The sequence below is a fragment of the Blennius ocellaris genome (genome assembly GCF_963422515.1).
Source record: "Blennius ocellaris genome assembly, chromosome: 3".
Lineage (NCBI taxonomy): Eukaryota > Metazoa > Chordata > Actinopteri > Blenniiformes > Blenniidae > Blennius > Blennius ocellaris.
This window is the reverse complement of record NC_137652.1, coordinates 24,767,866-24,823,624: the sequence shown is the minus strand read 5'-3', so window position 1 is coordinate 24,823,624 and position 55,759 is coordinate 24,767,866. Positions and strand designations below refer to the sequence as shown.

General features: G+C 42.8%; 2 protein-coding genes across 5 annotated transcripts; one reads left to right on the top strand and one right to left on the bottom strand.

Annotated features, from left to right (window-relative positions):
* Positions 1 to 1,895: 1,895 nt before the first annotated feature.
* Positions 1,896 to 4,420, bottom strand: LOC308149399 (cysteine-rich protein 1). Of its 2 annotated transcripts, XM_080521127.1 has the most exons (4): positions 4,301 to 4,420; positions 2,285 to 2,379; positions 2,136 to 2,190; positions 1,896 to 2,038 (listed from the first exon to the last, which is right to left on the bottom strand). In XM_080521127.1, the coding sequence occupies exons 1-4, from the start codon at positions 4,341 to 4,343 to the stop codon at positions 2,028 to 2,030; spliced, it is 204 nt and encodes a 67-aa protein (XP_080377253.1). In that variant the 5' UTR covers positions 4,344 to 4,420; the 3' UTR covers positions 1,896 to 2,027. The 2 variants fall into 2 exon arrangements, with proteins under 2 accessions (XP_080377253.1, XP_080377252.1); XM_080521126.1 differs by having other exon boundaries at positions 1,989 to 2,190.
* A 14,361-nt stretch (positions 4,421 to 18,781) lies between these two features.
* On the top strand, positions 18,782 to 46,982 carry rnf38 (ring finger protein 38). Of its 3 annotated transcripts, none has more exons than XM_080521175.1 (13): positions 18,782 to 18,911; positions 19,790 to 20,459; positions 34,364 to 34,425; positions 39,626 to 39,828; positions 40,949 to 41,336; positions 41,421 to 41,585; positions 41,870 to 42,040; positions 43,461 to 43,643; positions 43,730 to 43,833; positions 44,429 to 44,513; positions 44,591 to 44,712; positions 44,806 to 44,905; positions 45,729 to 46,982. In XM_080521175.1, the coding sequence occupies exons 2-13, from the start codon at positions 19,868 to 19,870 to the stop codon at positions 45,789 to 45,791; spliced, it is 2,238 nt and encodes a 745-aa protein (XP_080377301.1). In that variant the 5' UTR covers positions 18,782 to 18,911; positions 19,790 to 19,867; the 3' UTR covers positions 45,792 to 46,982. The 3 variants fall into 3 exon arrangements, with proteins under 3 accessions (XP_080377301.1, XP_080377302.1, XP_080377303.1); XM_080521176.1 differs by lacking the exon at positions 18,782 to 18,911 and adding an exon at positions 19,282 to 19,465; XM_080521177.1 differs by lacking the exon at positions 18,782 to 18,911 and adding an exon at positions 19,489 to 19,690.
* The last annotated feature ends 8,777 nt before the right edge of the window (positions 46,983 to 55,759 follow it).

Genomic DNA, 55,759 nt, shown 5'->3' with positions numbered 1-55,759 from the left:
AAGTGTATTGATTTTGCTTCAAGTTTATCATTATCATTATTAGTAGTAGTAGTATTATTATATAATTATTATTATTAGTAGTAGTAGTAGTAGTAGTAGTAGTAGTAGTAGTAGTAGTAGCAATAGTGTTTCACTGATTAATTATTTCAAATATTTTCTTGCTTTCATTTGAAAGCTCGTCGTGCTTTCCATACATTTAAAATAACTTATTTAAATTACATGTAACGTGTTTCCGTTTGTAGCAGTACTTTCTCTGTCCACTAGATGCCGACTGTAATGCATGAATAGAAACTAGAGCAAAGTGAAGAAGCCCACGCAATCGTTCGTCCTCAGAAACAAAGACAACTTTCTTTTTTCTGTTATCTTTATTTTTAAATGCAGCCTCTTACTGGATGTGTATGATCTCCTCATCACGCATCCCTTGTTGTTATGGAGAAAATACAAAATAAAAACAAAACAAAAATAAAATAAAAACTCCTGAAAATCAAGATTTGGTCTATAAATTGTCTCTTCCAGCAGCCCCTTCACGGTAAGACAATGACTTTTCTTCAGCCTCCTCTTCCAGTTTGGACCCACTGTGGATTAATGCAGATTTAATAACCTCTGCATCAAATTAGAATGACTTAATATGGTAATTCTTCATTTCTGTGTTTTACTTCCCCCTCCTTTCCCCTTGCCTCACCATAAATCCATGCTCCCTCACTTTCCCTTCCTCTCAGGCAGTGAGTGCCCCTCAATCACCCAGTGGTCTCCTTAGCACAATGCTCTCTCCCCTGTCCCCCGGCCCCTCTGCACCTATAAACCCGGCCTTCTTCCACCACCAGCCACCTCTCTAATAAGGGAGGATCGCTGAAACACATGCAAATGAGCAGGCTGCCAGCTGGTATCACAGCAGTCATGTGATCTATCAAGGTATGGGGTTATGGGGTGAAGGAGAAAGGAGAGACAGTGGGAGGAGAGCATGCTGGGGTAGAAGAGGGAGGACTCTTGAGGAGATGAGAGGGAGATGGACAGCTTCAAAGACACGCCGCAGACAAGAAACACACCGGCATCTTTCTGGATGTTGGAATAATCCCTTTAAAATTATCTGTCTTTGTCCGTCAGCTGCTGTCTGTTTCATGCTGCCTCACCTTTTATTTCAATATCCATCTGTGCTTCAAGGACAAACACCTGAAATGTCACTCGTGTGACACATGACACTTAACAGAAAGGCACATCAACACATCATTTCTTTGTGTCTGTGTGTGTGTGTGTGTGTGTGTGTGTGTGTGTGTGTGTGTGTGTGTGTGTGTGTGTGTGTGTGTGTGTGTGTGTGTGTGTGTGTGTGTGTCAAAGCCATGTACTTCACCCACCACTGGGTGACAAGCCCCTGCAGCAGTCAAGGCACACTGCAGACGCGCGCGCGTGCGCGCGTGTGTGTGTGTGTGTGTGTGTGTGTGTGTGCGTATGCATGAGCGTGAGAGAGAGATCTGTCTCTGCTGCTCTGTAGCACCCATTCCAGCAGATTCTGCTGGCAGAAGATCTGGTTTACCCTGCCAACAGCAGCCACCCTTATGCATTCCTGCCTCTTCCCTCCTCCTTTCCTCTGGCTGCTTGACGAGGGCACAAAGAGAGAGCCATGTACCTCAACTCACTTATTTATGGCCATGTATGTAATGGAGGATTCAAATACAAGTTTGTTTTCATTGCGCCACCCAAAACACCCCCCAAAAAATTATCCCATTGGCTCCTTGTTGCAGATTCTATAAATTCCACAGAAACATCGCCCAGTGTTTGAGTCAGAATGATTTAATGCACATTTTGTTGACACTGACTTGAATGTGCTCAAAGCACAATTGAAAAAAAAACACAAATTATATAGATTCTTTTCCTTCACGGTTTAAATTGAGGTTCTGTAAAACATTCAAATGTATTCACTCATTTATTTCAGGCCTCATAAACGGGCTTCTTTTGCATTTGAGCATTTGTCCATTCTGGCTCGGCGCTGTCTCTGTGGAGGGTGACGCTCGGTAGCGTGGTGGCATCAGTCACCTGTTACCTGCCAGAGAAGATTCGTACAGAGAAAAGACAGTCAGGATGCGAAAGTGGGCGCCTGTGTGTGTGTGTGTGTGTGTGTGCGCGTGCGCGCAGAATACCTTTCGGGCCAAACATCTTCAAATAGCAATGGGAACAGTACGGTTTCTCATCATGCTGAAACACAATCAGTGGCACATATTTACTGCCTCACTTAACACACCCAGTAATTCATGTTCTTACTTGTGTCTCTGTTATTGATCCCATGTACCTCGGCATGTTGTCCGGCTGTGAGCTGTCTCTTACATTTCTGACACTTCAGACATAGAGGGTGGTAGTCTCTCCCTAAGGATCTCTTCTTCTCACCTGTATAAAAGAGAAATGGGAGCTGTGGTAATGAGAAGAGTAGAGTATTGACCCTAGGCACTTGTTGGAACACTTGGAATAAAAAAAAAAGGTACTCAGGTGCTTTGAAAAGATAGAAACAAGGACATAATATTAGATGAATAATGTGAACACTAATAAATGACTAAATATGTTGGAAAGTGCAAAACCTATTAGAATCAGATACATGTCCACCATTTATAGTTGAGATATGTTTCTTGTCAGATTGATTTTTTTACTTGTTTTCTTCGATATGTTTTACATCCTATATTTCTGAACGCTGGAGGAACGCTGAACGTTTTTAAAATGACCTTAAATGTGATTAATGGCATGTTAACATGTTGCTTATTCTGCGGCTGACTTTTTCACTGACTGTAAATGGCCGTAAAGTTAAAAATTCAAAAGTTCAATCCTCTCATCCAACTGACCATATTTGGAAACTTTCACATTTTAACAATGTTTTCAAGTGAAAATCCAACACTGGTTTAGTTCATCTGTTTACATGACAATGGTGGGAAGAGCCACTGAAAACACATTTTGAAAATGGCTTCCAAAGTGGACATTTTTGTATAATGCTCCTGTTCCGTTGTCTTGTAAAGAGGGAAAACATAACCTTTTGAAAACACTGCTATTGCACATGTGCACCACTTCTGTTGCAAATAAATTGTATGCACCCACACAAGTAGAGGGACAATAACAATGTTTGCCTCCGGAATTTCATGACTCCCAGTCCATATTCTCCTGGGACTTTGTAGTTTTATAGTTGACAGTCACTTTAATAACAATCGAACTTGGTCGTCTGTCCACATGAATGTCCATGTTAATGTTTATAGCTTATTGTTTTCTGATGCACGTGTGGTTTAATGACAAAAACCAACCAACAACATCCACTAGTGGCCCTACATGCTAACTACATCATTTTCAGCCTTTCAGCTGTTTCCATTCAAATAACATCGTTTTCAAAACATTGCTGTGTGAACGTGAAACTTTTCTCAAATAAAAACGCACAAATGATGCGTTTTCACTTTGTCGTGTAAATGTGGCCATAATTTATGCTCTCAAATACCTTGGTAAATGTCTCTTTTATTCAACCACCTGAAAATCAGTCAGTTTATTTTTTTAATTAAATCAGATGTCTGGATTTGAATATACTGACTGTTACCATCATGATCACAAATAGGCCAGAGCCTGTTGGATAAAAGAGGTAAGTAGGCCAGGTCACATGCAAGAATCAGGCACATGAAAAGCAAAGGAAAAGGTAACCGGAAAAGAACAAAAAAAATCCAACATATTTATAAAGATTAGCTTGAGTACAGCGTGCATGTAATAGAGAGATTTGAGTGTGTGAGAGGACTCGAAAGCTAAAAGAGAAAGAAGGCAGAGAGGAAACCCAGAACGTTGCATGCAAGCTGGTTTGGCGAGACCCACATCCTGTTATCATGGATCCCAGCGTGAGCAATTGTGGGTGGCTTGATAGAAACACACAAACAGACAGACAGACAGACAGACAGAAATATGAATGCTTTTATTAATCCCCCAAAAAAGTTCTTACAGTCCAAGCAGGTATAATTGTACAGCAGGAATTGCAGAAACTTTGTAACTCAAAATGTTAACAATGGCCTTCTCTATTTGGCAATGTTTGTGCTCCATTATGCACACACACACAAAAAGAAGAAAAATAAAGAACACTGATACAGGGAACGGACTGCAGCCGCTGGTAAGTCAAATGTCCACTGCAGAACAAAATCACATTATAAATGTCCCTTAAGATCTGTTTACGCTTTTACCACTTTAGTTTATTAGCAAAAAAATTATTTAGGCCAAATACTACAGCACTGGCTAAAAGACATAAGCCAGAGGAGGACAGACCTTTCGGAGTTAAAAAATTAAAGAGGTAGCTCACCGAAGTAGACAGGCTTCCCACAGATTGGACAGTAGCCTACCATGATGGTATATTATTTATCATACAGCGTATTTGTCTGTGAGGGCTTTTCGTGGGTATACCTGTGAACTGAAAGCTGACAGGAAAACCGTTCTGCTGCAGAGATGTCAGCATCTTGTCAAGTCAAAACCAGGATGTGGTGAGCGCGACGTCACAGGAGGAGAGTCAGATATGTGATTTGGGGGGTAAAGTGGAAGGCGGCATCTCTAACCACAGAAAAGTAGAAAAGCAAACGTACATAAGGAACGCTTAGTGTACAAAACTTTGACACTGTCGAAAGAGAGGATAAGAGGTGAAGATAAGAGGGACAACAACAGCTGTCAGTAGCTTGAATTCCCACCTATCGTCTCCCCTTGCCTGCTCTTTTCACCCTCTTTTCTAGATTAAATACAAGGAGTTGAGCCTCTGAATTGAAAATGGAAACCCGACACTTGTGCGTTTTTTTTCTTCTTTCTGTCTTTCTTTGACTATTCCTCCCTGTGACATGGTCACACACACACACACACACACACACACACACACACACACACACACACACACACACACACACACACACACACACACACACACACACACACACACACACACACACACACACACACACGCGCACACACACACACACACACACACACACGAACCTCCTGCTTACTGACTCATACGCTATCCGGCCATCTACATATACAGAGAGCACGATGAGGCCGCAATTCTCCTCACTGACATCAGGCGAAGCGGTGGCCAGAGAGCAGAAGGGAGAGGCAGGGCGAGGCCCGCTCGGTGGAGGGACAGATGGGGGTGGGTGGTGGGGGCGGGTATCCCCTCGAGACGGCTGATGGAAGCAGAACTGGGGAGAGTCGGGGGTGAGGAGAGATGAGCGAGACAAGGCCGGGGACCGTAGCCGGCCTTGGCTCGGCGCGGACAAAGACGATGAACTCTGATGAACTTCACGTGAACAAGGCGGCTGAAGTCACTATGGAAGACAGGCGAATGTTTGTGTGGCTGGATCTCTATCACTGGAAGACAGAACCAGACACGCACCAACACAGTCAGGCCGTCTGGAATTGTGAATAATATACTCAGTGTAAACATTGTACTTACGTCACAGTCAGATTTTTTTTAGATCATTCAGACATATACGTTCAGTCATGCAGACAAAAGCTGTTTATTTTTGGATCTTGAGATGTGCGACCGCAAATAAAAACTCCACATTTTGTCTCATTGTGGGAAGAACCAAGTTTAACTCTGTTGCAAGGTGCAGTTTGCATATTGTAAACTAGTTTTTTTTCTTGGCAGTCCTGTTCCGTCCATCCATCTTCTACACCACTTCATCCTACTCAGGGGTGCAGAGCGCTGGAGCCGATCTCCACTGATTATGGGCAGGATGCACCTGGACAGGTCACCAGTCCATTACACAACAACACACAACCACATTCACATGGACTTTCTGCCCACGGACATTGTACACATGAACCAAATGAGCCACACTTTGACTTTTGTACCTTTGGTATCATGTAGGAAAGTACAGCATTCATTTTCCGTTGGCCAAACTACACTATCAGTGTAAAGGATGGAGCTTCTTTCTCCAAAGGGAGTCATTTAAAATATTGTGAATCATCCTTGACGATGTTCTGGGGTGTTCATTTAAACAGTTAAAAAGTTTACAAGACCTCAGTTTGATTCTGATTGCTGCTGAAGGCTGCACGTTGTATCCACTGCTAACACACCCAAATATCCTTATATAATCTTGAAAACAATTGAACAGTGCTTGTGCACTTGTCGGAAGAAACCAAGACATATAAACCATAAAATCCCCATCACATGTCACCTGATAATACGGAAACATGTAAAACGAAACTCCCTGCTTCTGTGATTACAGCGCACAGCCGGCATGTTTCCTGAAATGTCCGTGGAAGGGATTGGAACATTTATTCTTGCTTACAATTGCATTTTCTTGCACTATTTGACAAAAAAAACAAAAAAAAACCTCAAAATGTTCTTGCAGAGCACAGAAGGTCCCCACTGGAGATGCTTTTCAGAGCTGGAGCGCAGAAGAAGTTGGATTGTCTTTATTGTGAGAACAAGATTTGAAGAGGGTGCAGTTTAAAAGACCTCATTTCTTTTCTATAGAAGCGTACCTATGTGAACGTAAAATATACTAAAGAAATCAGACTTTACTAATACTATATCTAGGATGCGGTGGGCGGCCTCGATAAAACACTTTGGTGGAGCCGATGGAGGTCAAGGGTCTTGCTCAGGGACTTATAGTAGTGACCTGTCTGGAATCTAACCTGTGAACTCCTGATCACAGGCGAGCTCGTGGAAAGGGTCCACAGCTTCACTTTCCTGGGCACCGTGATCTCGGCTGACCTCTCGTGGTCTGGGAACACCTCGGCCGTCGTCAAGAAGGCCCAATGGCGGCTGCACTTCCTGAGGGTGCTCAGGAAGAATGATATTTGCCAGAAGCTGCTGGTAACCTTCTACCGATCGACCATCGAGAGCACCCTGACTTACTGCATCCCCGTGTGGTTCTCCCACTGCACCGAGGCAGACCGTAGGAGGCTCCAGAGGGTCGTAAAGACGGCGCAGAGGATCATCGGCTGCCCCCTCCCCACACTAAAAGACATTTACATGCCACGGCGCCTCAGAAGAGCTGAGGCGATCACAGCTGACGACACCCACCCTGCACACCACCTGTTTGAACTGCTGCCCTCAGGCCGGCGGTACCGGTCCATCGAGACTAGGACCAATAGACTAAGGGACAGCTTCTTTCCTCAAGCCATCACTGCACTGAACACTTCAAGAACTACCTATCTCAGACTGTGTGCAATATACTATATTCTGTGCAATAACATGTACCTTGTGCTCAAACTGCACATACTCATTCAGCCAAGGTACCTCAAGTAGCTAGTTTTGTATTCTCTGTAACTATTATCGGTATTATAGCCTGCATTGCACTGTTTCTTTTTTTTACCTTACTGCACTAATGTCCTTCACTTACTCACTCATCTGGGTGTGTGTGAGCAGGTCTGTATGAGAGCTGAATGTGCGTGTGAATGTTTAGGTTATTCTGTATATATGGTATGTCTGCTGATATGAATGCGATGCTGAATGTGAGAATGGCTGCCTGTGTCCCATTGTATGTCTACTGTAGCTACACTGCAATTTCGTTGTACCATGTACAATGACAATAAAGCTTCTGATTCTGATTCTGATTCTGATCCCTATGCTATGCTTTACTATACTATACTATATTATGCAATACTATAGTATTTTTAGCCAATGCTAAGCTAGCTATCGCAAAAACACTTCAGAAATACAAATTTTATGGAGGTGGACATTTCGTTTCATGCAGAATATCTATAAACAATTCCAGGTTTTCTTTGGAGGAATTTTCTTTTTTTTTTCATATTTATTTTCTGAGGTCAGGATGCAGCTTGGTTACAGCAAATATGTGCCTCTTCCTCTGTTTGGTTCTTCAATCTTCTCTTGATTTTGTCTTTGCTATAATCAGCTCAGCTTTTACCTTTAGTTTATTTGTAACAAGTGACATTGCATTGAACGCTGTGCATGAAGTACTGTTGGCATTGGAGTGTATTCATCATTTCAATGCATTTGTTGTCATTATAACATGACGGGCCTCTCTCAAGCTCTTATTTATTAATGTGGGAACAAGTTGAGGAAACATTTGCATTAAAATCATTTCCTCTTCCAAGTAGCTGGATGTTACCTGGAGACACATTTTTAGACCTGTGAAAGGGAACCTACAGGTGTCACGAAACGTGCAAAAAGTGTGTTTGTTTCTTCTAAACTACAGGTTAAAAAAAACCAACCAAAAAAAAAACAAAACACAGCAGTGCAACATGCGTGGGAGCGGAGATCCTCGTCCTCTTCCCATCATGTGAATGTCCTCGTCCTCATCCTCGAAAAATTGCTCCTTGGGATTGAAACCTGGTGACTTTGAAAACGATTTGAACACAATGAACATACTGTTACAAACAATCTGACATTATTTACCTTGGTTGCATGGCATGTTTTCCTGCCAGCCATCAGAAGATGTGAAGATTACACTGTGGTCACAAAATCATGGACGTGATAAGCAACAATTCTCATGCTGGCTGTGGCTGTTAGTGAGAGGCCCAAAGTGCATCAAGAAAAATCCCTCAACACTGTCACACCATCAGTACAAGCCTGAATTACTGCAACGAGTCTGGATGGATGCATTATGTTATGGTTTTTTTTTTGTTTTTTTTACATCAAATAATCTTTGTCACCGCCATCTTTCAGCCAACATGTTTACAATCTCATTCTGTCCACTTTCCATTAACTCCTGCAAAATTGTCACTGGCTGAGGGAAGTTACTGGAGCCCATCTGCTTCAAGAGTGCTCTCTCTTTCTCAGACCTTTCACTGTAAACCCTGGAGATTATTGTGTGTTAAATTCCCTTAAAGGCACTTTCCTCCAAAGTTACGCTCAGTTTGAACTCCAGCAGGTTGCCTTGAACATATTTGCCGGCTCAAAAGCTTTGTCCGATTAGGGATGTGGGTGAGGACACTCAGTGGTGTAGTGAAGGGATGTCAACCATAAGGCCCGTGGACCAAAGCCGGCCCACAGTCTAGCCCACCAAATCACCAAGCAAATTCTAAACATTTCAAAGAAAATGTAGATTAAAAAAACAAAAACATTTCTTAACACTAACAGAAAAAACCTAACCCTAACCCATTTCACTGTATTTTGCATTAGAATGTATCACTAAAATTGGCTTTATGTTGAGATTGTAGTCATTTTCAGTGGGAATTGTTTGGTTTTTGTGAAAATATGAACATTTTCTCATGTAAACGCTATACCGCAACAAAGAAAATCTTTAAAAATTTACATTTGAAGGCTGTTAGTGCACTATAGCTGGCCCACTCGGGGAAATCAGGCTGTATGCGATCCATGAATGCGTTTGACTGGTATAGTGGTCAGACGTCGAGTCTGGGTTTGAGGCCTTTCTGTGTGTGTGGGGTTCAATATCTACTCTGATTTCCTCCAACAATCGTTTACGTTTAATTACCAACTATATGTGTGAATGTGTGTGATTGTCTGTCTCTCTGTTCGCTATAATAATCAGGTGGGAACACCTTAATTATATAAGATGAATGAATTATCACAAAGCTGAACAGACACTCAATGTTCTCCTCAGTGCACACACACATATTGCCACAAGTCCTACAATACATTTAATGTTTAACAGTCAACCCTTCAAGTCCACATTTACATTTGCATATCATTTCTGTGACTGATGAACTTCAGAAGGCCATGAAATATATGAAGTATTTCATCATTTGCATATTTGCCAGCATCCCTCTCCTGTGTGTCATGCTTTGCAGAGCGATGGAATACCAAGTAGCTATTTCATCTGACCAGCCTTCCCTACAGGATAACCTATCATGTCTTTCCATCAGCATTCATTGTGTGTGGACAGCGCTGGGAGAGTTACATGCTGAATTGGAGGCCCATACGCATCCACGCCTCACAATGATTTTCAATGCAAATGATGATGTCCTCATTTTAATAAAGAGGAAATATTGAATATGCACAAAACAGCCGAGCCTGGTGTCGTTAGAATGAGTCGCAATAGCAAGGAGGAGAGAAAAGTGGGAGACCTGTGGGCTGAAATTGAGGGAAAAGGAAGTGAACTTAGGGGAAAATGGGATGGAAATTAAAAAAGAAAAAAGAAGTGGAGCATGGTGAAGTAGTGAAGATGTAATTGTGAAATGGCGAGAGAAAGGAAGCGAAAAGAGAGTGGGGGCGTTAAAACCACATTTCCCGGTGGGTCTTTTTGGTAAGACTGCATTGAGGAAACTGCCAAAACTCTTAACAGACACATTCCCGAACTGGCATGCACGTATGCAGGCCTCACTTCTGCCAAGTCATATGAGATACACCAACACACACTGGATGGAGAGATGTGGGAATATGAAATATGAAGGATTTATTATAACATTCAGAGAGTGGTGGAAAGACAGGGAGGGAGGGAGAGAAACACTGGCTTCTCTCCTCTGTGTCCTCTAGTGGGTTGGATCTCGTCGAGGCCAAACCCTCCGACGCCGGCTCTGAGGATTGTATGCAAGGGGGTGGAGGGGACACAGGAAGAGGCTCAGGAAAGAGAACGGCTGGAAGGATTCCTTCTTCCCACACATAAACGCACCCTCGATCACATGTGCATGCACACACACAGCAGAAGGAGCCTTTGGAAAGGATTCCTTTTTCCCCACTCACTCTCACACACCCACAAGTCATCACGTTTCAGCTCTTGGCATCTTCCGTTCTCCTCCAAGCCCAGAATATGACATGGCTTTGGGGTTGCATCTCGGCTGCATAGACACAGTGCAAGCTGTATGGCACAGACAGTCAAAATTGCTTTTCAAACATGTGACATATAAAATAAAACAAACAAAAAAAAAAAAATCCCATCAACAATTAACTTCTTGGGACCTGTTTGAAGTGCGGAGATTGTATTACTTCACTTTCATATTCATTTCTGATTTTAAACTGACATTTTACAGTTGTCTTCACCAAACTGATTCCCTCACCCTGTGCTGTTACAAGCCATTCTGGTGCTTATTTGACATGGTCAGATGGATATTTTGGTAAGCTGTGCTCTGCGGTGTGGTGAACCATTTCTGGAGTGTGTGTTTTTCACAAATATCCCCCCACTGTGACGGCCTTCCCGGAGTCAGGCCATCTAAAGGCTATAATCCCCTACTTTTGGGTATCAGAGGATGGAAAAGTCAGGAAAAATAAGTCCTTGTTTTTCACTATTAATCTGGAAAAGCCTATAAGTCCCCCTCATGCTTCTATGCATTGATAAGATTAAACCATGGCAACCATTATGCCATGATTAGTAGCCGCTGAGTGGCAGGGTGAGTACGATTCCATTATGGGATATTCTCATGTTTTGGACGAGCCGTGTCGAGCCAATGAAATGATTGGTGTGTGTGTGTGTGTGTGTGTGTGTGTGTGTGTGTGTGTGTGTGTGTGTGTGTGTGTGTGTGTGTGTGTGTGTGTGTGTGTGTGTGTGTGTGTGTGTGTGTGTGTGTGTGTGTGTGTTTGTTTGTTCCAACTAATGTTATCAGGACATACCTTTATCGACCCGGGACCCCACAGTGACTAAAAGCAATTTGTCTTGATGTAAATTATGAAATTTTTGTGTCAGTCACATTTTAAAGTGAGGGTAATGGCTCGATTCAAGCAAATTACAGTGTATATATAAATGCGTACAGTGTGTGTGTTTATGTGTACAGTAAACTCGGTGGCTAAATTCAAGACAGTAATGAAATATATGTTGACCCTGCTATGACTGAAGGAACATGAAACAAGCCCAATTGGCACATGGCCACGGTGCGGGTCATCAGGCCCTGAAGTGACACAAAGCAACAAGGAATGAACAAAAAAAGATCAAAATATAGGTCGACTGTGGTTCGGTTGGTTTGTCTCCAAGTTGAAATGTTGTGGGTTCGATTCCCCATCTCCACCTATCCACACACTGAAATGTCCTTGAGCAAGAAAATGAACCCCAAGTTGCTCCCAATGTATGGATTGAGTGTCTTACATGGCAGCCACCTCCATCGGTGGGTGAAGGTGATAAACAATGTGAAGCGTTTTGGAGACTGCTCAAGCAATGGAAAAGCACTATACAAGTGAAGGCCATTTATTGTCAGACCACAATAAAAATTCCTACAAAGACATGTAAAAAAGAATGAAACAAGCAAATAGAAAGAACATATTGCCACAAGCTGATTAAATGACCACAAAACAAGCACAAACAGACACAAATAGCCAAAAGAGGATCAGAAAGAGATGTAAGTGACCATAAAGAGAGACAACAAAAACACAGAAATAACAGCACAGAAACAACTTACAACTAGAGGGACTATCCAGAGAAATTGCTATCTGTGCATGAGAATCCCAAACGTTATAGTCTTCCCAATATGAGGCTGTACACTTCTTACCAATGTAATCAACATATATCAAAATTGAAGTCAAGTCAACTTTATTTATAGAGCACTTTAAAACAACTGCAGCTGAAGCCAAAATGTGTCACATAAATAGACTAATGATAATAATTAACTTAGTTTGCACCTCATTGCCACATCTAAAAGTTTGCCAGTGAAGCATTTATCTTAAAATGTGGTTATAAAATTATGATCAGATCAAAAAGGAAAGAATCAAATTAAGATTCAGCCGTCCCAGAGAAAAGCTGGTGTTCGTTCTTGACTTTGATCCACACTGAAATATTCCACAGCTGTATGGTGGGTAGTGGAGATGTGTAGTGGCTAGAATTCTTGGTTTGTTTTCTCCAGGTGTCCTCCTACAGTCAAAAGATAAACAGAGAAGCACGTAGAAGGTCAGTAAATGGAGTTTGGAAGCAGAAAGTTACAGGAATAGCAACAGACATGAGTTATGATTGTCCTCCTAATTACCAACACTGTGGATTCTTAGGCCACGTTTATACTCCCTGCATGAAGCCATGAAAGCTAATCAGAATCCTGGAAAAAAACACATAAATTGTGACGTAAATCTCCCCATACTCCTCTTTAGATGCAAAGAGAGACTCAAAGTTACCCACCGGTCTTTCATTATGGGTTGAAGGAGGAGGAAAAATCCCAATATACTACTATATATGCATTGCAAATACTTCTCCTAAATTGGTCTTAGGTGTGAATGACAATGTGAGTCTGCATAAGGCCTCGTTATCCCAACAATGATTCAAGTGAAAGTGCGTTGTTTTTGCATTCTCAAAAAGTTGAGTTTTCAGTGACTCTCAGCACCATTTTAATGTAAACGGACCCAATTTTTCCTGTGATTTAAAAAAAAAAAATTGGGACAAATAGTAAATACAGTCATGTTTCCATTCCAATGAGTTAAATTGGCTTGAGTTTTCCTTCAGTTGAAGTTTATGTGACCTCAACCTTGACGCACCACCAAATACCAGTAACACCACACTTTTCCCACCAAACTCTGTTTAGATCCAAAATCACGATACAAAGCAGACCAGAATGTTGCATGTTGGGCACTATCATTGCCTAACATCACTGTTATTTTTAGCTTTGTGGCGTTTGGCTCAAAGTAATGCTGTGATGATACAGCCTCACACCATTGCTCGCATGGTGCTGGATGCTTTGTCTGGATTCAACAGAACATAGAAGCGGACAGTTCCAACAAATAGCGCACCATCCAAACATTTTTCTTGAGATTGTTCCCTGCTGGTGAATCAGTAATGTGAATCTAATGGTCTAAGGATTGTTTAAACTTTCAGAGTTGATTTTAGTTTGTAGTTATATACCATGTGTCTCACAAAATATAAAAAAAACCCCAACATGTACACTTTTGAACCAGGGATCAATGGAAGCTATGATATTACGATAGTGCTGAGATATCAAAGCGTGTTGTTTAAAATGAAAGACACGAGACATTCTTTTTATCAAATTAGCGGCAATCATTAGCTGTGATAGCTGCATTTCCCCATGTGAGATTAATAAAATCCAATCATATCTTATCTTATTCATAAATCCCCTGTAGCATCTGTGCTCGGTTACAATTTGCCCCCGTGGTGGTGAGGATGACATTTTTGCTGCCGTCACAATGATCAATGTTCTGCGTGTGAAAATTAAATATGATAGATTAAGGGCAAGTTCATTCACACAAGATTAGCAACTTTATGAGCCACAAACATTTGTAAATCAGGGAACTTGGAGCTTGTTATTGTTTAAAATATACGCTGTTTTTACACAACAACAATTTCAAATGAAAAATCACAATATTTTCATTGTATCTTCAGTGTTTGTTTACAAGACAATAATGCTCATGACTCCCAGTCCGTATTCTTCTTGGACTTGATAGTTTTAAAGTTGATAGTCACCGTAATAACAATCAAAATTAGTCATGTATCCATACGTAGTGTATTGTTCTCTACACATGTGTGTGTGGTTTCATCACAAGAAACAAACAGCAGCATCCATTAGTGGCCCCCAATGCGATCTACATTTTCAACATTTTCAAAATGTTGCCGTGTAAACGTGAAACGTTTCCGAAAAGAAAAGATATAAGCAAAAAAAAAGGAATGCAATGCGTTTTACATTTGAACCTTTGTCGTGTAAACTGAGCCTGAGTCGATCTGGGAAACTGAGCAGGGTTTGACTGTGTAGTTCTCGTTTCTCAAAGCCGGCCTCACCTATTGTTTGGATCTGCTTGGGAAAACAGAAACGCAGGCAGAAGGAAAGAACCTAATGTGTTGCTTCTTGCCTGTGCATTCTTGGCATAGCTTGTTGCCCTTTTCATTTTTTGACTGTGATTTTTTTTTCTCCCTTGCTTTAATAGTGAAGCCAAGGGTCCACAGCCAGCCAAGTCCCACTGCTCCAGTCTGGCTAAGCCACAGAAAGCTTGGCCCCTCTCTCTCTCTCTCTCTCTCTCTCTCTCTCTCTCTCTCTCTCTCTCTCTCTCTCTCTCTCTCTATGACAATGCTATACACCCCTCTCTCGTTCTCTTTGTGTGTTTCTCTAAGTCACTTCTTGTCTTTTCTTTCTTGTTCCATTTTAAAAAAATATTTTTTTTTGCTTTTGCCTGTGCTGGTCAATCTGCCTCTTTGTCTCATTTTCTCATTTCTTTCTTGTCTTCTTCTTAACACACACACACACACACACACACACACACACACACACACACACACACACACACACACACACACACACACACACACACACACACACACACACACACACACACACACACACACACACACACACACACCCTCTCCATTTCCTTGCCTGACAGTCTGTCACAGCCAGAGGACTGGTTTAGCAGGCGGGGTTCAGCTGGGCTCTACAAACACATGGCACTCAATCTGCCTTCTTGTGTGTGCTGGAATGGTATTTCTTTTTTTCTATGCTGTTAAAGCGCTTTTTATTTATCCTAAGTTAAATTTTATGGCTGCAGTTAAAGACAGTCTGTTATTTTCAGATTACTACAAACTGCTGATACAGACGTCGCACCATGACGGGCCGTTATTTGTCTTATGCCAAACATTTTACTCGTCATTGTCACATATGACATTCCAAACATTACATAACATTTTACTGGATTTACATATCATCTACATTTTGGCAGCTCCTCTAAAGATACTCAGCCTTTCTTCGACAAAATTGACTAAATATGAATTTGGATGTGTTGTAAAAGAGATGGAGCCTGTAATTTACTCCTCAGCCTGCCTCAATCATGCATCAAGAACCAGGGCCTGTTCACACAGCAGTGATTTCAACTGAAAACGCAAAACCTCTGCTGTGTTTTGAGTTTCTGTTTGCATGACAATTGCACTCAGAGCCACTGAAAACACAACTTTTTGAAAATGGGTCCCAAGATGGAACTTTCTGGAAATGCTCAGGGTCTGTCGTCATGTAAACAGGCAAAAACGGCCTTTTCTGTAAATGATTGGGCTCCGTCCACCGTTGACGTACGAAGCGCTGCTTCTGTGCATGTGCACCACAGCCGTGGTAAATAGTTCTTGTGTACATGTGTGAGTACATGGACAATAACAACAACATTTTCTCCAAAGCGTCATTACTGCCGTTCTCTTGGGACTTTTTAGTTTTATAGTTCACAGTCAACGTATTGACAATCCAACTTGGTCATCTGTCTATTGTCCATTGTTCTCTTTAGGCATGTGTGTGGTTTCATCACAAAAAAAAAAAAACAGCGCCAACTTGTGGCCCAATATGCTCACAACATTGTTTTCAGTGTTTCTGTCGTTTCTATGAAAACAAATATTGTTTTCTAAATATTTTTGGTAAACGCTAAACTCTTCTAAAATGAAAAAGCTAAAACAATACATGCTCACGAGAAACGTTGACGTGTAAACAGGGCCCCATTTGAAGTACTAGAAAATTAAATTTTCCAATTCAAACAAAGCCGGCATCCTCTTCGACCGCGTCTGTTTCTTTATGATCGGCCTCATTCATTCTGCCACTCAAACTGAAATCTAATTAGGGCAGAATATCAACATTAAAACACATATCTGCCCCTCTCCCTCCTCTCTTTGTTTCTCTGTTCTTCCCTACAGCTGGTGAGAGTATGGTTTTGTAGCTGCCCCTCCCCCAGCGTTTGAACAAGCCAATAAGAGAGCACGTCAGCAAAATAACCCCCCCTCCGAGTCCACACACACCATCTCTCCTTTTCCCTTACCACCCTATCCATTCCCAATCCCCATCCCCCAGAGCCCTCTCTACACCCCATCCCCCTTCACCCACTTACTCATCCTGCCCCCACCCTCCCACACACCCAGGAGACCCCCCCTCCACCCGCTTCACTTTCTCACCCATAGTCACCCTCCCTTGTACCCTAGTCTTCCTCTTCATGCTTCTCACCCTTATTCCTGGACTTCACTTTCCTCTATCCTCCCTTCCTTCCATCACACCCACTCGCCATTTTCCCAATCGCCATCTCTGCTGCTCCCCACCTTTTCCCTCCCTCCATCCCTCTCTCACTCCCTCCCTCCCCTCTTTCTCTGTGGCCTTATCTTATGAATATCGGTAGCACACTGGGTGAAAAATTGATCCTCCCCGCCTGTCTGTGGACGCTGCCACAGCGCATTAGCTTGTGTGATATGTTTGTGTGTGTGTGTGTGTGTGTGTGTGTGTGTGTGTGTGTGTGTGTGTGTGTGTGTGTGTGTGTGTGTGTGTGTGTGTGTGTGTGTGTAGGCTTGCTGCCTGTGGGAGAAAGAGAGGGAGGAAGGGAGGAGTGAGAGGAAGGAGGGTGGGAGGGATATTTGCATATCATCAAAGTAGGGAAAGGGAGTGTAATGAGGAGAGAATGTGTGTGTGTGTTGTGTGGGTGTGTATGTTGGGGTGTATGTGTGTGTGTGTGTGTGTTGATGGGCTGGGGTTGAGTGTGTGTGAAATGAGGGAACAAGACCAAGGGAATAGGCTCCGGGAGGCAGGATAGACCGGGATGGGGTAAGGTGTGAGAGGAAGGACAGAAATCACAAAGCTGTTTTCCTTCACATGCGATCTTTCACACCATCACACCCCCCTACCCACCAACAATGTCAATATTAAACATTATGTACTATGATTTGTCAGGGCAAAAAACTTCAAGGTATTAAACAATGATATTTACCTTTTATAGAGCTTATGTATGTGTTTTATGAAAATTTGTTATTCGGAATGTTAGTTTCATTCTATGTATTCTGCTTATTTCTACAGTTTGAACTCTTGTCTAACACTATTTTATGTATTTACTATCACATTTGATCTGTCATAGTGATCCCCAGCTTCAATCTGTGTACTAGATACATTTAACTGCAAAGCATTCTGTGCCACATGATCATCTCGTATAACATGATATGATATGAAAACTTGAATTCTTTAAATACTCCCACAAATATGTGATGGAACATGAGAACATCTGTAGACATGTTGTGTTTTAACATCATTTATTCATTTGTTTTTACAAGACAAGTCAAAAACATACAAAATACAAATACATGCAATATTTAAATCTCTCTATATATACACCTATTTACTCATGTGCATGCACACATATACACATTTACTTACATACATATACTTACATACACACATGTATAAACACCTTGAAAACAATCTATTTAAATAAATAAATAGATATATTTTTTGGGAAAATACATTGACACAAAATAAATCAGCTTTATACAAATATACACACAGCTGTCTAAAAATACATATGTATGTATAGTCGATGCACTCATATATCTAATTCAACATGTCTGAAAAGCTGTAGGAAGAGTCCACTATATTATCAATGTGAGATTTGACTGAGGTTATTGATCTTTATCATCTATTAGAGTATTGCCATGCTTGAAAACTTGAATTCTTCAAATATCCCTACAAATTTGTGCACGGGAATATATGCAGTGAATAATATGAGACTGTCCTGTAGTGTTTTAGGAGTCTACTTTATTATTAATGTGAATTTATGAGAAAGATTACTGACCTCTAGTGTGAGTTACTTTTGAATAAACATTTTTTTTCTATGCTCGTCGCAGTGTTTTACAAACTGGTAGTGCATGTAACTTTTGCAAACACAGAGATTACTTCTTTTCAAGCAAACTCCAGAGGAAACAGCTGCAATGTGAAGGTTTGCTCTTTGTAAATAAATAATTTAAATCCCCTTTTAGCCTGCCTCTCTCATATCCACAGCTTCTGATTTGCCAGGGAGTCCCAGTCGATCCCCGATGCCACACAAACTCGTTTTAGTGGAAAGAAAAACAAACAAAAACCTACAATCTAAAAATGATTGTCCCGACTGAGTAGCCTTTATGACTTTACGTTGTAACATTTGAATACTTCTGTTTTTGTGTGCGAATCAATTGTGTTTACCAAGTGGGAGTACCAACGCTCTCTGTTTTCATGTGTGTATTGGTTTGGTCTGGTGAAATCCGACTGGAGAGTTGACGGTCTGTCACATTTCACGCTGACACACACATACACACACACTCACATTCACACACACTCTCACATCTTACAATATCATCCACACGAGTCAGGAGAGCACACACAAGGTAAGTTCTTCAGAAAACAGTGGATATAAAGTGGTAAATTCCTTCCTAAAGCCACGGTTCTTTGTATTTTCACCACTTTTGATTGCCTCTCTGCGTCTCTTAAGCCGGGGCGCGTTATGGATCACCCCGGAGCGGCGACTCGTCCACAATAAGTTCAGATTGTACGCATTTTTACTGCAAGTAAAGCGTTTTTAAAGGGATTCGAGACGTGGGTGGCTGGCTGCGGGATTTTTCTCGGTGTCGGTCGGCGAAGGAGGAGGAGGAGGAAGAGGCGGAGGAGGAGGGGTTGGCAAGCTAGCGGGCGGCGTTACGCAGACTGGACAAACTAGTTTAAATGCGCATTAAAGTGAATAAAGTTGGCCGGAACTCGGCTGGGGTGCGGGGAACTGCCGCGAGCGGGGCGGCGGACGCGATAACACGGTGGTTCTACGGTTGGAATGAGCGTGATAACCGCGTTTGTCACAGTGTGCGGTGCGCACCAGTGTTAGCCTGTTAGCCTCTGCCGGAGCCGTGGCCATACTCGCTGTTCGCTTGTTGTGAAGTGAACCTTCCCGGTAATCCTTTAAACAACTCTCTTTTCTGTCACGATCGGGGACATTTCGGTCCCTAAATTTCCAAGCGGTCCCGGCAGTTTGTCAACACCCAGTGCGCCTTCGAGGAGACGCTCGTTGGTGAACCCTTTTTCGGGGAAAATCACGCTGTTTTTTGTTTTTGTTTTTTGGGTGACAAACTTGGGGGAAGTTGCACACTTTTCCTAACTCGGAAATTAAAACACACCGGTATGTGTAAATAAACAAGAGGGGGAAAAAAAAAAAGAAAATGTTCATTGTCTGTGTCTGTTTCTTTCTGGTTAACTCTCTTTGTGTTTTTTTAAACAGTGTGAGAGAGGAAACGAGGAGAAACGCAGAAAAAAAAGGAAAAGAAAGAAAGAAACAGAGGAAATCCCCCGAAAGGAAATGCCAATCGCAGCCGCTGGACAGCCAACGACTCAGGAGCCCAGAGTTTGCCCCCGGCTGCCCTCCACCCCGGAGCCTGTCCCTAAAGGGGCTGATTTATTCGACGAGGCGGGGGCGGCGGAGGCGGCGGAGCGCACGGAGTTCGGGGGCGCAGAGGGGGGCAGAGGACCAGGGGGCTTTAGTTACAGCCACAGCGGCACAAGGGGCTTTGTACAGCCCGGATCGACCGTCGACTCTCCGCCGCAGTCCCCAGCCGCGTCCTCCTCCTTCCTCTTCCACCCCCTTCACGCCCACCAAATGGCCATGGAACCCCCAAGGACTCGCTCTCGCTCTCGGTCGGGATATTACCAGCAGTACGGTGTTGGGAATGGAATAACCAGCAGCGGAGTTATGGTGTCTCACCACCACCATCATCTCCATCAGCAGCAGCATCTTCACCCCCAGCAGCAGCAGCAGCATCATCATCAGCAGCAGCTCGGTCCGGGCTGCGCACAGCTCGGAGCTCACAGCCTCTCCGAGAACCAGCAGCGAGCCTCTCCTGGCATCCCGAGGCTCCCCTCGGTCCCTGGAGCACACCGCATCCCCACGCCAGGTAAATACCCCCCCACTCGCCCTGTATGTGTGAGAGAGATGTGAGATTCCACTTTTACCTGAACAGCATCTTTTGAGTTGTGAAGGTGTTTGATACCTTTTCTTCAGAGCAGTGACGTGCGGCGAGGTTCCTACCCGCTGAGGCACTGGTTACTGATTCCATTTCATTCAGATCTACAAATATCTGCCCCCAGCAGTATAGCTTATGCAGTTTGATCAGCAGCAGTTAAGGGGTTATGTTTCAGATCTCGTATTGGTATTCTTTCCACATAGAGAGAAAATACTTTGTTGGTCCATTCATCGATCCACCTTCTGTAAGGCTTTATCCTGTTCAGATCACAAGGTGCTGGAGCCAGTCCCAGCTTGGTATGGGTGAGGGCACGATGCCACCCGGACAGGTTGCCAGTCCATCACAGGGCAAACACAGACAGACAGACAACCACTCCCACTTAAAGTTATTTTCGGGGTCACTTAATAACCAGAGCACTTGGAAGAAACCCATTTGCACATTGAGGGAACATACAAACTCCACACAGAAAGGCTCCAACCTGTATTTGAACCCAAATCTACTTGCTGTGTGGCTTTTTTTTATTTTTATAAGAAAAAAAAATGTTTCCATCAGAGGCAAATTGGGACTGCCCCCAGGATTGGCATGACAGTAGTGTCTGTGCTCGTGTGAACACATTGGATGCATTTTAATTAGATGGGGTGTTTTATGGTGCTGTAAGTGTGGATGTGGCGCACGGTTTGCACATACAGTAGGTAATGAGCAACAGCAGTGTGTGGTGCGGTGGGGACTGGGGCAGCCTCGAGCCAGTAGAGCTGCTGTATGTAGTCATTCACGTAGACTGTTTCTTAAGGCAACGTGTGGCACGTCTACTTTTAGTCAATTACACAAATATTGATGTAACTAGGTAACAAGCCCAACACTGTGGATGGGATAATCCCCGTCTACACTAGTGATGGTCTGTCGGTATTTTTTTTTAACATCCAGAGAACACGTGGGCAGGGTTTGAGGGCTGCTGAGGGGAAGCTGGCAACCTTAATTAAGCTAAATTGTTAGTTCATGAGGATATGCATGCTCATTTTTAAGGGTGATAGTTTATGGCTTCATAGGTAAAGTTACAGAACAATCAGCAGTTTATGTTGACTTTAGGAGATAGATGACATCTTTACAAGAGACTACCTGATTAACTTCTGCTTTAGCGCAAAATAAAACCCGGCTGGGTGCTGAAAACATGCCAGGGCACTCACGCAGCGAATGCAGTGTCTTGAATCAGAAATTGCACAGCGAGAGTTTGACTCTCATTCAGGCAAAAAGTTGATATTTCTCCAAAGCTAAATTCACGTCTTTGCTTAGGAAATGTTTACAATAGTATTTGTTTGATGTAATAAGCCATGGACATAAGATACATTTCTTTTCCTTGTGTCAAAGATATTTGATCATAGGGGCTGCAAAATATAGTAAAATGTCCAAAATACCTTCTGCTGTAGACTCTCTCACTGTGTGGCTTTGAGCAATGAGGTAGCTATTGTTCATGGCGGCATCACTATTATCTCAGCTTGGATCTTGGTGTTGTGTCCACGACGCCTTTTTTTGTATAGAAAACAAAAAAGGCTTTCTTTTAAAATTGTTTGGTGGGCCAGATTGGAGCCTCTCGCCAGCTGATTTTGGTTGGATACCCTTTGTTTAAATTAATATAAATTGAAAATATAGAACATCTGATCTTTTAAAATCAGAAAGATGTTAGTGACCCGGCACATACAAGCATCAAGATGTCAAGGGCATAACATTGTCAGTAAGAATCGGGAAGTCCTATTTGGATTCAGGCTTAATAAAACAGACTCTTCTGCGGTACATTTTGGGCAAAACTTCATGAACTGTTCAACTAATGATGTAGTTCGCGGTACCAGAGGTGGTCGGCATCACTGAGAGTTCAAATATGATCTTGGGCTTCAATTCATGGCCAGCAACAGAGATTTAAATACGTTTATTCTGTTAAAAGAGAGTTTAAGAGTAGCAATGGCGAAGGTTAGAAAGTTGACTTGTGACCAGTATGCTGGTTGAAGTCACAGCACTGCCAGTAGCTTCCACACTTTGTGTTGAAGCTCCAAACTGCTCCCGGGGCGCCGCACTGTGTGCAGTTAAGGTCAGCTATGAATGGGAACGGTGAAATGCAGTGAACTAATTTCCCCAATGGGATCAATAAAGTGTCTTAAAATGTGGAACTCGGGTTTGCGCTGTATAGGGCCAGCTGGTTCAACGCTGTGGGATAACTCATCGAGTGACTAACAGGCCAGTCATTCCTCTTTCCAAGCTTCTCGTGTATGAGTCGTGTAGTGACTCGAAGCCCATTGACTGCCTCACGTTTTGTTTGAAACTGAAGCAAATATGCATGAAAAGCAAAACAATGTCTGACCAGTCCAAGATTATTTTTGTCGTGTTTGTGGCAGTTGTGACAGGTTTCTTACATTTAAATAAAAACAGACCGCTTTGAACAGGAGGTGTCTGCATACCTGTGTACACACAAAAAAAAACTGGGCAAATGTGTGTTTGTTTGGATTTACCCGTCTGAGAGCTAGAGTTTAAAAAAAAAAATACAGCTGAAACCACATAAACAAGCAAAACAACAGCCCCGGCTGGTCTACCTGTGTATACATTATGTGATCAGCCCGTCTGCCTTTGGGTTGGCTCGTGGGTTTACAGGAAGACTGTTTGTATGTTTATGTTCGAATGAGAATAGAGGAAGAACTGAGACAAATGAGGAAAAAAACACGAATGGGTTTCTGAATTTGCACTGCATTGCCAAAGAAGTTCTGGTCATCCTAACACCGTATTGATCGCCTGTGATTTGTGATCTGTGCACTGTCACAGTGGCTTGGCTTTTGGCATGGAGGCTGAGCCGGATCAATGGATTGGTTGGCAGTGTTGTATTTCCATCTAAATTGATCTCGATTCAAACGGGAAATGCAGGATGGAAATTCTAGTGATTCACTAACTCACTTCAGAAGTAGTACATGTTTGTTTTTATGTAATTTCTGATGAGCAAAATGCCGACTTGTAAATAATGTATGCCTCATTCATGTCAGGGGACGCAAATATAAGGCTCGTGGGCCTGCAAAGAGGTTCCAATCCAGCCCGACAAACCACCAAGCCAATAGTTTTTTTTAAAGTTATTTTCTCAAGAGTAGCGACACAACAACAACAACCGAGAATACAACACTGAGATCCGAGCTGAGACTTTGGTGGTGCTGCCATGAAAGCTAGCAATCTCGCCCCAAAGCCATGCTGTCAGGATTTAAAAACATGCATAATTCAGCAGCTTCAGGTGAAGTTTTTTGGGCATTTCACTGTATTTTGCACTGGAAGGTTTGATTAAAATTGGCTTTATGATGAGATTGTAGTCACTTTTGATATTAATTGTTTAGTTTTGCACAAATACCGATCTTTTCATCATGTACACTACACGACACAAAGAAAAAGTGTCAAAGTTATTATGGGACATCCGTCCGGCCTACTTAATATGAAATAGGGCTGTATATGGCACCTCAACTAAAAAGTGTTTGACATCTCTGGTTTAGCAGCTGGAACGCAAATAAAATGGTCTTTTTGCTTCAAGTACGTTCATTGATATCTCTTTGTGTTTTTTCTGTTGTTAACTTGGAAGCACTAGGACTAATTTCTAGTTGAATATTGTCTTGCAGAGGCGAAGCAGCTGGCTGGCTGGACCTTTCGGAACACTTTTAATGATTTGAATCTGTGAAAGAGAGCTAAAGAGCAGTGACGGTCTTCAGGGAGGGTTTCATATAAAAGGTGCACCTTTTCTCTCCAGTCCTAGAGTAGGGCTTGCTTGTTGGGAGAAAGTGCAAGAGAGAGGGAGAGATACTTCATCCATTCTTTCCCTGCTAGTCACCTGCGTTGGCCATGAAAGATAATGATAGCCAGTATTCTTCAGGCCCTCCCTCTTGCGCTCTCTCTATTGGTCCCATGAACCTCTTTGTGCCCTAGTCTTTCATGCTTGGTCCCTTGTGTCTGTCTTGCACATTTTCTTTCCCGTTTTATGGCATTCGTGATTTCCCCAAACAGGTTAGGGTAAAGTTGTGTGGTGGGGTCAAAATTATGTCTGCACAAACGTGATGATGGCCGCAAAGAAGAGAAGCACAGAAAATGTTGGGACGCTCGAGAAACTGATGCCAAACTGGTCCGAGTGGATACAAGCGTCCTGTGTAGCGCTTGATATCCTACACTGAGTCCAACCCACCTCTGTCACAGTCTGTCCTCTCTCAGTCACACTCATCTCTCCCTCCCCTCTGGATCAGTCAACCCTTTCTGCACCCCTCCGGTCCATTTTCTTTGGCCTCCTCCCTCACATTTGTCTAATGGAGGGATCGTTTTAATGGATTGCCCAAAGCAGCGGAGAGGCGGACACTCCTGCCACTCTAACTCGACCACTCCACTCCACTCCTATCCTCTCCATCCTTCTGTCTGCAACAGAAGTGGAAACATGAACTGTTTTTTTCCCCCCCCTAACTTTCTTTTGTCTTGTCACCTAGGCAACCTTCTTTATTTTGAAGAGAAACTCTTTCGCTTGGATTGATCAAGTAGCAGGGGTTCCCTGGTCCTCTGTCACTGCAAATAAACAACAAAGCTGTCACTTTGGTCAGCAGGAGAAGATCCTTGGGTTGGTGTAAAATGACTTTATGTTTGTTTCAAAATCTGAGGGAAAGGCTTTGATCTGGCTGCGGAAAGTACTCCCGAGAGGAAATGCCAAAGGTCACAAAAACCTTTAGAAATAAAGAGTAAAGTGCACAAAAGAGAGAGAGGAGTCAGTTTAAAACGCAGTTGTTTGGAGGATTTGGCAGTTATAGGAGTGCTGTGAGGAAGTGCAGTGTATGAGCTGGAGGAAGGTCAGGCTCAGAGAGAGGGGGGGGGGGGGGGGGGTGAGGAAGGAAAGCCAGAGATAATTAAACTGAAGCAAGGGAGGAACGGTGAAACCAGGATGTGAACACATTTTAAGGAGTGTGTGGGAGACATGGCACCGTCGTGAGCGTGAATGTGTCCAATCACACAAAAGGGGAAATGTGTGTTGCAAGACAGCAGGTGAGTGTGTTACCTGGGGAGGAGGTGTGGAGAATGGAAAAATAACAATGAGTCAGAGAGACTGATGGGAGGGAGGAGCTGTGGACTCGAGCTGTTTGCACGATGGCCTTCCATCCCTGTTATCATAACCGGTTTTGTGCACCACATGGGCCTGGTTGTGGGTGCACATCTCTGGCTTTATTGTCCACTGGATGGAGATGGAAAGGTTGCCAGTCCAGCAAACATACAGCATATAATCATACACAACAGCCTTCTGTGTCAGTTTCTCATTTCCAGCTGTTTTTGTCCTGTTGCGCCAATCAACACTGCTCATATGAAGACGTTTGCTTAGGTGTTGATTAAGGTTCTGACTAAATAAGGCCCCTGCATACTCCTTTTGAAGTCATGAAAACAAGAAAAAAGTTTGGCTGTGACGTCGGCCTGCTGCCGGAAAAAAAATTGTTCATACTGTTCATACTCCCTCACAGCACCCACACGTCTGTGAAGCGGCATTTTAACTTTTCAACCGCACAGGTTATTTCTCGCTTCCAATGTTTTCAGAAATACATTTCTCTGAACTGTTTCAGTAATAAAAGAGAAAGATTGTGTCCGAGCCACCATGTTGGTCTGGTTTCAACCGCGGACTTTAAACTGCAGGAGCTGACAGCTTTGAGTGATGTGTTCAGGGGCGTCACGTAAAGCCACCCTTCGACATTTCACAAGCTGCGGGGCTACAGTAGTGAGGCAACATGCTAAACATGATTTAAATATTACTGATAGTCATTAGCGAGCTGGAACGCGCATGCACAGCACAAGGAGCGTATTTAATGGATGTCTATTTTTGTGATCATGGTACTCCAGGTACACTTGATGATTTTGGTGCCCTTCTGTTCAAATTTCCACATTATGACACTTTTTGACTTTTTTTTTTTTTCAAGCGATTGCTTTGACTTCATGTTTGTTTCAAGTGGTTTCAGCTTGATAAATAGTGTGAAGGTAAGTTTAATAACACTCATATTGGCTGATCTTGTAAAAACGTATTTTCCCAAGTAAATCACAAAACATTGCACACCCCACCCCCACCCCCACCCGCTTAGTCAATACCACTGGTACTGCATAAGAAGTAGGTGATTACAAGAGTTTTGTGTGCCTTGTTGCAACTTTTGCATATTCATGACGCTATTTTTAAAGCTTCTGCTAGTATTCTGATTAACAAGGCACATGCGCCATTGTACATGTCTTTTCTGGCTCTGATAGTGTTGGTTTCTGCAGTTTGAACCTGAGTACCCTTTTCACGAGTACAGGTGCGTTTAATTTCTTGACATACAGGCTAGGACACTTGTGCCGCGCTCTTAGTATTGTTGTGTTTTCATGAAGACGTGGCTGCCACAGATGCTCCACATGCCATTGCCGTCATTGCAAGAATTTGGGCTGAAGAGAACGAATCCATGAGTTGAAGAGAAAGAGGTGTGCTTCTTTAGAACAGATGGTGAATGCTGAGTTGCAATCATACAGCTCCGACATTATTTGCCTCGTTTACAAGACGACGTTTTAAACGTGTCCAGTGGTCTGAGCCTCTGAAAAGGCAACTGTTTGATAACCGCCCCTAAAGTGGAACTCTTAGAAAACGCTAAGACTCACTGTAGAAATGCGGGAAAACAAATGGTTTCAGAAACAATGCGACAGTAAATGGACAAATTAAAACTGTTTGCTTCCAGAGTGTCATGACTCCCAGTCCATATTCACCTGGGACTTGGTAGTTTTGCAGTTGACGGTCACCGTAATAACTGCAACGTCTGTCCATACAAATGTCCATATACTCGCCAATGTCAAGGTTTGTAGTGTATTGCTCTCTTTGTGCATGTGCGTGTTATTGAATTACAAAAGAAAACGATGCCCGCTCGTGGCCTAATGTGAAAAACGACATAGTTTTCAGCGTTTCTGCTGTTTCCGTGTGAACAGACATTTTTCTTTTTTCAAAGCATTGGCATGTAAATTCTTCTGAGACTAAAAAGCAAATGCGATGAATTTTCACTTAAAATGCTGTGTAAAAAGGGTCTAAATGGATAAGCGTAGGCACAGCCACATCACCAATATAAATCACTTTTAAAAACAGAGCAGTCATGCGTACATCCCCGTCACAGAAACCCAGACTTTTGAACATTTTAGTGGCCCGATTCTAAGTAACTTTGCATTTACATGTAATCCTGTACTCACAAGACTGTAATGTTCAGAATCTGTAGGCAGCAGACCAAAATTGGTCCATTTCATAAGTAGTAGTTTCTTTCTCAATGAATATTCACAATTCTTTTTGTAAATGCACTGACATTGATCCTGCACTTATAGATTGTGCACTGGTTGCCCTGAAGACATGGAATAAGTTAATTGCTCTGACGCTGTTTCCAATTACCTCCTCAGAATGTAGTTGAGAGCTCTGTTTGTGGCAATAGTGTCGAGATTTATGATGGAAAAAGGGAATTAAGACTGTTGTATGTCTCCTTTTCTTCCCATTACTTTTTCTCTCTCCCTCCAATAACGCTGCCTCTCAGCTGGTTTCAGTCTTTCACCAGAGGAACGGGGGGGGGGGGGGGGGGGTGAAGACAGAAGAGGGAAGTGAGAAAGTGCACACAGTGTGAAGGAGTTGGCTGTGTGTGTATTATGTGTATTTGTATGAACTTTTCTCGTGTGTGTGTGTGTGTGCCTTGTTTACTCGCTGCCTGGGTGGGCTGCAGGAATGGGACTGTCAGAACCATATGCATATAGACGGAGTGACGTCACTGTCAAAACACTCCCTGTCAGGACACGCTGACAAGGAGCTGACAGCCAAGAAGGCAGGAGAGCAAAGGTACAGGAGATGGTTCCTAAATTAATACTGATAAATCCACCAATGGGAGCGGTTGTTGACATTGAAGCTGACGTCGTACTCAGGCGAGCTGTAAGTGCATTTTTGAGTGCTGTGGGGCTTGAGTGGCATGGCTTGAGGGACTTTGAAAATACTTTTTATTTTTAAATACGTGTTGTTTTTTTTCCCATTGGTTCAGAGAACTCTTTTTCAACCATGGTCTTGAGAGGCACTCGTCTGTAGATGCATTAATCCTGAAATCACATTCAGGCCCCTTTTAATACTTCCAAGTTCTTTGAAGTCATTGTGTTGTGTATCTTTATGCCCCAGAACTGGATCGTGAAAAAGAGTTTTGAGAAAACCATGAAGAACACGCAAACTAAATATAGGAAGGTTTGAACCCATGCAGAAATCTTTGGGGGGGGGTTTTCTGTCGAAGCGGTCCAAATCGGGGGTGTCGAGCATAAGACCTGCTGGCCAGAACCAACCCACAAGCGGCTCCAATCCGGTCTGCTAAACCACCAAGCAAATTGAAAATATTTCAAAGAAGATACAGATTTTATGAAAAAATGTCTTAAAAGTGTAGCACACATCACATCACAACACTGGCCTGAGCCGAGATGTCGGTAATGCTGCCATGAAAGCCAGCTACCTCAATGCCATGAAACTACCTCAAAGCCACGCTGTCAGGGGGACTTTGTCATTTGACTGTACTTTGCGCCAGAAGGCTTCATTAAAATTGGATTTATGTTGATATGGTTGAGAGTTTCACGAGTAATTGTTTGGTTTTGCAACAATATCAACATTTTTATCCCGTATACTCTGCACCACAAACAAAGAAAAACGTGAAAATAAAATTGAAAGGTTATCATGGCATTATTTTAACCGATCCGGCCCGGTCAAGGTGAAATTAGGTTGTATGTGACGACTGAACTAAAACTGTATGACACTCCTGATCTAAATGCTCCAACACTGTGCTGAGACTTGGTGACCGATCAGCCTTTAAAACCTGCTTATCGTATATTAAAATATGTCAAAAATAAATCACATCCATTCTGCTGCAACTGGATTCCCAAAGTGGGTTCCTCATATTCAAGATTGTCCCGACACTCCGAACCAGGTCCACACTTGACCTTTGCTTAAACATGTTTTGGGTAATGGACCATTAATGTTGCATATGGTTGATGCATGTATTTTATTCATATATTTTTTTTTTTTACATTTTGGCCAATATATGCTGCTGAGCGCTGCCAGCCTCACATTCAAGTGTGTGTTATACTCGTGCGTTTTGCAGTCTTTGGGAAGTCGACGTAAAGAGGAGCAACCTCAAGGACTGCAGCAGCAACAGAAGAGAAAAGAAGATAATGAGAAAGATAATGAGAAGGGATGTGTAGGAGGACAATGAAGTAGGAGAGGGGGGGGGGGGGGGGGGGAGAGATTCATTCCCAGTTCTATATGCTCACGCACAGACTCGCTCGCCATCAGGCCTGTATGAAGCAGGTAATGGAAGGGCAAGAGTTGCACGCCCGCCTATTTTAAGCCTGAATATCGGCTTGTTACTTGACTGCGTTACACCAAGGTGTGAAGTGTGCTGCGACATGTGTTCAGGAGGCGGGGTGATGCGAGAGGTGCCTGTGTGTTTGTGTTGCACATATGTTCAATTCTTTGTACTTGCTGCACATATAAATAAGAACAAGTGCTGCAGAAATCAATGTGGTGTCCGTCCATTTAGCCGTGATCAAACTGCAGAGCTGATGATTTGTTAAATATGCCCAACCCTTATCTTTCATCTTAACCATTCGAGCAACCTCACTTTTCAGCAGCCTCTCTCCTGTGTTTTTCTGTTTGGACATGAGAGAGGAAGAGATAGTTTAATAGAGAGGGAAACCGCATGATGGAGATCATGGGCAGAGATGGTGCGATAGGGGCCAGGAAAGGAAATGTGGATGCTGTGCGATAGCGGCAGCTGGAATATATAGGGAGACAGGCCGGCAGATAGGGAAATGGATCGGCGGCAGGAAGGGATGGTGATGAAGTGATGGAGAGTGTGAGGAGGAGGATGTGTAAGGAGGGTGTCTGAGCTGAGTGCAGAGGGGAGGAGGGAGAGGTGAAGGAAATGGATAGAAATAGCTGATGCACTCTGAGGCTTACAGAAAATCAATAGCAGTCAAGAGGGGAAGCCACAACCCCCACCCTGCTCCCTCTCTCCTGCTCTTCTCCTCCATCCATTCGTTTCCCTTATGTTCTTTCCTCCATTCCATGTCTGTTCCCATCTCTCCCTCCCCCCCCCCCCCCTGTGCTCTCACCCTTTATCGCGCACGTTTCAAGTCCTGTTTCTCTTCTGCCGCACCTCCACTTCACCCTCTTCTTGTCACCCACATTCTGTCCTTCACACTCCCTCTTCATCCTCTGCCGCCACGCCGGGTTTCAGGAACAAACGAGCAGGTTTCAGCAGCACTTTTGTGCAACTGGTGAGAAGGCGCGGTTGAGTGTGAAAACAGGATGGCTTCTGCAAACTTGGTTCATTTTGCACATTGAAGTATTTGACACGAGCATCGTCTGGCCTTTTAGTGGTTTAAAACTAGGCCATGTGAGGCCCGTGAGATATAACGCAACCAAGGAAAAGTGCTTTACATGATGCATCAAATACAACTGCTTCGCTTTTGTTGTAGCCGTTTATTTTTATACATTCAGACCCCGTTTATACAACAATATTTCAAGGGAAAATGCACGTTTTTGTATCGGTGAAGTTTTACGTTGACATCGCAACATTTAGAAACAATGTTGTTTTATATGGAAAAGACAAACGCTGAAAAGGATGTCGCTTTCATGTCCAGACGATGGAACAATAGGCTATAGACATCAACAATGGGAATACACGGACATTGGTATGGTCAGACGACCAAGTTAAATCGCTATATGCAACTATAAAACTGAAAAATTATTCACTGCAGCCGTATAGTGCGCTCGCGTCGTAGCAGTGTTTCCCTCATCAACACGACAGTTTTTGAAAAGTTCCACCTTGGGAACCGTCCTTAATAAGTTGCATTTTTAGCAGCTCCAAACACGGTTGTCATTTTAATGGACACCCAAAACACAACAAACGTTTTGTTGTTTTAATAGAAAAGGCTGCTAACATCATTTTCAGTGTTTCTGCAATGCCCTCCGCTTTCAAAACATCGCTGTGCAAATGCAAACGTTTTTCCGAAACGACAACAAAAATATGATGTGTTTTCACTTGAAACACTGTGCAAACGTAATCGTTTTTTTTGTGGATTTTTTTCCTCTTGGTATTCTGGTTTCCGCCCACATTCAAGAAAACATGCAGGATAATGACTTTGAGGCTAATTGATGACTGGAAGTTTCCTGTAAGTGTAAATGTGATTTGTGTTTTTAACTCGACTGTCTGTTGCCTTCTCACACAAGACCCTGAAGGTTGAATGAAGCAGTGTGGAATATGGATCGAATTTTGGAAACATTTATCTGTCTATCGTTGTCATCCATGTCCTTGTATGTAGTTTGGGGGCGTTGCTTATTTGAATGACAAATCATCAGCCGCACGCCTCCAACTTCTTTGTTACTCGTCGTTCAGCACAGGAGGCGGGACGAGCAGATCGGGATGCTTCACTGTGTTCAGTGCATCTAAAGTTGACGTCCTTTGCATTTTGTACATTTGTATAACAGATCTTTTAAAAATAACAAGCACAGAGCAGGTTTTCTGTTTGAACATTTGTATATGGACTTAGTGTATTTAGCACACTTTTGCTTTACTTGATCAGCCTTATTCACTCATTCATACGCACAATTTGCATTTGTGCTGATTTTGTTATCCTTTCGGTTTTGCCCATCCTATCTTTATAGTCTTTGCTTCCACTGACATCTGCAAAACCTCGCCTTGCCTCACCTGTACCTTCCAAGAGGCGCACGTGTAGACTGCGCTGTGCGGACAGTTTGGTCATGTTTCCTGAGCTTCTCACCAAGGTGTTCATAACCAAACCTACCAGCGGTGTCAAACGTATTTTACTCCAGGAACCACATACTACCCAATTTCCTCTCGAGTGGAGCTGGACCAGTCAATTTAAAAAATGTTCTTTGATTTTGCACTGAGTAAACGTAATGAAAAGGTCTGTATTATTCACAAATCTAAAAAATTACGGCAAACAAATGACAATCTGAATATAAAGCCAATTTTAATGAAACATTCTGGTGCAAAATACAGTGAAAAGTCCAAACAAAATCGTTTGTGAGTGTTTTTACAAATTCACCCACATATCATGGCTTTGAGGTAGACGGCATCATCGATATCTCAGCTCAAGTCTCAATGTATTTTTGTCCTCGACTCTGAAGAAATTTGTAAAAACAAAAGTCTCTTGCAGACCGATTTTGGCCCATGAGCCTTATGTTTGACTCCTCCTGATCTAATCCCAGCTGTCTTACGTTGGGGCCCTTCCATATAGTCATAGGTTGGAAGCTCCTTTAATATCCATTGAAATGTTATGATGTCCAGTAAATCTTCCTAACCCGTGTTGTTTAAATTTGTTGAAAACATGTTCCCCACATCGTCACCCCACATTGTGATTCATGCCGCAGTCGCTCCATTCGCCTTTCCTTGGAGTGTAAACTCCAGCAGCTTAAGTCGCACTCTGTGTGGTCCGTTCCTCCAACAGTGGACACCATGTTATTGAAACATTTTAAACCTGTTCTGTAGCTTTAGTGCCGTGCTCTATAGAGTGACTCCAACTGAATGACTCGTCCCTGAGTCAATTTACAGGATCCTGACAATGTGCAAGTGAGACCACATTCAGGGAGGGAGCCGGATTTTTGCCTATTGTGGTGAGTGAATGAGTGTCATACAGAGGGGCGCCGCGCTGCAGGCGAGTCCCATGAATGCATCACCAGCGCTCGGTCCCAAATCGTCGCAATGGAACTCTCCTTTTAGCTGGTTTTCACAACACTAATATGAGCTTTTCTTACCTTTTCTATCCAATTTATTTTTGCTTGCTCTTGGGATTTTTGCCTGCCTCTTTCTCTTTCTCGCCTTCTTCTATTTGTTGTCACTCATAGCGTTCCTTCAAACAAGAATGCTGCGAGCAGGCCAAAACTGCACAAACAAACTGCCAATAGGTGAAAAAAGCTCTCTTAAAAAGCTTACCCCCCCCCCCCCCCCCCCCCTCCCCTCGTCTCTTCTTTTCCAGTTTTAGTTATCTTCATCCCTATTGTAAAGGTAGCATTGTCTGGGGTGCCCTTGGGAATGCTTCCCCTCAGTGTGTGCGTGTGTGCCACCGCTACCATCTGTGGCGAGGACGTCCCCAACTAAAGACGTGCCCGTGACAAAGGAAAAACAAAACCAGAATAAATAGAAAAGACAATAAAAAAGATGAAAGGATTGTGGAAAAACAAGAGTAAAAGTCTTAGCGGTGATGCAAGCGGCAGTATCATCAGAAAGCTTCTCTAATCCAGGATTACCGTGTTTATTTTGTGTATATGTGCCTCTGTATGTGCGTGTATGTGTGTGTGTGTGTGTGTGTACCTAAATCTACTGCCTCTGATCTGAGACAAGAGGGTACCATATGTGTTTCAGTCACTTTTGAGCCGTACACACGGTCAGCCACACAAACATGTTATCATTGTCTTCTGCTGCCTTGTTATTGTTCCAATACTACTTGGATTTGGTACAACAATGGGATTAAATGTACTGTATTTAGATAAACAAGTGTATCCTCACAATGTGTGCATATAATAGTGCTATCGCTTGCAACAATAGGTATTACCAACATGTTTTGTTCGTTGTATTGTAAATATAATCCAGTCATTTATGTGGGGAACACTGGGGGGGGGGGAGCTGTGGGTCTATATCTATTTATTTGAAAAATAAATCTAGATTTTATGGGATTAGTTTGACAGATTTACCTTTTAAAATTGTTGCTTGTGATATTTTTGAGGAACTCGTTAAGTTTAAATGTGTTTTGATCTGTCTGTGCAGGAGCTTCTGGCGGATCTTACCACTGCCATCCAGACCATGGATACGGAGAGGAGAGTGATAAGGTAAACCAACTCCCTTCAACATCATGATATTCACCTATCAGCCAAAACATTATGACCAGTGCCAGGCGAAGCTGTTGCAACTGGGTTGTTCTTCCTCAGTGCACCTGTTACCAAGTGGACTATATCAGGTAGCAAGTAAACATGTCCTCAAAATCTGATGTGTTGAAATCATAAAATGGGTAAACATGAGGATTTGCACACATTTGTTTGAGGTTAAAATTGTTGTGGCTGGACAACTCGTGCAGAGCGTCTCTGTAACTGCTGTCTACACATAGATGAAGCTCGAGCATTTCCGGAGAAGTGTGTTTACGATGACAGAGTTTGGCATTTTCAAAAAGTCCCACCTTGGGAGCTTGTTTCAAAAAAATTGCATCTTCAGTAGCTCCCTAAGGACCCCCAAAGCGTTGTGTAAATGGGCCGTGAGAGTGCTTATTCTTTAAAACAAAATGATACGCTGCCCTTAACAAGCAAATCTACACGCCGTGTCTGTTTAACATGGTATTCCTCATAATTTTAGCAGCGGTGTGCAAGTGCACTCGAGTAAATGATAGTTATTGTTATAAGTGAAGGCTCGTCTTAATGGCAAGCAAATTAGGTGGAAAACTGAGAAGGAGGTGGAGGAAGTGGAATGGAGGCAGGATGCTGAGGGAAGGTGTTGCAGAAAGCTTGAAGGGAGAGACAGAGGAGGGAGGGAGGGAGGCGGGCGAGGCCAAAAACAGGGAGGGGGTGTTGCTAATGATTTCACCTCCAGCTGTGGAACTTGGTTGGAGTGAGAGAAGCAAAAGGAGGGGAAGAGGTGAGGGAGGGGAAGGAAGGGAGGAACAGTGGCAGAGGAAACAAAATGGGCTTTGAAATCTTGTTGATGGAAAGAAAATAAATGGGGGAGGGAGGTGTGTGTGTGTGTGTGTGTGTGTGTGTGTGTGTGTGTGTGTGTGTTTTACTGGAGGCTTGTCTGCAAATATTAATGAATCTCTAAAAGCAAGTGGCCATATTTGCTCAGTGTGCACACTTGTGAACAACTTCTCAGGGCGGAATAGAAGGGGGAAAAAAACAGATCCCAGTTGTATTTCCTGGGTGTATATTTGCATGCACTATGTGAGTGTCTTTATTTTGGTTCTCCGCAATGACAGCGAAGCCACAACAGCTGTTGGCCAGAGTTGGTGTGTGTGTGTGTGTAAGTGCATGTAGATGCATGCAGTCCCCAAAGGTGGCTGTGGTGGAGTGTTTGGGTGTGTATGTACTTCTGCTTGAGGATATCTGTCGTGTCTGACTCTGTGCACACACTGCATGCGGACTCTGCGGAATGGTGTGTGCGTGTGCACACGCACGCACGCACGCACGCACGCAGTATCCAAACTGAGCAGAGTGCACTTCAGTATCAGCCATCGGGCAGCTGATAGTTTTTCTGAGTAGTGCTGGGACTGTGTGTGTGTGTGTGCGTGTGTGTCAGCACGTTTTCTTTTTCTGCATATTTTGTTGCTTCAGTGGAAGCATGTTCCAACCAGACATGCATGTCTGTGTGTATGCTCACAAGAAGCACTCAATTAGAACATAAGGTCACATATAGCATATTGCTTGAGGACACACTCCTTTGTCTGACAAAAGTCCCCCTCCTAACACGGGCAGACAGGCCCATCAAACTTTAATACTAATGGCCACAGTCTGCATGTGTTAAGACCAACTGTATGTGTGTGTCTGGCCTGTCCGAGAACCTTAATGTCCCCAGTAGATTTCAGGCAGAGGTCTGCGAGAGGATGAGATGGACAGAGGGGAAGAAAGGAGTGTGTGCTGGAGGACTGCAGAGGGTTTGAGCTTATCTGATGGAAGGGGGAAAAAAAAGGGGGGTGGGTGAGGGGGGGAGAGTGGTGGAAGAGACTGGCTTGGATATGAAAATGGGCACAGTGGATGTCCCAAGGGTTTTGGGGTTGGGGTGAGGCTGCAGAGAGGTTGCGGGGAGCGAGGTTGGAAGAGAGGGGCTTAATGTCGAGAGGAATAGAGAAGAGTGGGGGTGGATGACTGCCTGGTGCCCTCCATCATAAGCTTTAATGGGCACCCAGTCGATAATGTGTATCTTCTATAATGAGTTTAATAAGACGGCTGAAGGAAAGCTTTTTTTTTTTTTTTTGAAATAGTTTAGCTGACTAGCTAAGGTATGTTTGTATTGATGGTCAACTTTACTGTATGCCTTTTTCTTTTATTACTTAACAGAGTGTAGATTTTTAAATGGATTGTATATATATACACCAATCAGCTGTAACATTATGACCACTGACCGGCAAAGTGGCTAACAGGAGCCATGTTCTAACACGTTTTAGTTCAGGGGCCACATACAGCCTAATTTTCTATGGAGTGGGCCAAATCGGTAAAATAGTACCATCAAAACCTTTTAATTAAGCTTTTCATTGTTTTGGTGCAGAGTATATGTGATGAAATGTCTTGTGTTTTTGCAAAACCAAAGAAATACTCCAGAAAATAACTAGAATCTCAACATAAAGCCCATTATTTTATTGAAACTTTACAGTTCAAAATACAGTGAAATGTCTAAGAACCTTCTCCTATTGCGGTTGCGTTATGGGTGTTTTTTACAAAGTCACTCTGACAGCATGACTTTCAGGCATCACTAATATCTCCGCTTGGGTCTCAGTGTTGTGTTGTCTCCACTACTCTGAAAAAATGTGTTTAGAAAAACAAAATCTTAACTTACCATTTGGCTGGTGGTCTGGCAGGTTGGATTGGTGTCTGTTGCGGGTTTGTTTTGACCCATTGGAATTATGTTTGACACTGTTGTATTCATGGATGATATATATATATATATAATCAACATTGAAGTTTGTTAATACAGGAAAGAAAATTAGCTTGAAAAGAGCTTCATAGTGATTTTAAAACGACTGCAGCTCTTGTGGGGCGTTCCCCGTTTTCAGTTGTCATTATCTATCAGAAGTGGATCGGTGTCTGAATTATGGGCGACTAAAGCGCCTCAGTCAATGTGATCCAAACAGAGGAGCTACTGTTGGTGTTCATTCTAGTTGTATATCAGTTTGTTGCATATCGGAAATGGAAAGGGAGGACTTGAACAACATTCAGCAGGTGTATGGAGGTCCCAGAGAAGCTTGTTACAGAACAGACAGGGCTGCTTTGTCTTGAGTAGATTTTAAAGTCTCCGTCCTGTGAAGATATGCGGTTCATCTTGTTTGTACGGTCGGATGTTCCAGCTCAAGGGTGCAGAATGAGGCTTGTAATGTCAGAGTTGCTACACCCGCTCAAGTTTGGAAACAGGGTGTGATTTCTAAAGAAACCAGGAGGAAGTGTTTCAGTTGAGTTGAACTAATATTAAATGCCTTTTACATGTAGTTCCTGACCTCCATACAAAAGAAGAGGAAACGGCTTGTTTCATCTCATCAGGAGGTTGAAACATATTGGAGCCCCGTTTACATAATAACGTTTTCAAGTGAAAACGCTTAACTGTTTACACAAAAACGCTGCTCAGAGCTGCTAAAAACACAACTTCCAAAGGTGGAACATTTGGTTAAAAGCTCCATCATCATTGAATGGGGGAAAACGTAACTATTTGAAAATGGGTGGGCTCCATGTCCGTCGGAAACACCGGTACCGTCATACACACCACAGTCGTAGTAAATAGTTCTTCTGCATATGTGCAAATAGACAGTAACAACAATAGAGTGTCGTGACTTCCAGTCCATGTTCTCCTGGAACTACTTTTATAGTTGACAGTCACCGCAATAACAGTTCAACTTGGTCTTATGTTCATGCAAGCGTCCATGTACTCACATTGTAAATGTTTATAATGTGCTATTCTCTGCACGTGTGTGTAGTTCAATGACAAAGATAACAGCACCCAATCGTGGCCCAACAGGAAAATTACACCAGTTTCTCCGTTTCTGCTATTTCCATGTAAATGGACATCGTTTTCAAAACACTGCGGTGTAAAGGTGAAACATTTCACCTCTGATTATCTTACACCCTCAACCCTATTCTAGCACGGCCTGCTTCCCAGCCCTGTCCTATCATGTACTTCATACTACAGGACTGAATGGCGTCATTATTAGTGTCTGCCTTTCCCAGAAACTGGCGGAGCTTTCAGTCCAACACATGAGGCATAGGTGAACAGTCCAGATACAGTTCGTCTGAAGTGCTTCGTAAAGGTATTGTTCTTTAAAGGCTGTCGAACTCAAAACAGTGGCAGCTGCCCATGTGTGAATGTGAAATTTTGCGCATGTCTGCAGGCGTTTCCATAACCGTGTGTGTGCTTCAGCAGTCTGCTCTCCAGCTGTTTCCTGTTAGCTATCACACTGCTCTCAAGGTTGCTGAGCTGTGTATGTGTGCGTCTGCGCTAAAAAGTCACAGCCGCTGAGTCATTTTTATCACACTTTTACAACGTGTCTCTCCCACGAAGAGGGGAGGTGGAAAGCGGGGATCAAGCAAGTAGAAGGGGAAAAAAGTGTGTGAGGCGGTAACTGTAGGGAAGTGTGTGTGTGTGTGTGTGTGTGTGTGTGTGTGTGTGTGTGTGTGTGTGTGTGTGTGTGTGTGTGTGTAGGTGTGTGTGGCGTCTCCTAAAGAAGCTGTGTGTTCTTCAGAGCACAGCAAAGGTCCTCGGAAGGGAGAATGACTAAGAACTGACACATGGGTGTGTGTGAGTGTGTGTTCTTGCTTCACCAAGTGCCAAGTGCGAGAGTCACTCCTAACAGTAAGTGAAGTGACTCACAGATGAGTTGATAGGACTGAAGCAGTATATGATGAGTCCTGAGTCGGTCTGAACCTGAGTGACTTCACGCTCGGCTATGTTTTCGTGCGCGTCGCTCACTCTCTTTGCTCCGTGGGAAGCCGTTCGCGCAGCTTTCCAGTCAAGGGTGTGTGCCTGCAATTCGCACACGGGCTTGTGAGCGCTTGTCTTGTGTTTGCGTTTCCTCACTCCAAGAGGAAGTGACTCGGAGCCCTCAGGGCCTCGAGTGCTGCTGCTGCTGCTGCTGCTGGTGGTGAAATAAGCTCGACACATACGAGCACATATCAACACACGCAGGCTGGATCATACAGGAAATGCCACGAATCACAGAGGAGCAGAGTGTCCGTGTAGGAGTATGGATTGTAAGCCAGAGGGACTGTAAAGCTCGGGGAAAATTGATTTATTTGATATGAGTGCTTTGGGTCACTAACCACTGTACCCTCCCCCCTCCCTCCACAGAGTGAGGAAAGCCCCAGTCCAAAGCGCCAGAGGCTGTCCAGCCAGTCCGTGCTGGAGCAGCTAACCTCATCCGCACCCCCGCCTTCCACCCCCTCTCCCCCCATCCGCCCCTGGGAGTCAGGACCCCAAAGTCGGAGACAGCCTCACCCCCACCCGCTCTACCACCAGGAGAGATGCCTCACGCCTGCCCGTCACAGACGAAGGTGAGTTCCGGACACTTCAGGCAAAGTTTAAAATCTATGTTTGGCAGCAGCTTTTTTGATTTATAGCAACTTTGTTTTTGTTGGATTTGCACATTTTGCTTTGTGAAGTGGTTTAGACCTAAACATTTCGATTTTCTTTGGGCGTTTTATGAGCTATTGTGTTATTTATTTATTTTTTAATGTTTTCTATTCAGTTTCATCATCATTTTCTTTTTACTTGATTTTTGCTATTGTTATTTTTGCTAATATTACCTGGTTTTATCTTTCTTAAAGCATCTTTAATCCAGTTTTGTAGAATTTCTGTGAAAAGTTACCATTTACACAACAACATTTCAGGTGAAATATACCTTTAGTTTTGCCTTTTTGTACCAGGAAAGTTATGTGTGTTACACAGCAACGTTTTGAAAACTATTTAGTTTTGCATGTTGGGCCATGAGTTGGTGCTCTTGTGTGGGTTTTTTTTTGTAGTGAAACCACACACATGTGCACAGAGAACAATACGCTATAAACATTAATGGGAATACACAGACGTCCGTCTGGACAGACGACCAAGTTGTATTGTTATTACCGTGACTGTCAACTATAAAACTACCAAGTCCCAGGAGAATATGGACTTGGAGTCATGACACTCATGACTACTGAGCATGTGCAGAAGAACTATTTTCTACAGCCATTTTGCTCATGCTCAGTCGCAGTGCTTTCAACATCTACATAGAGTTCAAGCGTGTCTAGAAATGTGCGTCCCCCCCCCCCCGTTTCCATGGACACAGAGCCCAAGCATTTTCAACAAGTTCCACCCTGGGAGCCCTTTTCAGTGACTCTGATCACCGTTGTCGTGTAAACGGACCCCAAAAACACTACAGAAGTTTCTCTTTTGACATGAAGACGTTGTAAACAGGAAGGGACTGATCATACTTTCACTGCTCAAGTAGAAAAAGTGTATTTAAAAGTGTGTGCTGGTGTTGATAAAACCAATTTTTTGATCTTAACATCAGTCTAGAGAACTCTTTGTATGATCTTGTATTGCGTCACTGATCTATTGGTACCCATGGAAATCGTATGAATCACGGTCAAGTCACGGTCTCACCCTCTGTTGCTTTCTGTCTCTCCATGTCTGCAGCCCTACGGCACGGCGCCAGCGCGGCCGCCTCTCCAGACCGTCTCGTCACTTGCCCCCCCATCATCCCCACCACCCCTCCACACAAGCTCCTGCCCCCCGCCCGGCCCCGTCAGAGCTCCAGGATGAGAACTACCACCACCACGCTCATCCTTCCACGCACCAGCCGTACCCCGCTCACACGCCCAGCACCTACGGTCAGCCGCCTCCAGCCGGCGGCGGAGCTGTGGGCTCAGAGGAGCCCCGCGCTTTCCACCCCCCCACCCTGTCGCCACGACTACTGCACCCGGCCGCTCACCACCACCATCATCACCACCACCATCCCCAGCATCACACCACGCAGCAGCAGCAGCAGCAGCAGGGAGCCATGGTCATGGACTTACACGAGCAGGTTAGTCACAAACATTTGGAGGCACATGAGCGCGAGCACGCTATTGTGAGGCGGGTGATTAACCAAAGCGTGATTCATTTCCAGCTCCAGCAAGGCAGCGTACCAGTCTCCTACACTGTGACCCCTGTCCCCCCTCACGGCCTTGCGGCGCCGCTGTGCAGCGGTCAGCACCTCCCCCCCTCCTGCTCCTCCCAGCAGCAGGTCCCCACCTGCAGCGTGGTCTTCAGCACTGGACAGCACTACCACCCGGTGAGAGCCGGTTCCCCAGTTCGTGTGGGCTTGTTTGTACATAAAACGCACACTTTGTACAGCACGGTTCCTACTATGACTCAACCACAGAAGAAACAAACTGTGCACATGAGGAAAGTGAACAAAAAAAAAAAAAACTATGACAGGACATTTTCCATCCTGAAGAGGCTTCTTTGTTTTTCCCAGTTGTGGCTGCCACCTTGTGGCAGACCTACAAACTGCAATGACTGCAGAAATATACTGAATCTTCTATTTTTGTCTTCCTCTCTGCGACTGTTTTGCAGATGTTACAGGCGTGTTCAATGCAACATTTGCCGGTTCCGTACGCCTTCCCGTCACTGCTGTCCAGCGACTCCCAGTTTCTGCTTCCACCTCCGCCTCACCTGTCCCACCACACGCCGCACCTCCCCACGCCCGGACAGTTCCTGCCTTTCCAGACGCAACAGCCGAGATCGGTATGGGGAGATTCAACGTCTTTGTGGCTGGCCTGCTTTTAATCAGTGTTAAATACAACAAGTCCAGGGGAACATTGAGACAATACAGCTTTTGGTAGTTGAATGCTTGACTCCTTTAAAATCAGATTAAACAGATTTGTCTATAGCTCTGGGATAATATTTGGCTAATAAGATAATTGTTTTAATTCAAGAATTGACCCAAAATGTAAAAAAAAAAAAAAGCCTGGTATGTTAATACACATTATTAGTCATCATATCAAGCTGATCAGAAGAAAAAAACTAACATTCACTCTGATATTTAAAAAAAAAATGCTCTAACATTTAATAAAAGCACAACCATGTGTGATTTATGTATTTACACAACACTGTTCACAGTTAAGTGTGGCCTGTTTCTGGCTTTATCTAACAGCTCAGTGTCGTCGGTCATCTATTATCTTCTAGATTTACTGTGATTAATCCATAACAATCCATAACTCTCTTTTTTTGCCCTTATTGTAGACTTATACATGTGTCACGATGCATGGTTTTTGTCCACCATGTCTCCTTACATAAGCAGCCTTCATAACAATAAGTTGCTCTGTAGAGCTCACGGATCATAAACCTAAATTGAACTAAGACTCTGTTTACACAGCAACAATTTCAAGTTAAAACGTGTAACTTTTGTTGTGTTTTGGGTGTCAATTTACACAACAACGGTGCTCTGAGCCACTGGAAATAACACTTTCTGGAAACGCCCGGGCTCTGGCCAAAGTTGACGGCGGAAGCGCTGCTACTGCACATTTGCATTTGTAAATGGTTGTTATAACAACGTTTCCCTCCAGAGTGTCATGACTCCCAGTCGATATTCTCCTGGAACTTTATAATTGACAGTCACTGTAGTAGCAATCCAACCTTGTCGTCCATCCATACGGATGTCCGTGTACTCTCATTGTTGATGTTTATAGTATATTGTTCTCTGCACGTGTGTGTGTCTAGTTACATTACTAAAACAAACGACACCCGCCAGAGGCCCTGCAAACAGACGTAGCTTCTGACGCAAGGTGAAACGTCTCTGACAAGAAAATGTCAAAATGTTGCGTTTCCACTTGAAATGTGCAAATGGATCCACACTTAAACCTGACTTGACAAACAGAAGCTTATGAATCCAGACTGAAGGCAATCAAAACATACCTCAACTCCAAATCTCTCCTGATTCCAAATGAGAGAAATGTCCAGGTCCACCTGTGCGGTCCACAATATACTTAATGTACCTCAACCAACTTTATGTGGTGTATCTGCAACACGAGATGTGAATTGGAAGAACAAACCTTGTTTTCATCGCCAGTGTGCTTCGTCCTGATTTAGAAATCTTTCCTCCTCCATAACTCCTGTTCTTTTTTTTTTTCTTCTTCTTTAAAAAAAAAAAAAAAAATCATTTCAGCCTTTACAGAGGATCGAAAACGAAGTGGAGCTTCTGGGAGAGCAGCTCTCAGTGGGCGGAGGCCTCGGCTACGCCCACCATCACCACCACCATCACCACCAGCCCCCCGCCACCCTCGCCCCCTCCACGCCGCTGCAGTTCCTGTCGCACCACGACCCGCTGTCGCAGGAGCTTTTCACAGTCGTGAGTGTCCCAGACAAACGTCGATCTCTTTCATTTAAACATGCTGACCGTAACCGTGATGTGACGGATTTGTTTTTATCCCGCAGCCCTATCCCCACTTCATGCCACACCGCTTCACGAGCCGGCGGTACCGCTCTCAACAGGCTGTCCCTCCGTCACCCTACCACCCCAGCTTCCTCCCTTACATCCTGTAAGTCTTTCTTCTTCTGGATTGTGCCAGTGAAAATATAAGATTTAGTGAAAATGCATTTTTTGTTGTTGTTGTTTTTGTTTCACAAAGGGTTGACGTTTACACGAGAACACTGTCCGTACACATAGCATGTTGGGCCACTTGTGGTTGCTGTTTGCTTTTATAATGAAACCTCACAGACGTATGCAGAGAACAATATGCTATGAACGTTAATGGAGAGTACACAACACGACTTAGATGCTTTTCTGGGTGACTCAAGTATAAAGTTCCCAATATGGACTGGGAGTCATGCCACTCAGGAGGCCGCTGTGTTTGTTATCTTTGTGTTCCATCTACACGTGCATGTGCTGAAGTGTTCTCTACAACCATTGTGTACATATTAACATGGAGGTGGGCCCCGCACTTTCCCAGAAAGTCTTGTTTTTTCCTGTTTCCGTGGCAACAGAGCCCGGTGTTATCGAAAAGTTGTATTTTTAGTGGCTCCAAGCACCGTTGTCTTGTAAACGACACCCAAAACAGAATGAAAGTTTTGCGTTTTCCTTTGAAATCGTTGCCGTGGCGTGTCTAAATGTTGTGCTCTTTGCCTCCTCGACAGGTCGATGCTTCCTGTGCCCCCAAATGTGACGCCCGCCATCAGTCTGGAGCTGGATGTGGATGACGGCGAGGTTGAGAATTATGAGGTAGGATGAGGCGCTGCTGCAGCCTTCAGATTGATTCCAAGTCGACTTGCGCTAACTGATTCCTGTGACCCGTCCAGGCCCTGCTGAACCTGGCCGAGCGTCTCGGAGAGGCCAAACCTCGAGGCCTGACCAAGGCGGACATCGAACAGCTTCCGTCGTACAGGTTCAATCCCAACAACCATCAGTCTGAGCAAACACTGTGAGTACTGCTGTGTTCTGGCTGTTTGAGGGGATTTAAACCGAGTCTCCGTGGACTCCGTGGTGAAACGCTCCCCTGCTCTGTGTCTTACAGGTGTGTAGTGTGTATGTGTGACTTTGAGTCCCGCCAGCTCCTGAGGGTTTTACCTTGTAACCACGAGTTCCACGCCAAGTGTGTCGATAAGTGGCTGAAGGTGAGTCAACACTGAATTTCGTATTTATTTCTTTGGTGCAGTTTGCACATTTCTTTCTGACTGTTTTTGCAAAAGAGTGTTTTGAGATTAAAACCTGCTGTTTTAGTGATGATAAATTACATTTGGTGAGATTTTGGGTTAAGAAGATTAAAAGCCAACGTGAATCACACTAAACATTTTCACTTTCGAGAAGCAGAGAGTCATCTCTTTCTGTGTGCAGTTTGCATATTCTCTGTTTTGCATGCAAGCTTCCTGCCATTCAAAAACATCCAAATTAAGTCATTTTGTGACTATAAAGTGCCACAGGTGTGTGTGTGTGTGCAGGACAATTCTGTCATTTAGTCATACTCGCACATGAAGGGACTCTGTGTATTTGTACTTTAATATACCATTCACTCCTTGTACCTGTTGTCGTCACATAGAGATTGTCATGCACACAATCACATTCTAAATTGCCATATTTCTATGTAATTAACCCAAACTTACATGTCTTCGAATGATTTTATGTTATTTTCCTGCCGCAGATTACTGCATGGCAATGAGGATTGTTTTAGATTCGCCTTTACATGACAGCAGTACTTTGAAAATGCAAAAAACGCTGCTGTTTCTCATGCACACCACGGCCATGTTAAATAGTTCTGCATATCTGTGAGTACATGGATAATACGTTGTTTCGTCCGGTTACACGGCGGGGAGCCGTTTTCAAAAAGCAGTATTTTCAGTGACTCCGAGTACCATCGGACACACAAAACCCGCCCAAAGTTGAAAGGTGTCCTTACATGTCATTAAAATGTAGATCTCACTGTAACTCTTGTTCTTCCAGGCGAACCGGACCTGTCCCATCTGTCGAGCCGACGCCTCTGAAGTCCAGCGGGACTCCGAGTGACCCGGACCCCATCCCCTCCCATCAGACGCTTCCGCCGACACATTCTGCCACCAACCCGGGACCAGCTGGATCATTCCTCATCCCTCAGACCCCCGATCACCTGGGATCAGCACTTTGCAGTCTGGTGACTTCCTCTCGTCTCTCCGGACTCCAGCCATGGATGTCTCTGCTCCACCCGCTCTGCGTTCTATGAAATGGCCTTTTGAAACACACAGACACAGTATCATGTGCAGGTGGACTTATTTTTTTATCGAGCACTTCTGACCTGCTCAGTCTTTGAGGTGATGGACAGAAGAAGAAGAGACTTATTTAAAAAAATGAAAAAAAAGAAAGAAAAAAAAAGGAAAAGACTTCTGTATAGTAGTACTAACAAATATTGAAAGGAAATTTGCAGTCCAAAGATTATGATGAGTTCATTATTATTCTGCTTCTGATTAAGCGTTGACATCGTGGTGTGCAGAGACTCTTTTTCACTCTCAACTGGACAAGTCGGTTTAATTTCTCTGTGTTCTTGCATTCCTCAGCATCCGAGCAGTGTGCGCGTGTGTGTGTGTGCGGTGAAGCCAAGATACTCATTGTGTCACTGAATGGAAAGAAAAAAAAAAAAAAAAGAAAACACTTTTTACTTTATTTTACATGTTTGCCAATATATGTGTGCCAATGTGGGTATGAGTGTTACTCCTCCTGTGGTATTTATGCAGTTCATGTGGTACAGCGCTTTCATTCGCCAAATTTCGGCTAAATTTGATTCACAGGAGGTCGTCGGGAGGTGAGAACTGCAGTCAAGATCGAAAATCAAAAGATTGTAAGCAGGGAAAGGTTTTCATCTTTGGTTTCTGTAATTTATTACCAGAATTTAAAACTTGGACTTAAAGGTACGGTATGTAAAGATGAAGGAATGTCACTTCTGTGCATTAGGTGGCAGTAATGAGCCACTATCAGGCATCAAATGAACATCAATGGACTGATGCTGGTAATGTAAAATGAATCTTGCATATTGTGCCTTTTAAAGTTTTCCTATAAATCTTTTTTTTTTTTTCGTCTGCAACGAGACAATTTGCTTAAACAAAAAAAACTAATCGGGGCATTTAAACGCCGTCTATTCGGATTAGGTGAAGCTTTCATTCACGTTTCGGGCCCCGTTAACCATTTCAAGTGAAACTCTGTTTCCGGTGGAAATGCTGATTTAATTTTAAAAAAAAGAGAGAGAGAGAAAAAACCCCACCAACAGCACCAACTGGTGGCTTGGCATGCTAACCACATCGTTTTCAGTGTTTCTGCTGGTTCCCGTGGAAACGTGTTTTCAAAATCTTTCTGAAACAAAAACAATGCTTTTACACTTGAAATGTTCAACGGAAGCCTGAGTTTACCAGCTTTCTTGGGAAAAGTAATCTTTCTGAAACAAAAACAATGCTTTTACACTTGAAATGTTCAACGGAAGCCTGAGTTTACCAGCTTTCTTGGGAAAAGTGACAGTTTCAGTGTCGGTACCCTTCTGTGGGCAGTTATGGCTAAATAAATCTGCGTTTCATTGGTGGATGTGACACCTCTGCACTTTAATATGTAGATTTGGGGACCTACACACATTCTCTCTTTTTTTTTCTTTTCTTTTTTCACTCTGAACAAACCACTGATGAATATTTCCTCCGTTCTCTGTGTGAGTGAGAACAAACATGAATGCATTGAATATCTCCTTAAGTATTTATGTTTTGTTCTGATTTCTGTCGATGTCTGATCGGGCTTTTAGATTTGATGTTTGTGTGTACGTGTGTTACAGTTTAGTTGTGGGGGGACCTGCAGTGTCTTACATTTGAGATGCCTTTGATTCAACATCGTTTTTCTGTCTCCTCACGGCCGTCACATCAAATTAATTTGTTCCCACCAGAATTAAAGTCCCAGTAAATGCAAACTAGTATCTGGGAAGAATTTTTTTTACTAAATTTTTTTTTTATTTCAGTGTTGTTTGTAAAATTCTGTATTATCCACAGGAACCAATGGAAATAGTTGTTCCTCTCGTCAGATGTTTCTTTCTTTTGTGTGTGCATGTGTGGTCATATTTGTGACTGTATGCATCCCTTGGACAGTTTCTTTGTTGCTTGGTACACTAGCAATTACCTCAGTCCCATTTATTTATGTACTTTTTGTTGTTTTTTGGAAGAAAGGAAATGTGGCGCAACCTGTATGATTTCTGCTCTTGGATTAATCTTTTTCAATGCAAGTCAGTGGTTTGTTTGAATATTTTAGTTTCCTTCTATGAAACTGTCATTAAAAACGGTGTCATAGTAGTTTCATTATGTATTATATCTGTAACCAAAATCAGTTGAAGGCTTGTTACGATGATGAAATTTTTAACAAACATTTGTACATTTTGTATGAGAGTTATTACTAGTAATACTTTATTAAGTAGTGCAATGATTTTTTTAATCCCTTACCATGTCTTTTGGATTCAAAAGCTGGTTCAGTAATAAATGTATAACTTTCTCTTCTAAAATATTGTGTCTTGAGTGGTTTTTCATCAGGTTTTACATCCATTAACACCCCCCCCCCCCCCACACACACACACACACACACTTATAATTACTCAGACAATTTTAAATTTTAAAGTCATCGATTAGCCTTGAGCACATGTCCACTTTGAGGCTGATCTGACCATGCAAAGGCTATTTAATTGCACTTCCTGTTCCAAGGTGCGCTTGGTCATCAAACAAGCCACAGCCACCCAATATTGTTTGTACCAACAGTTTAAAGTGTGTACTTTTCAAAATCTTATTCTGAAAATGTGCATTTACACTGCTCTCGTATGTATTAGGGACCCAGGTTCTGAGTTCATTCAAAGGCTTCAATTTGGAATTAAAGAAAGAAGACTAAGATCTGTTTGATGTTCTGTTTTTTTTGAAGAAAAACAAAACTTGCAGAATCAATGTCAGAATTTTGGACATTTTAAACATAAAGTCAATAACTTAGAAGTAGAAAGAAAAACGGCACCATAATTGAGAGAAACATAAAATGTAACAATGCTTTATTTCCAAGAAATGTGTTATGTATGTATTAATACATTATTGGCTGCAGTTATTGCATTTTCAATCCAAATTGATTAAACTAATACTTTATTAAAATATTGGGAGAATGTTATTGATGCAAGTCCTTTCATGCTTTTGTCATTTGATCATTGGAGTTCTTCCATTTAAAATGGACATATGATTAACTTTACTGGTTGAAACAGCCCCATAAGAGCTTTTAAATTCACATCTCTTTAAAGTCAAACTTCACACCGAAACATTGAGTCTGGGCTGAGGTGTTTCCAGGACTGTCCACTAGGGAGCACTACAGCTCTGCTCTACATTTACATCTACGGCTTCAGTTCGTTTATGACACAGTTACAATCATTCTTTTTTACTACATAACATGAAACATTTCCATGATTTATTATGTTAAAATTTGTGTTTGTAACAAGTCTATTTTCGGGATGTTTTTTTTTTTTTTTTCTCAGTCAGTTTACAATGGTGTGGAAGTTACTCAAAATTACTTTTGAGTACTTAAAAAGCAATGGTTACTTCAATAGTAACAAAAAAGACACTAGTTGATTGAAAATTAAAAAGAAACAACAAAAAAACATTCACAACACTGTAAAACCTGGTGCTTTGTGTCAGATTTCTGCAAGAAATTAAAAAAGTGACACACTTCGGCTTGAAATAATTCATATATTGACAAACATTGATGCATTTCAAAAATCAGAATTTACACCTTGTGAGTGCATCCATATGCCAAAAACATATCATATTGTAGAACTGAATAATTTATAAGATGTGTTGACAAGATTTCACAACCTTTAACAATAACATATCCCATTTTGACACATTTTGAAACTATAAATCCAAAATTGCACAAAAACCCCCCCCAAAAACAGGCTGATTCATTCATAACATTCATTTGATGTTAGATCTGGTGGTGAAAAACATAATTTTAGTCTAGTTCATCACTGACATGACACATGCAAAGTTGCTCACATGTCGCGCTCTTCCGGCGACACACCTTTCACAAGCATGCAGAATTCTACACAACACCTGTTAAGACCAGAAACATTTAAAAACTAATGATGAGAACAAGCAGCAAAAACAAACAGCCGAGATGAACGACCAGAATTAATCCAGCAGTAAACAGCTATTAGAAAGGTGAGGTTTTCTTTGTTCAAGACAGTTTTTGTGACTTTAAAAGTAAATTGCATGTGTATGAGACACACTTGCATTGCCTCTTGATATTGCTAAGCTCACAAGGGAGGGACATAAATTACAGCAGTGTTTGTGTGATTAGGGGAGATTTAGTGCAACAGTTGTTCCAAAGTACTTTCTAAAGGTTGACCTCATCTCAATGTATAGTACAAATATTTAGTAGATTATGAAGTAAAATAATGTTCTCACAATGTGACTAAGGAACCAATATTGCAGTGTTTTTTTTCTTATCACCACAAGGGGGCGTTTTGATATTTGCAGGAGTCTCCAACTCTGGTCCTCGAGAGCCCCTGTCCTGCATATTTTAGCTCTCTCCCTGCTTCAGCATACCTGAATCTAATGATGATGTCATCACCAAGGTTGTGAAAAAACTCAATAAGGAGCCCCTCATTGCAATCAGGTGTGTTACAACTGAGAGAGAGAGCTAAAACATGCACCGAGGTTGGAGACCCCTGTTATGGAGTATGAATCTGCATTTATGGATTATGCATTTTATACAGCACTTACAGGATGAACTTGCTGGGAGTGCTTTTCTGCAGCAGGCGGACTATGCATGTGCACGCACACACACACACACACAGCCTTGTGTGCGGGAGGTTCCTGTTTTCATTTGGAATGTTGTCGTGTAAACGGGGCTGCTGCTTCTCGGTGTGACTCAATACACCAATGTGTGGTGAACACTTGTATTGCAAGATTAAACAGTCTGCTCAAAGTTATATTTCATGCTGATTTTTACTGATAGAAATCCCCCACGGCAAGTCACAAAACTGTCTCTGAAGTGGAAGTGACTGTTTTGGAAAACAGCCAATATTCGACACAGCGCTGTCGACGATTGCCATGACGATGTGATTTTAATGTGGTTTACTGCGAACATTTGCTAATTGTTGTTGCATCTTTTTTATTAAAGCGCAGGATTATCACTCCTCTATCTCCACACACACACACACACACACACACACACACACACACACACACACACACACACACACACACACAAACACACACACACAAATCTGAAATACACACTTTTGAGTGTAGGGGGACACCCTAACTGGAGAAAACCTGCCCCATACCCAGCTCTATATCAGTCTTAACTGATATTTTTTTACATTCAATGTTTTAAAACTGCTGCATCACATTTTAAAACCTTTTGATTATTATGTAGTGCAGATTTAGTGGGGTTTTTTTTGCATCACATATACTTGACCTTCAGTTTCTTTCTATTCTATTCTTGAACAGATTCATCCGTATCCCAGTCAGACCTTCTTCTCTCTCACTAATTTCAGCCTTATGCTGCTGGTTTCTAATCAACCAACAGCCTAAAATGGCAGTGATGACCTCTGATGTTTGAGTTTGATATGACCACATTTATCAGGTGTGTGGAGAGCAGCGCTGCGTCTCCCCAGGCTTCACTCCTGACTCCATCAGCTGCACCTTATCACAACGCCTCACACCTCCCATTAGCATGCCTTTTACACTCAGATCTGCTCCCCGCTCCCGACTCCCCCCCTCCCTGCCTCGGCCCCTCCGGCTGAGTTGTTCATATGTTGTTGGATGTGAGCCAACCACCTCCGACCCACTGATGGAGTCCCTGTGCACCACCCTCTGCTATGCATTATTGCAATGGCAATAATACTGCTGCTGAACTCCTGATGACTTTTGTTTTAGTGTCTGGGGAGGAGTTTAGAAAAAGATCAGTCAAAGATCAGCTGGCGCACACGGCACTCATTCAGCACAATGGCAGTACATTTAGACGTATATGAGGTATGTCAAACACATTTCGGTTCAGGGGCCACGTACAGCACAATTTCATCCTGAGTGGGGTGGACCGGTTTAAATTTAAACCTTTTCTTTTTTGTGGTGCAAAATATACGTGATGAAAATATCTATATTTTTGCCCAAACTAAACGATTACTCCAGAAAATCTCAAGTGGTGAAATGTCCGAAATACTTCTCTTATAGCTGTTGCATTCTGCATGTTGCGTTGTGTCCGATACACTTAAGAATTTAAAAAATATCTAAAAATCTCTGGGTTTTTTTTGTTTTTTAATGGCGGACACCCCTGAGTTACACAGGCATCTGCACACCCTCTTTCCTCTATTGCTGTTATTCCTGACAGGGTCACAGTTACTTTCCATCCTCAATCCTTTTTTTCTGTGTCTCACCGAAGCAGACTTAATACATCACATCACTGGCAAATCAGAGTAGACCAACGTCCATTCTCACTCCGTTACTTTTCCCATATGACTTATCTACTTTAAATCTCTTTTCATTTCGTACAAAACTGAAACACAGATGTCACTTTTTAGTCATTTATGTGACAGTGCAACTTTATCGATATGCAGTGTTTCAAAAGTGGTTCATTAACAGACATGGGCGGGCGATGAAACTGCAAGTATCGGGAGAATATGGACTGTGAGTCATGACACTCTAGAAGGCACCGTTGTTCTTATTGTTGCACTACTTGCACATGTTAGGAAGAACTATTTAATGCGGCCGTGGTGCGCATGCACAGTAGCGTTTCAAAAAAAGTATCCCCCCCCCCGTTTCTACAGAGATGGTGTCGGAATGTTTTCAAAATGTTGTGTTTTCCGTGACTCCAAGCACCGTCGTCATGTAATCTGATTCACAAAACTCAACAAATGTTTAGCGTTGAAACCATTGTTGCGTTAATGAGGCCAAAATGTCTTTTTGGATGCATTTACGTTGCTTATAATAATAAGGCTGAGTTGATTGACTAGCATTAGCACTCTCACTCGAGATTTTATGATTATAAATGTAAAAAAAAAGCACTTCTTTGTTGCTGACTTAAGAACCATTCCCATTCTCAGCAGACCTCATCTGGATAAATAACGGTTAAAAACAGACCCGTTTAAAAGTCTTAACACCTTCACGCTTCCCCCGTGTAATATGTTGATTTATTAATCCCACCGCACACATTGCGTCCTTGCTACAAATACATAAATATGGCAGGTGTGATCTGTGTACTTTTATTTATCAGCCTGGGCGCTGAGAGACAGAGGCGGTGATGGAGCAGTTGCTGTAAAATGTGGCAGCCTTGTGCCAGTTAACTTGACTGAGACAGACACTCGCTTCCATTATGGCAGATTGAAATCTCCACTGGGCCGTGTAAAGGAGTAATGTGTTACTTATATGGCCTGGATTGTGAGGGATTTACACACATGGCGCCAGCATCACTAATGGCACAGAAGTAGATTTTTCACTGGTTTCACGGGATTGTCAGGGATATGTGTAACGAAGAAGATTACATTTCATAATAAGGAATCAAATACCTAGAAAAGGTATTGATGACTGAATGTCTTCAGATGAAACAGACGACAACAGGAGCTTTCTCCTGTATGCATTACGGTTGTTAGACACCGACTCTGCTATGGTTTATTCATCAACCACCGGCAGAAATGTCTAAAAAAGGTGCAGTCTGCTGTTCATGTCTTCCACACATTGCTGCCTTCACACCCGGGTCGGCCTCTCTTTCCGCTGAGAGTGGTCTGCGACATGACTCTTCTCTTTCTTTTTATCGTCACATGCAGTCGGTCCGATTCTTAAAAATATCCACGTGTGAACTGAACGCACGTCATGCACATAGAACAATAAAATATATAAATGCATGTGCAGTGTATGAACTCCACAACTGGAGGATTCTAAGGTGAGGCTGGAAGATGAAACAGGCTTTTACACCGACGCCATTTTTTTAAAGCACCAACCTTTCGCTACTGCCAATACTGAAAACCAATATGAGTACTTATTAAATGACATTATGCCTAATTTATGTTCTATACACAACCATCTCCATCTCTAGCTTGCTGTTTATGAGTCAGTCATTCATACTTAATCATGTTTAGCATGTACAGTAGCATTTGACTTCTGTCTGGGGGTTTTTTCAGTTTAGCTTCATGTAATCAAACATCCATCAATTTTCTATATCACTTTATCCAACTTATAATGACAGGAGCCTGGAAACACAATTTAGAGTCACAAATTAACATTAAAGACATGTTTATGGACTGGAGGAACCTGGATCATCCTCCTTACACACAAACTCTGCACAGAAAGGCCTGAAGCTGGCGCTTAAAGCGGAGATTTTTTGCCATGTGGGAACAATACACTGTGTTTCAGTTTGCAGTTATTGTCGTTACAGTCATTACAGACACAACCCAAACCCATAAAACAAAGTCAGTCAGTCTCCTTGATGAGTTAATTGTTTTTTTTGAGAGAGAGAGAGAGAGAGAGAGAGAGAGAGAGAGAGAGATACACAAAACTATAAAATAACTTTAACTATAAATAAATATATATATATATATATATATATATATATATATATATATATATATATATATATATATATATATATATATAAGTTAGGGATTGTGACATCACTGTAAGGGGAGCATGACAGTTGTTGATTATTCCCAGCTGAACATGATCTGAAGCGCAGGACGAACACCCCCCTCCACCATGTTTCACCTCCTCTCTTCTCTGACCGACGCGGAGCTTGATGGGGGGAATAAACGTCCTCTTCAGGCCTCTTCTCAGACTTCAGTTGGCCGCTGCCCGCCGGCTGTAACTCGGAAAAGCCGGTGCGTAACGCGCGCCGCGCGACCCCGGCTGCGCGCCCCGCACCAAGAGCTGGACCAGTTTCGTAACTTTAAGCGGACGAGAGTGAAGTTAAGGTGAAGGCTGGTGCTTCACTTCACAAAGAGCAAGAGAAAAGTGGATTTCTTTTTACCGGAGTGCGGCGGCACCAGCAACATCGTGGCGCACGTGTGGACCGTCGGATTTGGAGTCGAGAACGATTTAAAAGAGCCAGCGTGGTTGGATGTCCGTTTGTGCGCTACTCCTTCACAACAAAGTCTTGGTGAGCAATGTGAAATCAAGACTCATGATGTTCCCTCATTCAAATAAACATTTCCGTGGAAAAACCTTTTTATTATAGTTGGCAAAGTTGTTTTTTTCTCTCTCTGTCTCTCTCTTTCTCTCTCTCTCTCTCTTTCTCTGCTTTTCGCATTGCGCAACCGTAGAAGATATATTGTGGCTCAAATTGTGTGGCAACAGCAAGAAAGAAGACCGACTCACGAAGAAATACATAAACCGTGCAGTCACGTTATTTTCAGAATTATTTTCGTGTTTACTTTTTTTTTTTTTTGAGAGGACAACGTTTGGAAGTTTGCGCAAAGAGATGATGACCAACGCTGCGCTCCTGCTCGTCATCTTCTCTTTCACAAGTGAGTTCTTTCAAATTCAACACATTTATTCACATGTTCAGTTAAGGATTTTATAGATTTTGTCCTGGACATGTGGTGGGATGTCAGTAAAAAAATATATTTTCTACGATTTTAATAACTCAAATGGGACAACGGACGCTGTCGATGGTGCTAGTTAAATATTACGATTTGTGCAAATATTACGCACAAATCTTAAATTTTACTCTAAATCACACTCACCTCTCTCTCGTTCTCTCTGTCTCTCTCGCGCTCTCTCTCTCTCTCTCTCGCTCGCGCGCTCACGCGCGACACCCCCGTAAGTTGTCTTAATTAGGTCCCATTGAACTGCAGGATGTATTAACATTTAATCAAATTCTGGAGCTACAGACCAAATGCTCAGTAAATGTTCGCCATCACAGGCTAATTTTAACTTTGGGTAAGACAAATTTAAGCAGACAATCAGGATTAAAAAAAAACAAGAATAACTTTTTCTTCAGTAGAATGCTGATTCGGTTAA

What these genes read in the sequence shown, in the direction of transcription:
- LOC308149399 (XM_080521126.1), bottom strand. Translation starts at nt 4,343, where the DNA reads ATGGTAGGCTACTGTCCAATCTGTGGGAAGCCTGTCTACTTCG. An exon ending in TGGGAAGCCTGTCTACTTCG is followed by an intron (nt 2,380 to 4,300) that starts GTGAGCTACCTC and finishes TCTTTTATACAG; the next exon opens with GTGAGAAGAAGAGATCCTTA. An exon ending in CAGCCGGACAACATGCCGAG is followed by an intron (nt 2,191 to 2,284) that starts GTACATGGGATC and finishes ATTGTGTTTCAG; the next exon opens with CATGATGAGAAACCGTACTG.
- rnf38 (XM_080521175.1), top strand. Translation starts at nt 19,868, where the DNA reads ATGCCAATCGCAGCCGCTGGACAGCCAACGACTCAGGAGCCCAGAGTT. An exon ending in CTGGACAGCACTACCACCCG is followed by an intron (nt 41,586 to 41,869) that starts GTGAGAGCCGGT and finishes ACTGTTTTGCAG; the next exon opens with ATGTTACAGGCGTGTTCAAT. An exon ending in CATCAGTCTGAGCAAACACT is followed by an intron (nt 44,713 to 44,805) that starts GTGAGTACTGCT and finishes TGTGTCTTACAG; the next exon opens with GTGTGTAGTGTGTATGTGTG.